At 40.4% G+C, this 72089-nt stretch overlaps 1 protein-coding gene across 1 annotated transcript; it reads right to left on the bottom strand.

The window, feature by feature from the left end:
* Positions 1 to 27449: 27449 nt before the first annotated feature.
* LOC149302988 (E3 ubiquitin-protein ligase Praja-2-like) lies at positions 27450 to 56361 on the bottom strand. Its single transcript, XM_089481734.1, has 10 exons — positions 56242 to 56361; positions 54605 to 54647; positions 50474 to 50674; positions 47737 to 48715; positions 37912 to 38088; positions 33425 to 33610; positions 30319 to 30430; positions 29030 to 29144; positions 28546 to 28667; positions 27450 to 27572 (listed from the first exon to the last, which is right to left on the bottom strand). Exons 1-10 carry the CDS (start codon positions 56359 to 56361, stop codon positions 27450 to 27452), a joined length of 2178 nt encoding a protein of 725 aa, XP_089337860.1.
* Positions 56362 to 72089: the final 15728 nt, after the last annotated feature.

Below are 72089 nucleotides of genomic sequence, written 5' to 3'. Positions count from 1 at the left end.
AAAAATGTATTATATAGTAACATGCCATAAATAATAATAAAGAACCAATTATGTTGTATGAGATGCAATAACTGGTAAAGTAGTTTTCATGCAAATACATGGATCAGTAGCGCAAAAATAAACACAAAAACGAATTCGTATCCATGTGTGGTCTTTTGCAAATTACATTTCACAAACACACTGTTATTGAGATATTAATTACTTGCTTTCACAGAAATGGACTTGGTCCAAATCTTTAGATATTGCTAATGACTGCCTTTCCAGTGTGAATTTCTTTATTCTATTATAGAATGCAGAGCACAGGTACATTCAGAATTTAGAAGTCACCTTCAACAGGGAAGCTAAATAAATGACTTCATTGAGTGAAACATTAAAAGAAGATCATTATTAACACTCAAATCATAATTAAAATATCACTTTCCAGATGCTTACTATTCGCTTTGAGGTGCCAATCTCCCATCCAATAGATGGTTGGCCATTCACGTTACCTCTGGATATTCCCAATATATTTCTATAATGGGAGAGTTCAACTTATTGTATGAGATAGCCAGAGGCTTCAACAACTCAGGTCATTTGACTGGAAATGACAAAGCAGGAATTATAAAATATGATTTTTAGCTCATACTGACAGAATTCATATAACTCTCCAAAATGACTTCATTTACTATCCATACCGTTATCATGTTTAAGTGTATTTTATGATGAATAAAAGTCCTTTTGGTTCATTTATTATATTGTTGTATTGGTTAACCATACATTGAGAGATGTTTCATTTCCTGGAAAATACTTATTCTGAGTGTTATAAAGATGCCAGAAACAGCTTCCAAAATGACTTAACTGTCATAATTTCATTTTAGGAAAGTGTCCAGCATTTTAGGTATTAAAAGTGTTATTTTGAAAGTGGAAATTGTTTTGGCAGTCTTTGCTGCTGCGCTTATTGAAGTTTCTCTGATGATATACAATTATTTGCTTAAAAAATATGTAAAAACAGCTGGAAATATATGTACAGTTAATAGAATTCTGGGATTCCATAACTAGCAAGTAGTTTTAACTGCCGGACTCATACTTCAATATTGTTTGTACTTTTATGATATGGATTTCTACAATTTTGTATCCTGGCACCTGAGGACTCAAGGATGCCTGATGTCACTTGCAGGCCTGCCCAAATTATGTGAGTGAGAACAGTGCCAGATAATGACCCTTTGGTGCCCCTAGTCACATAGCTGTGGCACCCCCCAAAAAAATAAACTCAAAACTCACACATTCTCACTGCCACTTAGTTGTGCTAACCTTTCGATCACATTGCTCCATTTCTCCTTAAAGTGGGAGCTTTTGTGCTAGTACACATTACGTGAACCAACTGAGGTCCCATCTCCTGTCTACAGTCGACTGGGTGGCTACTATTTCTAGGCATTCAGTGGTGGTGCTGCAGGTTGATTATTGAGTACATTTCTGAGCATGAGCATTTGCCAAAAGTCAGAGCAAAAGTTCTGCAACTAATGGCAACTATGACAGAAATGTGGATCCCCTTCATTCTTGCATATTTTTTTAGTGTTTAGTGTTTAGGTGTGTACAATGATTATGTATGACCTTGTATTGCTTGCTCTAACACTTAGCAGAGCCCCAGTTTGCCAAGAGCTCTAGTAAGTAGCTTAGGTTACATTGTGCATGTTCCTCCTAAGATTACTGGTCAAAACACAAATGTCCAATCAGATACAGTGCTTCAATGAAAAATCATGGGTAGGAGAGAAAACCGATTGAGCAAAGATGTTAACCAGATTAACTGTTGTTTAACCAAATATTAAAATAAAAAAGCTAAAACTTTGCGTCCTGTTTTTTTAGTTTCATAAAGCTGGGCTTCTTTACTAAAAGGATATTATTTATATACTCAATGAGTTGCATGAAACACAAGTCAATGCTTACTTTTCCCAAAGCATAATTACATTTTGAGGTTTTTAAATCTTAAGAAGTATTATGCATATGCGGGCGGAATTTTAATTTTGATAAGAAATAGATTTTTCCACTATGTTAAAAAACATATTAAAAATCTTTTTCAAAGGTCATCTTCCAGATTAACGGATCCCAGTAGAATGGTGTTAACCAATTTACAAGGCAAAACACTCCATTTATTGTCATTTTTTTTACACAGCAGGTATCCTGTTTCACAGTCGCTAAGCAATCATATGCTCCTTGCCATTATTAATCAGAACCGGCATCTGTTTCAAGCTAACAATTTCATAGTTACCCACGGTGGCCATTATAAAAAAAATTGTATTTTACTTTAATTTAAAATAACTGGGGCTTAATCTACTTTAAAGAATAATACCTTTCTAAAGACATAAAAATGTATTCTTTCTAATTCTTATATGATACACACTAGAAATTGCTGCTTACTATACTTTGGTTCAAATAAATGTTTGATTTGCATTTTAGTCTAAAAGAATCTATGTTAGAAATGTAAAAATATTAATAAACAGATATTACCTTAATATTTCATCTCTCCAAAGAACATTTTAATATTTATATTTTGTGTTTTACTTCCCACAAAACATTAAACTGACAAGGCACAAAATCTGATGTTTTCCTTCAAGTGTCCATGTTTTGATCTATGCTCACCATAAGTCATGTGGCATGTGCATTGTGTACTGATACAACTGAAATATTCCAGTGAGAGTTTTTGTCTGAGAATCCATCTTATTTTTAAAAGATTTACTGTATAGCTTCGTCAATTCATATCAGCACTGTGAAAACACAAAAAGAATAAATGCATACTAACAAACAACTTGTTGTAGTTGATATTGGCAATATGTTGGTGCTAAAAAAAACTGCAAAGCAAAGTTTATAGTTACAGTTGCTTTGGTTGTTAAAGGTAAAGCACTATAATTTCAACTTCCAAGGGCAAGGCGGTATTTAAATAAGGGTTGGCACTTTAAGGACAGTGGCCTCTAAATGACATGAATGCATCTGCCTGCTGGATACATGTGGACAGGGGCGGGCTGGGGGCAGAGGGGCAATTGTCCCCCAGGCTGCCCTGAATCTGAGTTAAATGGCCGTGTGGCCACCCACTGAAGTGACCAATTTGGCCGTGCCAGGGCCGTCTGTAATGTGCGGCAAAAGCCTGCAGCACCTGCGGCGGGCGGGCCGGCCAGTCCAGGAAGCAAAAAAGTATAAAAAAAAATAAAAAAAATAGTTGGGGTGATAGGTGAAGGGGGGTTGCCTTGGGACAACAATTAAATACAAAAAGGGCGTGGCTGAGGGTATATGTAAACAACAGGGTGGTTGGGGCATCACATAAATTAATATACAAGGGGGATGGGTGGCTGGGGGCAATACACAATGGTACATTAACCAGTACAAAAGGGGGCATCAATACACAAGGGAGGGGGGCTGGCTAGGGATAAATCAATACACAAGGGTGTTAGGGCATAAATGCACAAAGGGGGCTGGCTGGGAGCACAAATGCACATGGGGCAATACACAAGGGTGTGGGGGGGGAATACATTAAAACCATCTCGGTGCGGCAGAGCCTGTCCTGGTGTGTGTGTTTGGTGTGTCAGTGTGGCAGAGCCTGCCCTGGTGTGTGTGTTTGGCTGTCGGTGTGGCAGAGCCTGTACTGGTATGTGTGTTGGGGTGTCGGTGTGGCAGAGCCTGTCCTGGCGTGTGTTTGGTGTGTCAGTGTCGCAGAGCCTGTCCTGGTGGGTGTGTTTGGGTGTTGGTGTGGCAGAGACTGTCCTGGTGTGTGTGTCTGGGTGTCGGTGTGGCAGAGCCTGTCCTGGTGTGTGTGTCTGGGTGTCGGTGTGGCAGAGCCTGTCCTGGTGTGTGTGTGCTTGGGTGTCAGTGTGGCAGAGCTTGTCCTGGTGTGTCATCTGTTTCCTGGCACTTTAATTTCTGTAGGAATAAATCGAAGAAATTAAATATAAAACGCATTAAATTGTTGATTCAGGCATTCCGTGTATGATGACTCCCAATCCCATCACATTATATCAATATGCGTTAGAAAATCCAGAGAAGATGGGCACGGATGGTGGACTGATTTGGTGGCGCAACGGGCCACTTGACTAGGCTTGCCCCCCAATGCTTAGGCTGCCAGCCCTCCCCTGCATGTGGAAGCACACTATGCTTTTACAGTAGCACCACAAGCAGCTGTGTGCATCTAGCCCATGTCCACACAGGATCTGCCACGTGAACGGATGTTAAGGTACATGGACCATGCAACCTTACGTGATAACAAACAGTGGGTCCAGAATGCAAACCACAACATATCTAGACATTTAATATTTCAACAGTATTGTTACTTAACCCCTTAATGACAAGACTGCTTCTCACTTGTAGTACACTTTGTGACAAAGGCTGTTTTAAAATGTTTCCCATGTTCCTGTTTAGCTGTAATTTTATTCTCTCTCATTTAGTGCACCCACACACATTATATATTGTTTTTTTCATCTAATTTACTATGAAAAATTATAAAATATGGTGATTTTTTTTTTTAAAAAAGGACTTCTTTTATTTAAAAAATATTTTACTGATCTGCAAAAACTAATGAAAAAACCTGCTAAATAGATTCTATTATCCATACTGAATTACGAAATACCCAATATTTTTATGTTTATGTGGCATGGTTGTTGATGCCAGGTGGGCTGGTCTGAGTATTTCAGAAACTGCTGATCTACTAGGATTTTTACGCACAACCACCTCTAGGGTTTACAGAGAATGTTCCAAAAAAGAGAAAATATCCAGTGAGCAGCAGTTGTGTTCAGGATGTCAGAGGTCAGAGGAGAATGGGCAGACTGGTTCGAGATGACAGAAAGGCAGCAGTAACTCAAATAACCACTCGTTACAACCAAGGTATGCAGAATACCATCTCTGAATGCACAACATGTCGAACCTTGAAGCAGATGGTCTACAGCAGCAGAAGACCACACCGGGTGCCACTCCTGTCAGCTAAGAACAGGAAACTGAGGCTACAATTCGCACAGGCTCACCAAATTTTGAAAGTGGAAGACCAGAAGAATGTTGCCTGGTCTGATGAATCTCGATTCCAGCTGTGACATTCAGATGGCAGGGGCAGAAAGCATTGACTACCTTGTATCGACAGTTCAAGCTGGCGGTGGTGGTGTAATGGTGTGGGGGACATTTTCTTGGCACACTTTGGGTCCCTTAGTACCAACTGAGCATTGTTTAAACTAGACTTGCGCATTCGTCTTCGGGCGAACATGAAAACGAGCACGAAGAGGCCGTTTTTTTTGTTCGTTCCGAAGACACGCCGAAGAGAATACAGTGCCGGCAAAACGTAGGAGAAGACGAAGACTCACAACCATGAAGAATCGAAGATCGTCTTCGTTTTTGCCGCGCAGCCGCCAAAATTTCAAACAGGAGTGAGCTGATCCTCGTCGGTCCAATCAGCTCACTCTTGTAACGTCACGCTAAGGGTCTCGTCCAATGCCTGTGCTGCTGTTTTTTTAATTCTGAAGGCGCCTTTATAAGACCAGAGCTTGCCTGAGAGATCCATTCATTTTTCGCTGTGACTGCTTTGGCAACACTGCTGTGCTGCATCCGAGCGTTACAGAGAGAGATTGTTCTGTTCTGTGTGAGACTGGTAAGCCTTAGCCTGCCATTTCTCACAGTTTACCCTTCCTCACTTAAGGTCTACTTAATTAATATATTTAATAATAATAATTTGATTAATTTAATCATTTTTTAATTTAATTTGTCATCACCTGTAGTGTATAGTGCTGTTGAGTTGACAGTGCACCCAGTGCCTCAGTGGCACTCGGGTGCCCTTGCCCTGGGCTGGCACTAGTGCCTACTGCCTGTTCTGCTTAAATAAATTAAATAATAGAATTTATAAATAATAATTTAATAGAATATACAATAATTTAATAGTACATTATAATATTATATATATATATTTGTCAGTCATATATATATTACATACTATAGTATACTAGTGTATTGTGTACTGTAGACATTCAAGACATCTACTAGTGTCTAATCTAAAATCAGTAATATTAATAATTAATAATTGAATACATTATAAAATTATATATATATTTGTCAGTTATAGTTAGTAATAGTATACTAGTGTAGAGTGTACTGTAGACATTCAAGACATCTACTAGTGTCTAATCTAAAATCATTAATTAATATCAATAATTCTATAATTCTTATCTTAATAGTTAATTAAATTAGCTATAAATAAAAGTAATAATATTAATTATTTACTACTAGCGTATAGTTCAGCTAATCTTATTAGTACTGGTGCTGCAGCTCTATAGTTTGTGCTTTGTTTTAGCAACAGCAAGAGACCAAGTCAATTTTTCTTAATTAATAATCTTTCATTTTATTTCATTTGTTTTGCTCACCTTAGTCCATCAGTGAAGTGAACTTGTTGGGCTAGTGAGTGCAGCCGCATAAGTGCTGTGTTCTTTTTTGATCATCAAGCAGTGACGTTAACTGTTTTGCAAAGATTTTCTCATTTATTTTACAGTTTATTTCAATTTTATTAAAAGCACCCTTAGTGTTTTGCTCACCTCAGTCCATCAGTGAAGTGAACTTGTTGGGCTAGTGAGTGCAGCCGCATAAGTGCTGTGTGTTTCAGCAAGCAGTGAAGCTAACTGTTTTGCTGTGACATTTTATTTTATTTCTAATTTCTTTTCAAGAAAAATTGAAACAACTGTACTAAGCAAAGCTTCGAGCTAATAGCTGTAGTACTAAAATAATTCTAATCTTTAATTTTCTTAATCTATGATATATTATATAATATAATATAAATTCTAATTCATAATCTATAATATATATAAGTAAATCTTTCTAATTCATAAACTATGGTCTATCTATAATCCCTAATATAAGTAATTCTAATCTATTAATAATATATTATATATAACTTAACCTCACTTTATCTTAGTGGGCTTGAGAGCGTCTGCCTAGAGTTAGACTAGAATACTAATATAGCTTTAGGTTTAGCATAGTAGTAGGATAGGCTCTTAGGCCCGTGTAAATTTGAAATGGATCCTCCTTTTGGGACTAAGGAGGGACAAGCTCCATCTACCACCACCACCACCAGCACCACCAGCACCACCACCAGTTCTAAGATGCAGCCTTTGCGTCAGTCTAGTCGGCCAAGTAGGCCAAGCTCTCACTTATCATTTGGGGAAACATTGCTTGAAGGATCATCAAGTAAAGGAAAGGCACCAAAAGCAGGCAGTTGTAGTGCGGCTAGGCCCACAAGCTCTATGGTTTTTTACGGAAAGCCTAAAGCACCAGAAGCACGTTCAAAGTTAAAGGGTAGCACAACTAGTACTTCTACTAGCCCAGTGAGTAAAAAGAAGTGCCTTTTGCCCCAAGCAGCATCTTCCCCATCCACGAGCAGCATGCAAGGTACCAAGCAGAGCCAAATTAGCAGCAAGACTCAGAGGGGTCCCAAACCAAAGCGATCTCATTCCTTTGTAGGGAAAACCACCACCACCACCACCACCCCCACCTCTACCGCCTCTACCACCACTAGTGCTGCGCCTACTGTTCCCACCGGCACCGCCACACCATGTCCTCCTAGTACCTCTAGCAAGCCACCAAGTCCTTACAAAATTTTTGTAAAGACAGTTAGAGAGAGGGCTACAGATAGTGGAACTCCACCTAGCGAGGTAGCAGAGGAGCCTGAGACTGAGAGGCCAAGTGCAGAGTCTGTTCTTCCTGCTCGCACTACTACTAGTCACGAGTCTCACGACAATATCAGTCTTAGCTCCAGCCTAGCAGGAATTCCATTCGATCTGGCTAATGAAGAACTAGACTATGAGCCAGAGGAAGTAGAGGAGATGAGTGGTCAGGAATCAGATTCCTCAGGGAGCAGTGTCCAAATGACTAGTGCACAATTTTCCCCTGAGGCTCCACCTTCTCCGCTACGATCATCACCATCACCACCACCAGCAGCAGCAAAACCTAGCAAATCTAAAGTTAAAGCAATTAGCAGTCCCACTATGGCCAGTACTGTTACCACCAGTCCCACCACCACTAGTTCTGCCTCTGTTCATCCACCCCGAGCAGTAGGAGCAGCACCCAAGGCACACTCCAAGGCTATGCGTGCCCCAATTTGGGAGCACTTTGAAAATGTTGAAGAAGGGCGCTATGGAAAGTGCAAACATTGTGGGAAGCTAATAAGCAGAGGGAAAGTGTCTGGCCATTTTACCGGTGCTAGCATGAAGCATCACCTCAGCACTCAACACAACGCTGTGCTATTGGGGAAAGATGCAGAAGTAAAACTTAGTGCAGGCAGCATAGCTGGTGGCCGTGGAAAAACCCCAACAGCTGCCTCTTCTGAGCCAATAGCAGCAGCAGCAGCAGCTAGTGCTGGCAGCCAGAGACCAAGGCAGGTTGGAGCACTGCATGTCCAGCCCACCCTGGAACAATTTGTGGCATTCCAATCCAAAAGGTCAATGCCCAAACAGCAGGCCAATAAAGTAACACGACTGATTGGTCAGTTCATTGCTGTTGGAGGGGCATCCTTCTCTATGATCGAAGGGGAATCTTTCAAACAATTGATGGCGGCTGTGGCTCCACAATATACAGTTCCGTCACGTTCCACTTTCAGCAGGAACATTGTCCCCTCATTGTATTGGTCCTGTGTTGCAGCAGTGAAAGAGGAGCTTTCCAAGGCTGCTGGTCAGTGTGTTCATTTTACTACAGATTTGTGGAGTGCACCTAGTGGTCAGCATGCCTTTCTTTCTTTGACAGCACACTGGTGGCAGCCCGGTGTGTCTAAGGAAGCTGCTGCAGCAGGCTACCGATCTTTCCTTCTTCATGCAGAAGTGATGGATGAAAAGCACACTTCCCAAAATATTCTGCATGCAATGAGGAAAATGTTTAGCCTTTGGGTGGGAGCAGAGGCGGGCACCAATGTTGAAGTTGGTTTTGTGGTAACTGACGGAGGTGCCAATATGGTGAAAGCGCTGCGAGATGGTCATATTGTTGGTGTGCGCTGTGCAGCCCACATCATCCATCTTGTAGTGAAGGCAGCAATGTCAGAAGGAACTAATGTGGTAGCAGTAGTTCTGTCCCGCTGCAGAAAGATCGCTGGGCACTTTCACCATAGTGTTAAGGCTAGCCAACTTTTGAGGGAAGAGCAAGAGAGGTCAGGTCTTCCCGTACACTGCCTACGCCAGGATGTCAGTACACGGTGGAACTCCACGTTAGACATGCTGGAAAGGATTTTGGAGCAGCAGAGGGCAATCCATAATTTTGCCTCAGAGCACAATATTAGGATTACATCTCCATTGAATAGGGAGGATTGGACAGTGATCGCCCAGCTAGTGGCAGTCCTTAAACCATTCAGGGATGCCACAGAAAATTTAAGCTCAAACACTGCCATTCTGGCCCAGGTAATCCCAGTGTTCTCCCATCTAGGCAGCAAGATGGATGTGTTCCTTGAAAACCGTGAGGCTGTTCAAGGTGGCACTCTACATCCTGACGTAGCAGCCATAGTCAGGAAGCTGAAGGATCTGCTAAAAGTACACCTTCGCAAACGCATGGAAGAGAGTCCCGAAATTATGCTAGCGTGCCTTTGAGATCCAAGAATTAAGGAAAAGCTAGCTTTGAAATTTAATGTTCTCAGTAGCTACCAGGAGCAATTGGTCAACAAGGTGCGTGACTGACAGCGTAAAATGGGAAAGTTGTCCGAGGAGGGAGAGGTGCAGAAGGAGGAAGAGATGATGTGGTCTGCTACTCCTAGCAGCAGCATCAGCAGCAGTGCCACAAGCAGTACAACACAGTTGAGTGGAGCAGCTGCGTTTTGGGAAGAGGCACTTGGGAGTATAGTTGGACCATCTGACAGAGCTAGCAGCAGAAAGGAGAGTAGTGCTGCTGAAATGGTCAAACTTTACCTCTGTGAAGTTCCTTCTGCGCCTAATATTGATCCTCTTAGCTACTGGGATGAAAAGAAGAGTGTATGGCCTGCACTCTCATGGGTTGCGCAGCAGCTTCTATCATGTCCGCCAACCACTGTTCAAAGTGAGCGCGTGCTTTCTATGACTGGAAACATACTGAGTCCACAGCGCTCACGCATGGCACCTCATCTGATGGAGCAGATTGCCTTTCTTAAATTCAATCTGCCCAAGTTGGGTTACCCAGCTCTTAGCTTGGAAAGTTAATTTTTTTTCTCTCTAATGTTTAAGGTAGTTTCTCCCTCTGGTTGCACGTGTTTGTGGTGTGGCAATTTACACTAGGGCCTAGTGTCTGAGTTCTGGAAGTCCGCTCCCAAACGCCATGGACTGACAGACTTTCATGCTTTGCCCTGGGGTGAAACAGGTGAGCGGGTCCTCAATTGCCCACTCATTCACCTTTTTCCGTTTCCAACGCTGCTGCTGGTGGTGGTGCCAGCATCTTTTGCCAGTTCGCTTGCTGGCTGAAATCATGCCTCAAATGTCCCTAATGAAAAGAGTAGTTTCTCCCCCTGGTTGCACTTGCTGCGGTGTGGCAATGCCTGCTACCTCCGCCGGTGTAGCCAATTTACGCTAGGGCCTAGTGTCTGAGTTCTGTAAGTCCGCTCCCTAACGCCAAGGACTGACAGTGTTCGGATGCTTTGCCCTGGGGTGAAACAGGTGAGCGGGTCATCAATTGCCCACTCATTCGCGTTTCCCAATTCTGCTGCTGGTGGTGGTGCCAGCGTCTCTTCTTGCCAGTTCGCTTCCTGGCTAGTGTCATGCCTCAAATGTCCCTAATGGTAAGGGCAGTTTCTCCCCCCTGGCTGTGTCTGTTTGCGGTGTGGCAACGCCTGCTACCTCCGCCGGTGTAGCCAGCTTACGCTAGGGCCTTGTGTCTGAGTTCTGGAAGTCCGCTCCCAAACGCCAAGGACTGACAGTGTTTGGATGCTTTGCTCTGGGGTGGAACAGGTGAGTGGGTCGCCAATTGCCCACTCATTCGCCTTTTCCATTTTTCAATGCTGCTGCTGGTGGTGGTGGTGCCAGCGTCTCTTTTCTGCCAGTTCGCTTCCTGGCTAGAGTCATGCCCAAAATGTCCCTAATGGTAAGGGTAGTTTCTCCCCCCTGGCTGCGTCTGTTTGCGGTGTGGCAACGCCTGCTACCTCCGCCGGTGTAGCCAGTTTACGCTAGGGCCTTGTGTCTGAGTTCTGGAAGTCTGCTCCCAAACGCCAAGGACTGACAGTGTTTGGATGCTTTGCTCTGGGGTGAAACAGGTGAGCGGTCGCCAATTGCCCACTCATTCGCCTTTTCCAATGCTGCTGCTGCTGCTGCTGCTGGTGGTGGTGTCAGCGTCTCTTCTCTGCCAGTTAGCTTCCTGGCTAGAGTCATGCCTCAAATGTCCCTAATGGTAAGGGCAGTTTCTCCCCCCTGGCTGCCTCTGTCTGCGGTGCGGCAACGCCTGCTACCTCCGCCGGTGTAGCCAGCTTACGCTAGGGCCTTGTGTCTGAGCTCTGGAAGTCTGCTGCCAAACGTCTAAGACTGACAGTGTTTGGGTGCTTTGCCCTGGGGTGAAACAGGTGAGCGGGTCGCCAATTGCCCAATCATTCGCCTTTCCCATTTTTCAATGCTGCTGGTGGTGCCAGCATCTCTTCTCGGCCAGTTCGCTTCCTGGCTAGAGTCATGCCCAAAATGTCCCTAATGGTAAGGGCAGTTTCTCCCCCCTGGCTGCGTCTGTTTGCGGTGTGTGGCAACACCTGCTACCTCCGCCGGAGTAGCCAGCTTACGCTAGGGCCTTGTGTCTGAGCTCTGGAAGTCTGCTGCCAAACGTCTAAGACTGACAGTGTTTGGATGCTTTGCTCTGGGGTGAAACAGGTGACTGGGTCGCCATTTGCCCACTCATTCGCCTTTCCATTTCCTTTTCCATTTCCATTTCATTATTTTCCTTCTAAAACACAACCAACCAAACATAACACACACAATAACACAGTGACATAACACATAACACATATAACATAGTGACATAACACATAACACACATAACACACACACGTACAATGCACAAATCCCAAGGACCTTTCCTCTTGTTATTTGTCCTGGCCTTCACTTCTACACTCACTAGCATTAACGCTATAACTCACACTTCATCCTATAACATTTTTCCATCCACATACCTGCCAACAGACCCAACTTTTTCAGGGACAGTCCTGCTTTTTTCCAGTCCTGTCCCATCTAATTTAGCTAAACTAGGTATGCAAATACACGTAGGTAGTTATAGCTCGGTAGGTAGCACTAGTATAAACATTAAATAAATATAATAAAGTACTAAATAATAAATCTAACTTTAAAATACATTTAAATAAAACCCTAATTACTTTTTAAAAAACCCATTAAAATGAAAATTAAATTATTATTTAGACATAATACATCTTTAACCAAACCAGTGCACTGCTACTAATCTTAAACATAACCGTACATTAACCCTAAGCTATTTTTTAGTTTTCCATCCGCATACCTGCCAACACACCCAAGATTTTGGTGGACAGTCCTTCTTTTTTCCAGTCCTGTCCAGTAAAAGTTGGGTGGTTGCAAAGTATGCCATTGTAAATAGGTAGCAAATGTTAGGCATGTATTACAAGTGGTCCAAAATCAATTTAAAAATGTAAAATAATCCCTATTCTTTTATTAAACATCTATGGATGTGTGACTGTGTATGATAAAAAGGAGGCCAAGTTCCTTGGAGCATTTGTCTCTAGGTCATTTTGTGTACAGTACACCTTGGTACGTGTGTGCAACTCTATTGGTCGTTTCGGCAGGTGGCTCGCCTGCCATCAACGAATGAAGTGCGTTCTGCAATTCACTCGTTGATGCCAGACCAGCCCCCTGCCAAAACGACCAATAGAGTTGCCCACACGTAGCTTCACGGCAGCTGCTGCTGCTCCAATCTGTTGTTAACCCCGTATTAACCCCTGCTAGGCAACCGGGAGGGAAACGAAGATCAAACGAGCACGAAGAATGTCCACGAATATTCGCCCGAAGAGAAGACAGGAACGGGCGAATATTCGCGGAATAGGAAGATTTTTTTTCCCCCGAAGACGAGCACGAAGACGAATAGGAAGAGCCCCCTGGTGCCCAAGTCTAGTTTAAACGTGACAGCCTACCTGAGTATTGTTGCTGACCATGTCCATCCTTTTATGACCACAGTGTACCCATCATCTGATGGCTACTTCCAGCAGGATAATGCACCATGTCACAAAGCTCACATCATCTCAAACTGGTTTCTTGAACATGACAATGAGTTCACTGTACTGCAATGGCCTCCACAGTCACCAGATCTCAATCCAATAGAGCACCATTGGGATGTGGTAGAATGGGAGATTGGCATCATGGATGTGCAGTCGACAAATCTATAGCAACTGCGCGATGCCATCATGTCCACATGGAACAAAATCTCTGAGGAATGTTCCCAACACCTTGTAGAAAGCATGTTACGAAGAATAAAGGCAGTTCTGAAGGCAAAAGAACACGGTACTAGCAAGGTGTACCTAATAAAGTGGCCAGCGAGTGTATATTTGGACAGTGGGGACTTATTTTTACATGTTACCATTTAAAAAAAAAATATATATATATTTTCGTTTTAATTTTTTATTTCACTAATCACATTGCCTTGCATGGTTGAATGCATGGATAGACCCTCTGTGAACTCATTGATGTGTCAGTTGGTGCCACCAACTTGTGGCGCTTGTAGTTGCTTTTCGGTGCAATCACAAGGAGATCGGTGTAGGGAGGTTGTATAATGACCCAAATCCCCAGTAAGAATGATTAACACCTATTTAGAGTGTAGTCAGCCATCGAAGTATTATAGCCACCTCAGAAGCCTAACATCAGCATTACTGAAGCTGTGTGGGATCACTTGGATAGTATAAATAACACAAAGCAGCCAAACTAAAAAAAAACCAAGAGTATTGGTAAATCCTGGAATAAGCTTAGATGAATTTGCAACAGGGCTGTTTGAAAGAAAAAAAATTACACATCAGCTTTCCAAAGTGAATTAGTTCAGTCTTATACTGAGGCCAGGCACGAAACACGGATTTTAAAGTCGTCATCTTTTTTTTTTTCTTTCCCTTATATTAATATTTGTGTTCAATCATATGTGATATAACAATATACCGTATTTTTTAAACAAAGAAATAGTAATTATTCATATGACTTAAATGGCTTTCTTTTGAATATTTGAGTCAGCTATTAACAAACAGAAATGTTAATGGCATTAGTGGGAGAAATAATTATACAGATTCTGAAATCATGAAGTTAAGGTGGCTGCTCCCCCAGTACATGCTTTAAGGAGAGTTCTTGATGCCTGGGACTGGAGGCCTTTAACTTCCTGTGACATCACTTCCTTTTACAGAAGAGGAAGGAGGCACACAGACATTGCTCTAGGTAGCTTAAGAGCACCCTTCAGCATACAGTGCCTGGGGCAGCTGCCCCTCTTGCCCCATGGAAGTTACGGCGCTGGCTTTAAGTAGGGTTTCTTATAATAATTAAAAAAAAATCTAAATGTATTCTATAAATAACATTGCATAGGGTTATTTAATGTTCTGAACTTTTCCAAACCCTACATTTTAACAGTGTCAGCAAATTAATATATTTTAAATGTTAAAGGATCAATACGTTATGCCTTATTCAAAAAGACTTTTCGTAAATGATTTTGTTTATAGAGATCTCAATCTATACATATACAATATACAGAAATTAGATAATTATTAGCACTTCTAATATTTACAATTTACTTTAAGTGGGGTATTGTAACGAAGGGTGTGTTTTCGTTGTTCAGCCCAAAGACCAAACATACAAACATGGCAGCGGCAAAACGTATACGAAGACACACAACACAAAGAATCTTTGTGTTTGTCTTCGTCTACTAATCTCCCTGGTCCCTTCCCCATCTAGCCTACCTTATCTACGCAGCATCGCAGCGGTTAACGGGAGCCAAAATCTGTAGGTTTGTGTCAGGAGTTAAAGACCTTTAACTCTTGGAGCGGGGAGACAGGCCAAGTTCCCCATCAGGAATTAAAGAGCCGTGCAAGTGACTCTATTGCAGGGGCCTCCTCTGGCATCAACCAATTGCTATATATAGCAATCTTTTATATGTTACTGGGTTTTTTTTGTTGTCCAATTTTGGTGTGTTAACCACACTTTTATTAAAAGTAAGTAACACACCAAAATTGGACAGAAAAATTAAATAACAATATTAATGTATATATATATATATATGATTGCTAACAGCAATCACACTCCTATCATGCCCAGGCAACCAGTACATGCTAGAACCTGGGCATGAGTCAGCCATCTGGGTATGCCTGGGCATGATAGGAGTGTGACTGTTGTTAACCTAGATAGTAAAAAGAGTCACACACTACTTGTAGGTGTATGCTACAAGCCACCCAACATTAGTAATGAGGTGGAAGATCAGCTGCTATTTCAAATTGAAAAGGCTGCAAATAGGAATAAAGTTTTATATATCATCATATAAATGTATTCAGGGCCAATAGAATGAGCTCTTCAGTGACCTGTTTATTAACAGAAATGTACAAAGAACAAGAGGTCACCCTCAGACTGGAAGAGTGGAGATTTCATAGACGACAAAGAAAGGGATTCTTTACAGTAAGGATAATAAAGGTATGAAATTCACTGCCAAAGGAGATGGTGTTATCTAATACATTAGATGCCTTCAAAAGGTCTGGATATTTTTTTTTTAGAAAGGCATGACATACAGGGCTATAAATAGAATAACATTAATATTTTAGAGCTTTTTGATCTAAGGAGAAATCCGATTGCCTCTTGGAGTCATGAAGGAATCTTTTTCCCCTGATGGCAGAATTCTTAGTAGCTTACTTAGGGTTTTTTAACCTTCCTTTTGGAAGAATAGGAAGGTTAGGTAGAAGGGTTGAACTTCAACCTTATGAACTATGTAACTATGCAAAAAAAAAAAAAAAAAAGTGTGCATTTTTGTTTGTTTGTTTTTTTAAGGTGTGGGGGGGTAATTTTCGGCCAAGCGAATGCTGAATTTTTGGTTTTGGTCCAGAATTTTCATTATGGTGCATCCCTACTATAAATTAAGCCAGACACTGAAGTGGTAGGCCTACACCACATCCATTTTTGGCTTAGTATATAGTGATAGGGGTTATACTGCATTATTGTCAATATCTGTCTCAATGTATAGTGATAGGGATTACGCTGTACCACCGGCAATGTCTGCCTCAGTAAATAATGATAACAGTTATGCTGTACCACCGTCAGCGTCTGCCTCAGTATATGGTGATAGGTGTTATGCTGTACCCCTGTCAATGTTTGCCTTAGTATATAACAACAGTTATCCTATACCACCGTCAATGTTTGCCTGAGTATATAATAACAGTTATGCTGTACCCCCGTCAATGTTTGCCTAACGATAGAAGCTATGCAGTTTTAATGTTTGTGTGTGTGTGTGGGGGGGTGCCACATACAGGATCCGCCCCAGGTAAGCCCCTGCCTAGAGACATTGAAATGGCATCATTAAGGAAAATGGCCCCTGATGAAGTTGCCCTGGGCAGCTGCCACTTTTACCCAGTGTTATACATTACATTACATTACATTTAAGTTATAGATAGCCTTGACAAACTACAGTAGCATGCAAATGTTGTGGCACAACTATTTTAATCATTATATCAGTGATATGATTTCAGATGTTATTGCAGCAGTATAAAGGAAAATAGTATGTACAAGCATCAGTTTAAAAGAGCACTACCCACAATCAAATAATGCATTCATTTTGTTTAATCACCAAATAAGCAGTGGCATGTTCTGGCCCAGGCATAGGGCGGTCAGTTAAGGGGGAGCAGTCTGCTGCATAACAGAGAGCTTGACTTCCCCTTTTGGGACAGTGGGATATAATGTCATATCCCAATGCCTAGTAGAAAGGACACGGCACAGATGGGGCAGCAGGCGCAGCTGCCCTGGGTTAGGCCTAAGGCAACCCCAAAGGTATATACGCCATATATATACCTATATATGCTCACATAAAACACACACACATATATATATATATACACAGATCAGTTATAAGTTATCAGTTATAGGTTCTGGAGTGATTATTTAAAGAAGTCCCTGGAGTGCCGGTAACTATTTTTGGATGTTATATGATTTGCTGTTGCAGCTACTTGGCACCGGGCTAAAAAAGTGGTGATTGGTGTGCAATTGTTGATTTTGGACTTCAGATCAGTTATAATATTTTGGCCACTGACCGGTAAAGTGAATAACACTGATAATCTTATCATGGCACTTGTCACTGGGTGGGATATATTAGGCAGAAAGTCAACATTTTGTCCTCAAAGTTGATGTGTTAGAAAAATGGGCAAGCATAAGGATCTGAGTAACTTTGACAAGAGCCAAATTGGGATGGCTAGACGAATGTCAAATGTGGTCCAAGGAAGAAAAAGCAGTCAACCAGCGACAGGTCATCGGAGCCAAGGCTTACTGATGCATGTGGGGGAGGGCTGGCCTTGTGGTCAACTTCAACAGAAGACCTGCTGTAGCTCAAATTACTGAAAAAGTTAATGCTGGTTCTAATAGAAAGGTGTCAGAACACACAGTGCATCACAGTTTGTTGTGAATGGGTCTGTGTAGCTGCAGACCAGTCTAGGTGCCCATGCTGACCCCTGTCCGCTCCTGAAAGCGCCTACAATCGGCACGTAAGCATAAGAATTGGACCATGGAGCAATGGAAGAAGGTGGCCTGGTCTGATGAATCACATTTTTTTTTTACATGCCCATTAATATGACAATATCATAATGTAAATATAATATGAAGAAAGCATTGGTAAAAGGGTTATCAGCCTAACTCACTAGGAGTGCCATAAATAGGTTGGCCTCTGTGCTATACCACCAATAAACACATCTTTACCTGCAGAATGCTTTCTATCGCCGGTTGAATAGCACTCTAGCATATGTTGTACGTCACACCTTCATATACATCTAATTTAAAATATAAATATAAAATAGGGTGGTATATGGCAACGTAAAATTACCTCGAAGTGGAAATTGATAGTAAAATCTCTTTTTGCCAATGCAATTGAATTGTGTAGGATTAAAAGTTGGCATGAGTTAGTTGCATAACTACTTAATTACTAGTTACTTAAATTGGGAGAGCTGTCTGAGAAATGGCAGAAGGCATTCAATATTGAGAAATGCATGCATTAAAGAGTATCAGCGCAAGATCTGAAAATGTAATTATGCCTCTAAACTAGAAGCATTAGTTAGGCTTGATTTAGAATGTCTAGTTCAGTTTTGAGCTCCAACTCATGAGAAAAGAAATTCAATTAGAAAAAGTACAAAACCAAACAAAATTAATAAGGAGAACCAGGTGGAACGGCAGATTTTATCTATAAGGAGCATTTAGATAAATTGGATTTACAGTGTTTACTGTAGGAAAGAAGCAATGTATGAATATATTTTACATATTTTGTAATTGGAAACATTACAAATAAAGGATACACTGTTGATTAAGGGAATGAAAGGGCTGAACCCGATTTATTTACTTTGGCAAAGATGTGCCTCAGAGATGATGCCATAATTAATTAAAGGTTAGTACAGGGGCTTTTCTGGGGAACTGTTAATCCCACAGAGCTAATTACAAGAGGTCATTATCTAAGACTGGAAGAACTGGAAGATCTGAAACATACGAAGAAAGGTATTCTTTACAGTCAGGACACTAAACTTCTGGAATGCATTACCAAGTGGTGAGTGCTGTAAATAGATTTTCATGTAATGGATTACACGTGTGGCACAAACGGCAAGAAGTCTCAGTTCCAGTGGGCAGCTGTTCACAGTAAGGGTTGGATAGGACTACCACAAGTACTGTGGAGGCTTTCAGGAACACCCTGGATTGTTTTTGGTCAGATTCAAGGCTATTCACAGCCCCACGGCAGTTAGAGCAAAGCCTAGATCAACAGCTTTTACATATCTGTGTACCAGATATGTAAAAGCTGTTGATCTAGGCTTTGCTCTAACTGCCGTGGGGCTGTGAAGATTTTCTTCTTCAAAACTGGCATGTGCTCAAAATGGTAGTTTTTTGCCTTCATTTTGATCAATGTATTTAGGGATATCTTGGAATTCAAGATTTTCATAGCCCCTTGTGCCTGAAAATATAGATTTTATAAAAGATAGGAGGCGAGTATTATGCAATAGTCTTTCTTTACTACTGGACAGCAGCAAGGGTTAACCAAACAATATATGTTGAGAAAAAACAAAGAATCAATCAAACATGCTAGGTATGCAGGTAATATCACAGGTAATATAACAGGTAACTTCCTTAGACTCCTCCTCTTTTGAGCTGTAGAAGTCATAAAACATAAGTCCAATATAAGGAACAGAAGAAACGTTCAGGAATAATAACTTGGTAAACTGTGTCTAGATGAGACCGAAGATGAGGAATCCGTGGAGATTCAAACTGAAAAATATGAGTGAAGAACCAAAGGGAGAGTTAAATGGGTGGGATAATACTCGCCTCCTGTCTTTTATAAAAGCTATATTTTCAGGCAAAAGGGGCTATGAAAATCTTGAATTTTATGGCAGACAGGAGGCTCGTATTATGCAAGTTTAAAGCTAAATAAGCATAATAGTTATAATATTACTGAGGAGACATGAGGTTCTGGTCTAAAATAGAAAGTTTTGAACGTGGATTCCGATGACCAGTCGGCCGCCTTAAGAATTTCTGCCAGAGAGCCACCAGATTGCAGTACTTTAGTAGACATTGCTCCCCTGGTGGAATGGGCCCCAAGTTTTGAGATGTCAATGTTAGCCATGGACATGGTGAGTTTAACCCATCTCGCCAAAGTGGGTGAAGAGACAGGAAGATGGGGTTTACGAAATGAAATGAGTAATTTATGATAGGACGGGTTTCTAAAATCCGATGTCCGGAGTTCATAAGCTTTAAGGCAACGAACTACGCATAGGGAGGGATTATGAGGGAAAGCAGGATAGAAAATAGACTTCAAATTGGTTTTTGTACGTCTATGAACAGTGAAGAGGACACCCCGTGGAAAGTATTGTCTTTGCGTCAAGTCTAGGGCCCTAACATCTGAGACCCGTTTAAAGGACATGAGACATAAGAGCATAGTAAGCTTAAAACTTAAGAGCTTGAGAGAGAGAGAATCATAATCATCCCATGAATCAAGTAGTTGTAAAACAAAATTAACATCCCAGGTAGACACGAATTTGGGTAGGGGAGGACGTTTAAAACAAATGTCCCTAAGGAGCCTGCAAACTAGGGGATGTTTGCCTATAGGTAAGGCATCAATGGGAGAATGCTGAGCTGAAATGGCTGAGTGATAGAGATTTAATGTACGGTAAGCTTTACCAGAATCAAATTCAGAGGACAAGTAATTAAGGATGCAGGCTACAGGTGCATGAATGGGATCCAGGTCCCTTTGTGCGCACCAATTAAGCCAGTTTCCAGGCAGATCTGTAATTAGATCTGGTACCTGGAGCCCACGCTTCTGAGAGGATGTCTCTAGTAGATTGAGAAAACGGGACGTCTGGTTCAGGAGCCCCGAGATCAGCCAAGCTACTAGAGAGAGATTCCCCGACAGGATCAGAGGATGAGGTTCCCCTGACGGATTGGTTAATAAATCCTGAGACAAGGGAAGAATTCTCGGGAAGTCTGTCAGCATTCCCAGGATTTGGGGAAACCCACGACTGGGTAGGCCACCAGGGGGTTATGATGGCTACAGTGGCCTTTTGTGAGAGTGTCTGGAGTAGAACCCTGGGAATCATCATGAATGGAGGGAACGCATATAGGGTCCCTGATGGCCATATCTGGGTGAGTGCGTCTGAACCCAAAGCGTCCGGATCTGGACGCCAACTGTAGAAATGGGTGACTTGCCGATTGAGACGTGACGCGCACAGGTCTAGCATTAGAGGTCCCCACAGATGGTTCAATTGATGGAAGACAGCTGGATCTAGCATCCAATCGCTGGAGTCAGCCAGGTAACGGGAGTTCCAGTCTGCAATTGTGTTTGAGAGGCCAGGAAGGTACTCTACCTTTAGGACAATATGTCTGTCTAGACAAAAGTGCCAAAATCCCTTGACAAGGTTGGTCAGTTCTTTTGATTTGGTGCCCCCCAACTTGTTGACATACTGGACCACAGATATGTTGTCCATCTGCAGGAGTACGCAGCAATGGGTTCTGTCTTTCACAAAACTCTTTAGAGCGAAAGAACCTGCCAAAAGCTCCAAACAATTTATGTGCAAGAGAGATTCTTGAGGGGACCATTTTCCTCCCGTGGAACGGGGGCCGCATCTCGCGCCCCAGCCAGCTAGACTCGCATCGGATTCTATGGTAATATCTGGGAAGGATGCGAAGATAGTCTTCCCATTCCAGGATTGGACATGGTGAAGCCACCATAGAAGAGATTTCGTCTGAATAACCTAAGCCTTCTCTCAAGTGTTGGGCGTTGAGGCTTTGAAGTGCTCGGTAATGCAGAGGAGCAGGAAAAATTGTTTGGATAGAGGCCGAGAGAAGGCCTACTACCCTGGCAAGGGAGCGTAAGGATATTAGATTCTTGTTTAGGATCGAATAGATTTCCCTCCGAATAGTTTTCAATTTCCGTGAGGGTAGGCTGAGAGTGGCATCCAGGGAGTTCACTAGGAAACCCAGGAACTCTATACCCTGAGAAGGGGTCAGAATAGATTTCTTGGATTTTATAGTGAATCCAAGATTGGACAACAAAGATAAGGTCCAATAGGTATGAGTGTGGATAGATTCTAGGGATTAAGACATGATCAAGATGTCGTCTAGATAGATGATAAGACGAACACCCCGGCTCCTGAGGAGGGCCACCACAGGTTTGAGAATTTTTGTAAAGCACCATGGTGCTGATGAGAGGCCAAAGGAAAGACAGGTGAACTTCCATAATTTCTGATTCCAAAGGAATTGGAGGTATTGTTGGTGAGAGCGGTGTATAGGCACGCATCTTTGAGATCTATTTTTACGAGCCAATCGTTTATTAGTAAAAGATCTCTTAATAGATGGATGCCCTCCATCTTGAAATGTTGATAACGTATGAAATTGTTTAAATCTCTCAGATTTATTACAGGTCTGTGACCCCCTTCTCGTTTGTTTACGAGGAATAGATTGCTTACAAAACTGTGAGGGGATAGAAAAGCTGGGATAATAGCTCCTTTTTTCTTCAAATCTAATATCTCTGGATTTATGAGATCGTGATGAGTTTGGTCGAAGATCAAAGGTTTGGGGATTTGGGTTTGGATTGGAAAGAAATTCTATCTTGTAACCCCTGATGGCGTCTAGAACCCATTTGTCTGAGGTAATTTGAGCCCAAACATGGAAAAAATGTGAGAGTCTGCTCCCCAACTTTGTGTGGGCAGAAGGGAGAATAAACGGACTAACCAGCCGATGGTCTGGATCGTGGGTAGCCACATTGGCCTCTAGCCCTCCAAGGTCTTCCTCGGGAAGGGAAGAAAGGATTGGCTTGATATGAACCAGAGTATTGAATTCTGTCATATTGTGAAGGGCCTTGTTGGTGTTGTCTAGGTTGAAATTTGCGGCTGGGAAAGCGGCCCCTGCCTTTCCCAGCCCTGTCGAAAACCTTCGGAGTAAACACCTTTTTAAGTGAATTCTCTGCCTTGTTGAGCGTAGAGAATAGCCCCACATATTTCCCTATGTCCTTAATGAAGTGTTCTCCGAATAGTAAGCCTTCAGCGGAAGAGCCAGGTTCCTGGGTAGCCAGTTGAGAGTCCATTTTCATAAGGACTGATCTCCGCCCCTCACTATTCAGGGCGGAATTAACATTGCCGAAAAGGCATATAGATCTTTGAATCCAACCCCTAAGATTTTCAGTGTCAACCGGTGTACCAGATTGGCACGCTTCTTCGGCCATATCGAAGATTTTGGCAACTGGACCCAACAGGTCGAGAAGCTTGTCTTGACAAGCCTTAAAAGACCTGTCCAGGCCTTTTTTGGGGTTCTTACTAATAATAATTGAATAATTATGGGGTCCAATTCAGGGGTAGCGGCAGTTTTATTAGGGATAGAAGGTCTTGGGCATTCGGCCCATAATTTGTTCCTGGCTGACTTGTCGAGTGGCTTGCGCAGCCATAATTCCATGTACTGAGAAACATGAGTGGCTGGGATCCACTCAGAGGATCTCGGGTGTTTAATATTACCCGGGTCAAAAAGGGGGTTGCCTTTTTTTGTCGAGGACCAAATCCTCCGTAGTGGTAGTAGCTGTCTGATCTTGTGACACCTGAGAGGAGACACTAAGAGGGGGTTCAACCTCCGAATCTGAATCCTTGGAGGTGTCCAAGGATGAATTGTCACTATGGGACGTGTCAAATAAGTCTGGTTTACCCCTGTAAGGAGTTATCCGAGCACGTTTTAATATGTCGTCCTCTCGGGCGGAGGGTATGTGGTGTCTTTTGGATACACCATGTTTTGAACTGCGGTGTGAGCGCAGAGTTTCATGAGAGTCTTGATCCATTTCCCTCTGCATAGAGGTTGGATCGTCAATCCAGAAGTGTCTTTTGCGGGACACTTTACCAGACTTTTTGAGTCCCTTTGATCGGTGTCTAGTGGACTCTTCAGTGGACCAGAATAGGTCTGAAGGAGTAGAGGGACCTTGAGTTTTACGCCCATGTGTATTGTGAGCAATGGCAGCCGCCACAGATTGGGCAAATGACTCTTGCATCAAAGTCATGGCCATGATAATTGCCTTAGAAATTGACTTATAAGAGGGTTCAGGAAGACTCTACTAATAACGGTCCTCATTTAAGGAATCCGCCTCACCTGCCGGCCCCATAAGGCTAGTGTCTGTGATAGCCTTCTTAGAATGGTCCTTAGAAGACATAGTAGGAAATAAGTAACAAGCACTTTAAATATGAATAAAATGCTGAGGGTTCAGAGGGTTGAAAGGCTGCCAGGCAAACAAATATATATATATATATATATATATATATAGATATAGTTACAGTAACGGAATTCAGGATGCACGGCAAACAGTGTTTCAATTCTAAGGTAAATCCTCAGACTGAACCACACAAACAGCTGAGCACCAGCTGGCGGAGCCTCGTGGGCAGCGAAGGGAAGCCGCGTCCCACGAGGCGGGGCAGGGGGAAGGCTTCCACAAAGGGAGACCTCTCAAAATGTCTGCCGTGCAAAATGCACAAGCGACTCCAGTGTCCGTTTGAACCAAAGAAAAAAAACAGAGTGCACTAGAAACAAATATCTGAAAGGAAAGCGGTCCAAACGTTGAAAATGCGGCCGCAGAGATAAAATGTATGTAAAATGAGTTAATGAAACCCCTGGAAAGGGGTAGGAAGGTGAAAGAAATGAACACACAAAGGTGTATGTAACTTTGCAGTATATGTAAAAGGTATATATTAACGATAAGCAACAATAAATCTGCTACTGTGAGAGAGAAAAATATATAGGTGTATACTTAACTGTTGCAGCAGCGAGAAAGAGGAGGAGTCTAAGGAAGTTACCTGTTATATTACCTGTGATATGCTCCGATTGGTTATTACCTGCATACCTAGCATGTTTGATTGATTCGTTGTTTTTTCTCAACATATATTGTTTGGTTAACCCTTGCTGCTGTCCAGTAGTAAAGAAAGACTATTGTATAATTGCATAAAAATTGTGTTTTTCCCCTCAACCTCACAATGTAAAAACTAAACCTTTATTTTAGTCATGTACTATACTACACTGTACCATACCGGGTTTCTTTTTCTTATACCTTCAGTTGTGGGGCTTCCACTGAAGAGATGGACTGATATAGCTTATAAGCAAAAACCTATTTATATTGGGTGCCACTCTAGGCCAGAACCAGGGTAGCTTTCTTTGTCTCCACAGCTGCTGTCCTTACCACAAGCGTCAGCATATGGAAGGATATATTGGCACTCTGGCTTAAGCAGTCAATTGAGTGGCAATCTCCCCCTGTTTTGCAGCACAGGGGCTCCCACACCTGCTAATTATAGGTAATACATGTATACAACAAATTAAACCCAGCGAGTGCCAAGCTAAAGTGTGGTATGACTTTCCATTCAAAAGGTGGAAAACATGAAAACTATTCTCTTTTTTTAAATGATAATATAGCAGACATGCTGCCTACCTCATGCATGTTTAGATTCCCTTACTGTATTAGCCTCTACCACTTCTGATAGGAGGTTGTTCCATTTATCTCCCACCGTCTCCATAAAGTAAAATTTCCTTACATTACATCTAAACCTCTTACCCTATAGACTAAATTAAGTATTTAAATGGTCCAAAAACAAGAGGCCCTTACAAATAAAATGAAACAAAAAAAACTTACAAAACATGACCACATGATGAAAATCCACCTACAATAAATGGTGGAGGAATACTTAAGAGCTAACTGCTATACATTAGAGTATTTTCAAATACTTTTAGCAATCCTAAAACCAGAGCCGCTTATACATAAAAGGAGAAAAACATATACATGGTGTAAAACTACATAAACACTGAAAAATTATATAAAATCTAAGTGGATTTTCATTACGTTATGTTTTGTAAGCGTTTAAATGGTGACTGCTTCACATATGCGGAGTTAAAGATATCCTAAGAAACTTTCTTCTGGTTTTCAGGCTCACTTGACAATTTGCCAAAAATAAATCTTCAGATGTATATAGTATTATATAAAACCCATCCCTGGGAAAGATTTACATATATACTGGTACAGTCACAAATTTCAGTATGTTTGTGTTTATAGAACCAAGGTATTTTAGCTTTAATGGTGTTTAAATAAACACGGCCAATAAAAAATAATGTCAGTCTATTCGTTACTATAATGGATTTACAGCTAAATGTATCTCATTCTCTAGTTATTCAAAAAGTACTATTGCCATTATCATCAAGACCAGTTTTTCCATCCAGTGTAAATACTAAAAATAACAGATGTCTGCCTCGCAGAAACCCGGAAAATGGAATAAGAAACCAAATTGTAACCTTTTAAGTGCCGGGATAATTTTTTATTTTTTTTTCCCCATCGAAGGCTAGGCCAGTTATAGCACCCACGTAGCAGACAGTACACATCAACTCATGAGGTAGGCATACAAAAAGGATTGTGTTTATGTCGGATTATTACTAAAGAAAAATTAAAGGTAGAAATAGGCATTTATCCAAGTGAGGCCCATTTTCATGCACCTCTGGTGCACCAGCCCCTCTGGGCTACAACACCCACTGACCTCATCATCCTGGCTCAGTCTGACGGGAGGTATAGTGCACTAAAGTTATTTTATTTTATTTTTTAAAATGTGTACATATTTTATTTATTGTTACGGAAGGTATATACAGTTGGGTGGGGGTTCCTATGACTTCACAGTTAATGATCCCTGACATGTATACAACAGATGACCTGGAACCATATTAGGATTCCTGCTCCATGTACCAATTTATAGGATAAAACAAAATATAAAAAAAAAAAATGCAGATAACATTTATTAGCAGTATTCTGTTCTCAGTAGAGGAAGCCATGTGTTTAACTCCAAATGCAAAGCTATCCTCTTTTACAGGAGTCTTCTATGTACCAGGAATGGCTACTAATTGGTTTCTTACACTTATTTAAATCCAATAAATATTTATAAAAAATCCAAAGTAAGAATATGTATGGGTACTTATCCCCATAGCAACCAAATAAATATTCCTTATTAGAAGATTCCATAAATTGCTAGCAGTTTGATTAATCATTTTCTTTTTTACAACTTTGACATTTGACACTGGATGGGTTTTACAAACATTAATTAGTTTGAAATAGGCATGCATCCCACCTCATATCATATTTTATACTAGTGGCGTCCTTATTTAAGGATGGTCTGCTTAAGGACCTGATCACATTTGGCTTATTTTGTGTTAAGAAAGCATGTCTGCAACAGTAATACCTTTTCATATACAATTTTGTGTTTCTTAAATCATAACAATAACAATCACCTTAAGCATAGGTTCTATGCATTTTTATTTTAAATGGAACCAATTCTTTATACTATAATGATCACAGAATATCTTCACATTTGATGCAAACATGAGAGATTGCTTACAAAATCACTTAGTGGCACAATTTTAGGTTTTTACTACTGGAGGGAAAACACACACACATTCCCTTTCAATGTTATCCCACCAAGAAAACAAAAGAAAACAAAAAAATTAGCATAGATCTGTAAAGCTCTAACTGCACTGCAGTTACAGCAACAAAAACATCTGCCACAAAATAAAACAAATCAGGCAAGCCATACAGTTAATGGAGCTTAATATACGTTATATTTTTCAGCATATTAGTGTCAGATAATGTCAACTGTTGGTCTGAAACATTCAGCTAATGCTGCCAACCTTAACATTGTTTCCAATTTTTCAAGTCTTGCTAAGCTAATATATATTTTACCGTACATGTGTGTATGTGTATTCATCTCTCATCTGCATTAAGTACCTTTCGAAAGAAAAAAACAAACTAGATTTGAATTAAGGTATTATATTGCTTTATCTGGTTCCTGCTGCATTGTGGATTGAAGGAGGACTTTCATGATCCGAGAGGAAGGAGGTAGCAGCAGCTTCTGGGAGCAGTGATGCCAAGACGTGACGGCACACAGGGCACGTTCCAGACTAGAGGATGAGAAAGAAAAAAAAAAAATTTGAATTTTGGTAAAACACAGGGAACATACAAAGGCCTTCACATAATAGTAAAGCAAGCAGAGTAAATTATAAGGATATAAGTATTCTTATATTGGCAAGCATAGATTGAATGCTGTTCAGAGTATACTACTCTGAATGAAAAATGCAAAGTTTCCAAAGCACCTTTAGAATTGTCTGTAAAGACAAGTATATAAGAAAGAAGAAAATGCTGTATTTCTATTTCTTGTGCTTTAGAAATTCTGCATCCAGAGCAGGGAAAAACAAACTTTTACCATCTGTATGAAAAGGGTTTTTTTTGTAAATATGTCTGTACAATTGATATAGAAATGTATAAGAAAACTGACTGCAAGAGAATGTTCCAGCAGTTTGACCTGCCATAAGTCCCAAGAATTGAAAGATGTTTTTCCTTAGCAGATGGGTCAATTTATGTGTATTTTATATAAAAAAATAAAGCATTAGCTTCTGAACTCTCACAAAAACCTACTGTACTTTAAAATGCTGAGATTTGGATACAGTCTTTATACGAGAGGGACATTTTGCGCGTCGTAATTAACAAGAAGAAAAAAATACTTGCCATTATAGGATCATTTGGGTGTAACAAATAGTGTACTACCTAGGGGGGGGGGTGAATTTACTCACTACATTCCCTAAGACCCCTCTAGGTCCAATGATAAATATGTTTTAAGCATAAGCCTCCCTCCCCCTTCCCGGCACCCTAGCATGTCTGACAGTCTAGACTGTGCCAACGACACAGACAGGGTTGAACCCACACTCAAGGGGAAGTGCCCTGGAAGGTAGTGCAAACGTTCTCAGATTCTCAATGGCAGATGGAAGGCCTTTAGAAGCAGCTGCCAGCAATAAGTACCTTTTTCTTATGTTTATATTATTCCACAGGAGCACAAACAAGTGTGAGTGTGTATGTGTATACGTGTACAGAACTTACTTTCTGTAACCAAAGTGTAACACATGGCTTATGAAAGAGGTGATGGCAAGGTAGTTCAGTCAAAATTTCATCTTTAATGTACTCGCTGCAGCAGATGGCACAACACTGTTCTTGACCTACAACTTCAAAAGAAACAGAGTTTAATACATAAGGAGACTGAAGCACACTTAACAGTCGATTACCAAAAACGCACTGAACTTTTATTATCACAAAGATACCTTGAATTGTAACCGAAAGGACTAAAAGCAGACTAACAAAAAACAATTCTTCCTGCAGAAATTTACTGTAATTAGAAATGAGAAACATTTAGAACTTTAAATATTGTAGAAACTGGAGAATGTTATAGGTATGGAGATTGATTTAAAAAGCCTGGTGCCAGTATACGCGAATTGTTCCGTCCCTTTAAAACAAAGCATACATGTCTGTTCAAGCGTGCATTGAAGCACTGCTTAATGCAATTCTAATATATTTCTATATATATTACCACAGTGATCATCCGTTATAACAATCTGTGGAAGGCAGTCAATGCTTTCTCTAGTGGCTGGAGGGTGAGCCTGCTCCACATCTACTGCAAGAGACTCCAGATGTGCCAGGGCAGTCTGGAAACATACAAAAAGTTTGATGACTACCGGAGCAACCATATTCTTGCTTGGTATAATCCTTAATTGACATTCACAATGAATTAAATAATCTGGATTTAATAGAAAGTATGCAGTCAAGGATTACAGAGTTGTATTCCAAAATCCAATTAAAAAAGCAAACTTATTTTTACCTATTTGCCATAAATGCAGCAAACATTAATGCCAATATCTCATCATTTGCACAACCAGAATGCCAATGTTTTAAACCTGAATATATTTTTAATCTGTTACACATTTAGAAATTTAGTGGTACACATAATACCTTGTTTTATTATTTTATATAAATATTAAAAAATATTAACAAACATTTACCATTGTATTACAGAAGCCTTTTGCTACACTGCTTTGAACTATACAGTTTTGACGGCAATAGTAACAAAAGTAGCAAAATAATTATGATGTCGCCTGCAATACATTCACTGCAGGTTACGCTACTGAAAATGTATTACTCAAAAACAAACTCGTTTTCTTCATTCTGTATGTTCCAGTTTTGTCAGAAAAAAAAAAATGACATGGCAGTGGTCATGTTGGGCTTTCACTTTTAAGTACCAGATGCCAATAGTGGCATGCCAGTTGTGTTGAACCTTGAAGCATCTATACACCAGTATACACCATGTATAAGGATAAACCTGTATAGTGCATAATGGGACACTCTAGATCAGGGGCGTCCAATGTGCGGCCCTCCAGCTGCTGCAGGACTACATCTCCCATACTCCTCAACCAGCCCCTTAGCTGAAAGAGCATTATGGGAGATGTAGTCCTGCAGCAGCTGGAGGGCCGCACGTTGGACGCCCCTGCTCTAGATTATTTCCGTGTGCTGTGCAGTGTGTTTCTGCTGCTAGGGATGAGAGCATTTAGAGCGTGGGAACATGCATCTCCAATGCCTATGGACACATGTGTTGTGCCATGCATACACATGCAGACCAGCCGGCAGAGCAGGTTGGCAGAAAGTGGACAGTAAATACTGGTAAACCAACATACACTGACCTCTATGAATAAAAAAAACGGCCACTACAAAAGGCTAAACAAAATTTAGAAAACACACTTACTACAACATAATGAAAGCTGTATGAATATAGTTTATCATGCTTATGTTATCACACAAATACTATATATCGAGAACATAATATACCTCCATCGCCTGAGCAAGGCGCTCTTCAAGGGCCATATACGTAAGAAACTGAGGATCCACATAGGACATTACTTGTGCTACTCCTAATCCATCACCAAAGTCATCCAACAATCTAAGGCAAAAAGAAAATTGCAATGAAAGACCCCGCAGACCAATTTATTTTTATTGAATGCAATCCTTAAAAAGAGCAGTAATACTGAATGTTCTAAATAGCATTTGCTTAAGTAAATTTTTGCTTTATTGTGAATACATTTACTTTTCATTTAATCAAAGAGTGCTTTTTCCACTCCTTCGCATGTAACATGCAGTAATCATATAGACAAAGAAAAAAAAACCCCTTTAGATGTGTTTTGTTTTAAATATTTGCTAATATTTAGCTTTCACATTTGTTGTGCCATGTAGGGTTCTATTCACTAAAGGCAGAGTTGTCAAGAAAGTAGCGTTTCAGCTCCTTGACTTCTCTATACATTATAAGCGGCCAAACCCAGTGACCGCCTGCTACAGAGGGACCTCAGCAAGTCCTGTATAGTGGAAAGTTCAGTCAGTGAGCTTTCCTCAAAGTTTTCTCATCCATTGAATTAAGCATTACAATCTGTTCTTGCTGGAGAAGCTTGCTCTCCTAGCAACTCGCCCTTTACTGAATAAACACCATAATGTTATAAAGGCAATATCATGGACAATGGCAAATCACAGTACCACACATTATTATTTATTGATTTATAAAGGACCATCATAATCTGCAGAGCTGGGTATGTGTTTAACTTTAGTGTGTCAAAAACCGCTACGCAGCTGTTTAAATATTTGAGTGAGTCAGCACTGACATTTAACAACCTAAGGAAAGACCTATAAAATCTGATGTTTTGTTTTAAAAATGCCCTTTAGGTCTGGCAGTAAATGCACACCTTAAGAGGTTTGCATTCACTCATACTGGCCTATCTGCTAGACTGGAATATTTCAGGAAATAGAGGAAAAAGGGATTCTAGTGCAAAGTGTGAAAATTAGTAGCCACACTAACAAATAACCAAATTTAAAAGGAGAGGTCTATTACATCATGCCAAATTCTTGTGACCCATTATAAATTAAAACACTAACATTTCAGTTAATTCATGTCGTTGCACAAGGTATTGTCATATTAGCTAAATACCGCATCACAGATATGTTATCGTTATAAATAAAACTGTAAACTAATATGACATATTACCAAATCTGAAACGTGTGGAGATTGGCATGTTTACTCAAATCTCTAATGTTTCATGTTTCATGTTTTAATAGATACTAGCAATCAAATGCACTGGAACAAGCATGTGGGGTGGCAAACTGTTAATGAAAATTGTATCATTATATTATCGTTCCAATAAAGTCATCAAAAATTATCCTCTTTCAAATCAATAGCAGTAATCCAAGTTATTTAGTAATAGCATATTTTATTATGGTTACCACTGCCAACACCACATTCTAGATGTCCCTGGAACACTACTTTTCATTATCCGGATGAGTAAAATGTTTGGGGTTTAACTATTTGATCAAATAAGGTCAAAACTATACAGCTCACTAGTTACCATCATAACAGACAAACTTATAATAACACAGAATATTAATTTACAAGTTCCTTTTGGCTCATCAAAAATAATGAGGGCTAGAGTTCAAAATGAGCTACAAAACAAACTGTTACACCTTAAATCAGTTGCTAGCCATAAGCCATGTAGTGAATCCTACATACCACAAACACTGTTCTGCTAAAGCAGGCAGTGTACTTAAATACACTATATGGACAAAAGGATTGGGAATCTGACCATTATACCAGCAGGGACTTCTATGTCCTAGCATTCAAAATACATAGACATTAATATGTAGCTGGTCCCCCCTTTGCAGCTATAACAGCTTCCACTTTTCTGAGAAGGATTTTGAGATTACGAACCAGGCCTTCTCATCTAGCATCAGTGCCTGACCTCACAAATAATCAACTGGACGAATGTGCGAGAATTCCTACTGAAAAACTCCAAAATCTTGTGGAAAGCCTTCCCAGAAGAGTGGAAGCTGTTATAGCTGCAAAAGTGGGACCAACTACATATTAATGTCTATGTATTTAGAATTCAATGTCATCAAAGTCCCTATTGATGTAACGGTCAGGCATCCCGATACTATGTCCATATAGTGTATGTTGGCTGTCCGCATTCAGTAGAGCATATCAGTTGAGCTTCCACTAGCCTTGCAAGTTGAGCTAACAAACAATACTGTGTATGTGCAGCCAGCCAGTGTACTAAAGCAAGCTAGATGAGGCTCTTGTATATACTACCCCAAATCAAAGTCTTTTTATTGTAACTACTGGAAGGAATATTAAAAAAAATTCTAATTTTAGTCCTCTAGATGTATTCCAGCATAGATGATGTTCTGTAAAACATGGTGTGGTTGTTAATGTTTTTGCCAGTTCAACTTTTCCTGCATCACATGTGTTTTTTTCTCTCTCTGCCCACCACCCTGCATGGATGGGGCAATCTGTGCTGTGCTGTGCTGTGCTGGGTTATGTTCGGCCTCTTGGTTGCAGGTTAGTCTTGAAACGTTTTGCATTGTTTGTTGGGCGGTCACCCATTTATTGTATATTACTGTGTTTTTTGTCTCTTGTTAAATATCTGTTAAAGTCTATGAACCTTTTTGTTGTGTGTTTATATTTGGTTTGGTATGCAGAACTGTATTCTGGTCTACACCAATTGCATATCCACCCAAAACTTGGGTTCACACAAATCTTCTCCAAGTTAAAGTCTCAGACTTGCTCAACAGTGGGTATTGTGGGGAAAAATATTAATTACGTTGAAACAGAAAACAGATATAAAAACTGTGGCCAGCATGGGGGCTCATGCAGCAAGAGTTCCAGTAATTGTAGAGTAACTTCTTAAGAAATGTACTCTAGTGATTTTCCAAACACAATATGAAATATATGTAATATATGTAAAATAGAAGAAATGGGTAATGCAAGAGCAAATGTGCTACTGAAAAAAAGTCTTCAATCATCTAAACCCTTTTTAATTTTTTTAAACTCTTGATCAGAACAATATAATTTACACAACTGTGTATCTGGAACATATTAATCACAAAAATGTAAACCTACCTCCACTCAACTTCCAAATCTTCACTCATACTTGAGTCATCCTCCAAATTGTCATTGCTGTCTAGCATGAAAAACCCTGGATACACAAAATGGCTTCCCATGTCATTTTCCTCATCAGTGCTGCTTTCAATATCTTCATTGTATTGTAACCAAGGGATTTCTCCATCTTCCAATGAATTCTGCTCCCTACAAAAATAAAAGAAACTGGTCACCTACGTTTTCACTTTAAGCAAAGTACATAGAAGTAGTAAAGGTGATGACAACTGCCCTCTTAAAGTTATTTAAGTTTAATAAATATCCACTGAAACTGGTGTCTGTATAGAACACCGCGACAAAGACAAAAGGACAAGTAAGGAAGGGAGTATTTTACCCAATAATTGATCAATCCTGCAAGCTTTACTTTCAATATACTTTAAGTATGCTTTGCTGAATAATTTTTAAAATCCATAAAAAAACAAAAACTTAAGTGCTGTCTCAATAAAACAACTTTGGTAAAAAGCATGGATCCCTTTATTGACAAGATTTAACTGGAGAACTATAAGCAATTCCTGAAACAGAGACCCAAGTTGTCTCATAAACCTACAATCTAATGCAATTCAGTTTGGAAATGAATATCATTTTTATCTAAATTAGCTTTTTTTCATTCCACAGCTAACACCTTACTGCTTGATGCATGTATTAAAAATTTCCTTAAATCATGAAACAATCCAGAGAAGCATGAAAAGTTACACTAAAATCCAGATGCCATCATGGCCAAACAATTACATCCAGGACATAAGTATTTGTAGATTCTCATCTGGCTAATTCTGGGTGAAAAATATCTAATTCCTTCTAAATCATATCATGACTTGAACTGTAAATGAGGATTTATAGTCTGTGCAAGAAAACTATTCTGAGACACGGAAATAGTCTATTAGATTAAAATGTTCACAGAGCTTTTCCTACTGCATTTTGGAAGCACCACTCAAGCATAACAAATCATTCTAACGCTAAACAGTATCCTTTACCCTGCAGGAATCAGCTTGAAGGTAAAACGCGTGCGTTTATCAACACATGAAATGAGGTGTTGACTTTTTGATCGCTATTATTCAGTTTTCTCTTTTACCAGGGGAGGGCTGGCAGCATTCAGACAGGGAGGAAAATCAAAGTGTTCTAGTAATAAAGCAGTTTAAAAGACATCTGTTAGCGAATATGCTCTGTGTGCACAATCATTCCTGTCCAACACACATTTACAGACAAAAAAAAAAAATGTATAGAAAATCCATAAACAAGGGCAGTCCTCAAGGAAATGTCACCTGAAGCCCTTCCTAAGTTAGATATCCTGATGGGTACTCTAAAATTGCTATAGAACACAAAAAGGTTCAGGTAATGGTCCAAAAATCTTTAAATCAGACTCAGGGGTTTTCCATCCTTGCCTGACATTAATAAATAGAGCTGGACTGGTGATTACGAGGTGGTCCTGGGACTTTAAACCTGATGATGTGGGTGCGGCCGACAGGCTTTTTTTGCTAACATAGCTGGGGCTGGGCATATGCAGTTGATGGGGTGATGATAGCCTGTGCCCCACCAGCTATTTTGAGCCTCTTAATAATAACATCTATACACCTAATCAATAACTACAACTCAGTGTTCAAAGCATCTGCTTTACAGGTGTGAATGGAAAAGGAAGCCACAGTAACTCTTGTGGAGTCACAACTGACTAACTGTTTTTAGAAAGACCAGATGGACTAGAAGTTCCCACTTTACAGAGAGGGTGATAGATAAATGGAACAATTTTTTCCAGCAATATACACTCACTGGCCACTTTATTAGGTACATCTTGCTAGTACCGGGTTGGACCCCTTTTTGCCTTTATTCTTTATTGTATAGTTTCTATAAGGTGCTGGAAACATTTCTCAGAGATTTTGGTCCATATGGACATGACGGCATCACGCAGTTGCTGCAGATTTGTCAGCTGCAGATCCATGTTGCAAATCTCCCGTTCCTCCTGACTGTGGAGGCCATTGGAGCACAGTGAACTCACTGTCATGTTCAAGTAACCAGTTTGAGATGTGAGCTTTGTGATATGGTGAATTATCCTGCTGGAAGTAGCCATCAAAAGATGGGTACACTGTGGTCAAGAAGGGATGGACATGGTCAGCACCATTACACCACCACTACCAGCCTGAACCGTTGATACAAGGCAGGATGGATCCATGCTTTCATGTTGTTTTACGGCAAAGTCTCACCCTGCCATCTGAATGTCGCAGTTTTCTGCTGCTGTAGCCCATCTGCTTCAAGGGTCGACGTGTTGTGTATTCAGAAATGGTATTCTGCATACCTGGGTTGTAACGAGTGGTTATTTGAGTTACTGTTGCCTTTCTGTTATCTCAAACCAGTCTGCCCATTCTCCTCTGACATCAACAAGTCCACAAAACTGCCGCTTACTGGATATTTTCTCTTTTTCGGACCATTCTCTGTAAACCCTAGAGATGGTTGTACGTGAAAATCCCAGTAGATCAGCAATTTCTGAAATACTCAGACCAGCATGTCTGGCACCAACAATCATGTCACATGCTGTCTTGACCAGGTCTACATGCCTAAATGCATTGAGTTGCTGCCATGTGATGGTTTTCAACACGCAAAAGGAAAGCCTTTTATCATTATGCTTTATAAGATCAGCAAAAGTTGTTAAGGTGGAAACATATAAAGACAGCACACCAAGATTATTTTTTTCACAGTGGAAAAATAATGAATCTATAATCAGCACACACACATACACACACTTTCAATGTAATATCACAGTGATTCATATAGGGTATTAAAGCGACCAATAGCTGGTCCTTAAAACATGAAAAAATCTTCGCTAAACATTACAATTAATGAATTTTTAATCAGGCATTTGTGACTGGACTTTGTTACTTGGACTGGAAACAGTAATTACTGTTTTTCACATTCAAGCAGAAGTCTCACTGAAGTCTGAAATTATAGAAATTCTTTTTGATGAAGAGACTTCTAGAGTCCCAAAAGCTTAGGTAACTTTCTATGTTTGCGCAATAAAAAGGTATGTCAAAGACTCCACTATGTCTTAAAGTTAATACAGCTATATCAATTTTCTTACCAAAACATGTAAAAACTATTTTTAGTTCAACAAAATGCATTTTTAACTATACTGGTTAACAGAAACTTTGCCTTTAACAAAAAGCAGAATCGTTCAGCTACAACTTTTATTTATGGCAAAGCCATTTCAGATAAACAAGTTAAAAAGATATTCAAATTGTTTTCTAGATGAAAAAAAGAGTAAAGGAACCTAAAACGTTTCAGAAAAAAACTTTTTAAACTACCAACAGCCATAAAACAACGTAAATCTTTTTGTTGGAGAACAGAACAAAAGGTTACATCACACAGAACATTCACTAGCATTGTTTCATTATGATAGCATTTTTCTTTTGATGTATTATGCGCATTACAAACAATTCTAAACAGAAAAGAAAATGTGTTTTTTCATATGCTCATTAGATAGTTTAAATAGAAGCTGTAATTGGAAAGCAATTGAAACATGCAAGATTGGCTTTGTTAAACCAATAATGGTGTTTGTTAATAGTCTTCATTAAGTAGCAAGAAATGCTAATTTGACAATGTTTCTATACAGAAAAATGATTTTAAAAAATATTGTTTTCATTCTTTTACAGTTGCCAATAAGCAGGGAACGGTAGTTAAATCTTCACAAAAGCAATGGATTTACTATTTTCTACTGTGGTCATACTTGGTTTTAGTATTTTCTATTAATTGAACCCTATGTTTTCATTAATAAGTTGTTTAACTTACACAAAAAAGCGATAGTTCACAGGTTGTATGCTGTCACATACTTCAAGGATATCCCTCCAGTATTTTGATAAATATTACATACAATACAGAAATTTTGTATGTATTAACTAGTCAACACTCCCTACTGAAGTCTTGGGATTTTTGTCTCAACAAAAATATTCTAATTATCTTTGAGAGCGAAGATGATTTAAAATTTCTACTCACTTTGCTCTGTGGTACATTATCTATCACAGTGTACATATTTAGACCAGTTATTCTCTACGCATTAACATTTAAAATTTAATATATTGTGTATTTATGTGTATCATCCACTGACACACTATTCATCAACGATACACAATCATCACGGGATCCCCAACTGAGCAGGGCCCCATTCCAAATATAAAGAGCCCACGCACAAAACATTTTCAACATGCTTTATAGCATGTTCGACATTGTTTAATTACATATTGGCTTCCCAAAAACCTAAAATTAGGACGCCCTCCCCAAACAGGCTAAAGCAATCAACTCAACAGACATCAACAACAGTATAAAAATAAAGGTTCACATCTTAAAAGTGTGTTAGACAAACAAATTAATTTGAAAGGGACACTATATCGTATAATTTCTCAAAAACTTCACAACAAATACACAGGCTGGAATAGACTTGTGTGATACAGAATATGTATGGAAATACATACTCAACTTGGAAACAGAAATCCGAGTTTTCTTCTTCTAGGCTGCTGCTGTTACTGTGGACTTCATGGTCTTCTTTTCCAGGTAGAGTCTCCCAGCTCTCATCACTTGAGGAACGATCTTTATCAGTAGAGAAATAGGATGGCAGACATGTAGACCACTCTCCATCACTGCAAACAGAGCTGCAAAAGTAGTTTTGCCATGGTCATATTTAGGTGACAACTTTGTAGACAGTTAATTTTACCTAGGGAGATCTATAGAAATCTTTTTTTGGGACAAGCTAAGCTATTTATAGCACCACATCAAAATAAAATGGTATAAATAATAAATAAAAAAAAAATATCACATTGTAGCCCTCGCTATTTCCCCATACATCAAACCATTAATAAAAATAATTAAAACCAAATATATTTTTTAAAGCCACAACCTCCTTAGTAAAATCAATCCAGTATATGTGGCTGTACCTACATGTAGATTGCTTACAACCCGATGTAGGTGACAGTACACAACATGCTGCAGGCTAGGCACAAATTGCACGCCACAGTTACACTAAAGAAACAATCTAAGGATAAAATACACATTTACACAAGTCTGACAACTTTTGAAAATGCTTTTGGGTTTAGCAGGGAGTCAGATTCTTTCTGCATTCCAGTAAGCTGTTCAGCTGGCGGCATACATTTTTTTTTTCTGAACTCTGTTGCCATTGGAGCAGGCAGTTCTTCGCTTCTACCCACCCTGCACCCCAGGATATAAGCTCCTCTTTTATTCAGGTACAATACATCCCTATTAGTGAGATTATTGTGCCCAATGCTCTAAGCCCCCCAAAACCCCTCTTCCCACATCATCTTTATTTTGGAGGCCTGTGCACAGATATATGCATACTTCCCAAAGTGAGCTAGCGCAGCAGTTTTTATCATATCACCTTTTATTTATATAGCGCCAACAATTTACGCAGCGCTTAATACAATACATATATTCAAAGGGTATGACAAGACGGGAATTGACAGACTAAGACAAACCGATACATTAGGTGGAGAGAGCCCGGCTCGCAAGCTTACAATCTTGAGGGAATGGGGTGACAAACATAAGGCACAGAGAAAGGGTGAGAGGCAGTTTGGTGGTTGTATCAGACAAGGAAGTTTTAGCAGCTAAGATGGTATGCTCATACCTGGGAACTTCTCAGCTCCGGCAACATGGTCCCGCCGACACCAGTGGGAAACACCCCCATTTAATGGAAAAAATGGGCGGGGAAACGTGGCGTGTCAAGACCCCACTCACGCTGCCCGGAGGATTCGGGTCTTGACCCAGAGGAGCAGTGCTCACCCGGCAATCTCCGGGTCAAACCCGGAGAGTTCCCAGGTATGGGTATGCTTCTCTGAAAAAGTGAGTTTTGAGATCTTTCTTGAATGTTGAGAGGGAGGGTGCATGCTGAAGGTTCGATGGAAGTAGATTCCAGAGATATGGGGCAGCCCGAGTGAAATCTTGTAGACGGAAAAAAGAAGGAGGTGATGAGTGAGGAGGAGAGCCTTAGCCCATTAGAAGAACATAGGGATCAAGTAGGAGAGTATTTGCTTATGAGGGCAGAAATGTATGGAGGAGCATTGTTATGGAGGGCGTTATAAGGTGAATAGGTATTTGCAATGCTTTAAACACATCAGAGGGGAAAAGGTCATCAAGGCAACAGGGACAACACACATTATAAAGGGATGCCCATTAGGAATATCACATATTTGTAGGGTAGGTTAATTTTCGAGGTACAATTAAGACACTTTGGGTGTTCTATACAAAGCCATCTGTCATAGCGGTCAGTGCCGAACAAAAGCAGTGTTGGGTTAGCACTGCTAAATTACAAAAGCAATCTAGTTTGAAGTTAAAGGGATACTCCAGCCATCACATGCATGTTAAATGTATAGGATAGCCAAGAGGTCCCTTCAATGTAGTCTTCGCTGCATGGGGTGATTCTGGAGATATTCTCCATATGCATTTGTGTCTTTCCCCATCCCTAAGAGAGATGTTCAGCCAAAGACATCTCCTGTAACAGGATATACTGCCAGTCTGCTCAGTGCAGGCTCAGCGAGGGTTATGGGAAGACCCCCTGTGTGCATGTGAAGAAAGTGCCCCTACCGATTTCAATAAGTGCACATCCCTGCCACCGATTGCCTGTTTCAAGCAGCCAATCAGTGGTGAGAAAACTCATTTGACGGAGAAGGCTTTGCGCTGCAGCTTCTTTATTTATGCAGTATTCTTCATTGAGGCGGCTGCCTGGGATACTAGACTGCCCTTTAATTAATTATTCTATTGTAAACAGTATATAAAAAAACATCATTAATACGCAACAGATTTGACTTTTACAGCAGAAACGTGAAATATCTATGAAACAACTAGCTATAAAAAGTTACAATTGCGTCTCTTTTGATCAAGTAAAAAACCTACATCTTTACGCACACTATACATACACATAGGCCTAAGGGGACTTTGAAATAGCACAACTACCCACACATCGTTTTTACCTGAAAAACGGCTCTGTCACCCTGCATGTTGGCAAATACATAGCAATGCCTTGTACTAAATTTTGACATTGAGTAATGCTGGCTAGAAAGTTATATTTAATTACGCGAAACAGTTTTAGTCTGATTGATATTCCTGTCTCCACACGCTTTCTTGAAAGTGTCAAAATTAACAGTCATTTATATACTTTGGATGATGTTAACTAAACCTGAATACATTTTTCTCCTCAGTAAAATAAGACAAGTCTTACTCTGCATACCAAATATATTCATAACAAGATACCACTTACAATTTAATTTAAAAACAAACAAAAAACTGCAGAACCCATAAATGTAATGTTATAGTTTAAAGAGACCAGAAATGCAGTGTGGTAAACCGATTACTAATACTGAAAGAGGGGGGAACCCATGACATATTGCATAAATTAAAGATCCTCTATCAATGGATAGTGAAGTTGACCAGAATGTTGAACTTTCCCTAATCCCAATTAACACTTTAATTTTATTTTCACCAAAGAGGAATTGTATGACTGAAAAACAAACAAACAATCTATAATGGTCAATGCTTCTGTTAACAGAATGGACGTAGAGTCCAGGAAAGAAGTTATTTTATTTTATTTTTTTTACTTGGGCAGGCATAAATCCATGTAATGTTTGCTGGAACACCAAGGGAAAATGAGCATTTGCAATAAATTGCCTTTGCTATGTGTTGAAAGGATAAATGGCCAAGACGATAGATCTAAACTTAAACCATTCCCAGATATTCTCGTTATGAACAGAAGTGATCCCACTGGGGCTCTGAAGAAGGGTAAATATAACAGTGACTAATAATCCTTTCAAGACCCTTTTTATAGAAGCGAAGCTCTCAATTTTAGGGTCTGAGGGCCCAGGCAGTACCCTGTGTCATAAGCATACCTTGGAACTCTCTGGGTTTGACACAGAGATCGCCGGGTGAGCGCTACTCCTCCGGGTTCTCTGGGTCAAGACCTGAATCCTTCGGGTCGCGGGAGTGGGGTCTTGACATGCCCTGCTCCTCACCCATTTTTCCTTGAAATGGGGGTGTTTCCCACCACCGTCAGCAGGACCGCCCACCGACGTCAATGTGCAGTCCTGGCCACGCCCCGCAAGGGAAGGCGGGTGGTCATAAGAGCTGGAGAGATAGGCAGAAGGAAGGAACCAGGGACAAACTTAGAGCATGTGGGTAACAGAGACTCTAGGGCCAGGTTGGATAAATGAGGATCGCATGTGTCCTACCTCTTCAGATATGTTGGGTCACATTATACATTAAAAGAAAATACATGAAAACATGCCAAACATGTCCTAAGTGTGATATATGGCATTTAAACCCCTCTGGGTCTCTGGCTGCAGTAGCCATCAGATCCATATATTGGCCAAACATAGGATTAAGCCCAGGTGCCAAAATACTGAAGGTACACCCCTACAGCCACTTATCAGACTCCACTGCTATGCATCTTCTTGTGATACACCACTTAAAACCTTGCAGACAGTTAAAAGCTTGTAGTAATCAAGTGCAGCAAATTGCCTTCTGACCACACACACACACTGCTTGAAAAGGTGGCATCTGTTGTGATGGACCACCAAAGCAGGGAAGATTCTTACAGTCTGAGATGGTTGTCCAGAAACAAGGCTGACCTGTCAGGCCCATGGTGACGAGGAGTCAAAGTCTTGTCTGGTGTGTGTGCACATCTAGATAAATATATAAAAACCCTCTGTTTTGAGTTTAGAAAAAGGCCCAGGAATAATGACTTCTGATGTGGAGCCAGAGAAGACTCAGGGAAATTCCATCTGAACATGTTGACAAAGAATATAAGCGGAAGGAGCAAAGCATCAAGGCATGGTATGAAGATAATACCCTTTATGAATGCCCTTGTCGCCCATGAGATCTCAAAAACAGGGAAGAGATGCTACTTGAGGTGTTACCGATGCAATACCGATCAACCTTCGATGGTCTGGTTGAATGGAAATACTCAAGTAGGCATCCACCACAAAGGCCCTGGTGAAAAAAGTTTCCATTTGAAACCTTTGAATGAACTGGTTTTCATTAAAAGTTTGTGCTGAGCCTCATAAGAAACATACTTTTCTCAGACTTTATCCAGTCCATGAAGCACTTGGAATCTTTTTGAAGATACATTAGGTTGCATGTACACGAGCTTGCTGGGCCTCCCATTCCTAGACCATGGGTATTAATATGAAGTTCACAACCCCCTGCTCTGCGGCTATAACAGCCTCAACTCTTCTGGGAAGGCTTTTCACAAAATTTTGGAGTGTGTCTGTCGTAATTTAGCCAACACAGCATTTGTAAGCTCAGGCACTATTGCTGGATGAGAATGCCTGGAGTTCAACTGGGTTAAGGTCAGGGTTCTGCACAGGCCATTCAAGCTCCTCTACCAAACTTTTCAAGGCATGTCTTTATGGACCTTGTTTTGTGCAAAGTGGTGTCACAAAGTTGGAAGCATATGGCTTATTTGTATACTGTAGTTCTTCACTGAAATTAAGGGGCCTAGCCAACACCCTGAAAAACAGCCTGTCATGCAAAGCATGTGTTGGGATAATGCAGGGGTTTGACACTGGAAAGAGTAACCTAGCCAGATGATTTTTACAGCCTACAGCTTGTACTCTTAACCCACACAGACTGACCCACACATTTAAATACCAGAGCTCTGCTATAAATTAAATAAATGCAATAATGGCGATGGCTTTGTATACTTGGTTTGTGACTTCTTGAAGACATTACTTTCTTCTCCCCTTCTCTCATCCCAAGCACTTTTCAACTTCACTTCCTCCCTTTCCCCCAGCTCCCCTAACCCCCAGAAATCTCTCCGCTCACACAAGTCCTATTCCCACCTCCTCTCACTTTCTATTCTACTTCTTCAAGCAGCTGGGGATCTCTCTCCAAACTCTGGGCCTCCTTTGATACTCTCTTCCTCATCCTCTCCCAGTCAACATTCCAGAAACCTCAATAATCTTGTCCACATACCCTGCCGCTCTTCCTACCCCCCCATTTACCTTTGCACTCTGGAATGCACGTTCTGTCTGTAACAAACTAACAGCCCTACATGACCACTTTGTCTCTAGTTCCTTACACCTTCTAGCTCTAACTGAAACCTGGCTAACGTCTTCTAACACTGCTTCTCCTGCTGCTCTCACCTATGGTGGCCTCTCCCCTTCTTGTACCTTTCAACCTATTCCCCCTGCCCCATCACTCTCTTTCTCCTCATTTGAAGTCCATGCTATCCGACTATTTCATCCCATCTCCATATACATTGCTGTTCTATATCGCACCCTGGCCCAGCTAACATCTTTCTTGATCACTTCTCCTCATGGCTTCCTCTCTTCTGATGTTCCTTCTGTTGTCCTTGGGGATTTCAACATCCCAGTTGACACCCCATTGAGTCCCATGGCTTCAAAATTTCTATCACCTCCTCTTTTGATCTCCAACAACATATTAACTCCCCTACTCATGATGATGGTAACACCCTGGACTTTATTTTTTCTAGCATGTGCTCTCTCACTAATTTTCTAATTCCCCTTTCCCCCCCTCTGACCACCACTTCCTTTCCTGCTCTCTAATCTTGCCTCATACACAATCCCTTGCACCCCAACCCCGGCTTACCCAGACTTCTCAATCAATTTACTCCCTCTCCTCTCTCCAATCTCAAACATGTCATTCCCTAACAACGCTACCTCTGTCTATAACTCCACTCTCACTTCTGCTCTTGAGCACGTAGCACCAGTTACTACTCGCTCCTCACAACGTTCACATTTCCAACCCTGGCACATGACTGTAACCCGACACCTACGACGATGTTCCCGCACTGCTGAACGTAGTTGGCGAAAGTCTAATTCCACGTCCAACTTTCTGCACTATAAATTAATGCTACGTTCCTACTACTCTGCTCTTAACCTTTCTAAAGAAACCTATTTCACCTCCCTGTTTCACAACCCTAAATGACTATTTAGTACTTTCAATTCCCTGCTTCGACTGATCCCTACTACCCCTTCCACTAACCTTAATGCATCTGACCTTGCCACATTCTTCAATAATAAAATCAGAGATGACATATCTGCACAGTCCCTCTGACTATGCACCCCCCTACCCACTGACCTCTTCTCCCCTCACTACATTAACTCATTTCTCTGCTGTCACTGAAGAGGAGGTACATGCTCTTCTTCTTTCCTTTTGTCCAACCACATGCCCCCTTGACCCCATCCCTTCCCATCTCACCTAGTCTCTTTCATCTACAATTGTCCCTACTCTAACTCATATCTTCAACCTCTCCCTCACTACTGGATCTGTCCCATCGTCTCCAACTACCGTCCCATCTCTCTACTTCCTTTCACCTCAAAGCTTCTTGAAAGAATTGTTTATATACAATTAACTAAGTTTCTAGACTCCAACTTCCTGCTTGACCCTCTTCAATCTGGTTTTCGCCCTCGACACTCTACTGAGACCGCCCTTACTAAAGTTACTAATGACTTACTCACTACTAAATCCAAGGGCCACTACTCCATGCTAATCATACTGCACCTTTCTACTGCTTTTGACACTGTGGACCACCCTCTTCTCCTTCAAATGCTTTATGATCTTGGCCTCCGTGATACTGCTCTCTCATGGCTCACTTCCTACCTCTCTAATCGTACCTTCAGTAACACTTCCCCTCCCTCTCTCAGTTGGGGTACCCCAAGGCTCAGTTTTACAAATGTAATATAGCTTCGTATAAAGGAATTCATTAAATCATAAAAATTCCAAAACACCTTTTCCAAAGTGAAATGTTTTCACCAAAGTTCATGTTCATATGTCTGGTTATAAATGTAGGAAAGACAGGGAGAAAAAAAAAGGCCAAATTCCCAACTGTGTCACATCACAGTGGTATGTTCTGACACCTCCCAGGCTGCACGCATGGATGATCTCCTTCAGGGGCAATATACATGATTAAATACATAAAATATTTCTTGTAATACTACTCCTGCTGCGTAAAGATAGGAATGCTTGGTCTTAATTGTGGCTTTTCAGGGGGCATAATCGAAATAGTCTTAGAATATTAGGCAGGGAAAGCACAAGCCAGACAGCTTAGGAAGAAGATAAAAAAAAAAAAAAAAAAGCTATAGAACAAAGAAAATGGCAGGGTACCGCTCACAATGGTTTAAATAGCCTGTAAATCCCCACACAAAAATCCCTTCAAGAGAGGCTTTTCTATCGGTCCCCAAAGTAAAGGGAAGTGCCCCAAAGAAAAGCAAGAAATGGGCCCCACTGAGAGACCAGAAAAGCAATAAAAGGTCAGTGTGTTCCCTGACACACAAAAAATAGTGCAATATGTATTCTAATTAAAAAATAAATTGCATTCACAAACATGTGCTGTAAAGAAAGCCCATCAGAGATAGTAGTAACATTTTCGGGATTACATCATATGCACAGAAGGAGGCGGACCACGTAAGAAGAGGAAGCATTTCGCAATATACACCGGCAGTACACGGAACACAAACATGGATTTTATTTTTTGCTATTGGTTTTTTGCTTTTGACAGAATGAGTTTTTTTTTATTTTTTTTTAAACAGAATTTTAAAACTCTCCTGAGGAAGCCAAACATGTTCTTTGGCGAAACGCGTTGAGACTATCCAGGTTATCCAGACTGTTACACTGAAGATCTCATCTATTCCCTTATGCATTTGAGCATAACATCACTTATGCCAACACTTGTTTATTTCTTGTATTTAATTTGAACTATTATAACGATTGGAGTCTTTGCGATCATTTTACTACTAATACATATCCATACATATTGCACTATTGTTTTGCATTATTTATTTCTTTTCCCGTGTATATGCACTCCAAGCCGTGCAAATTGATTTCCTAAACACCGAGAGGAGTGTTCTCTGGGCTGCTGCAGTTACTGGGAACGTAACAAATTATATCATCATTTTTATCTTTTGCTTTCCCACGTGGGATTGGTATATTCTTTCACGTTTGCAACTTAAACAGAATTCCATTACAGTGATATGTTAGACGTAATATGCACATACATGTTAGAGGTAGGGGCTAAGCACATAGAGGTATTTTTCTATGTAAATACCACTAAAGCTGTCTTTATTATGCTTGAAACACATATTAACCTTCACAACTATGTAACCCAACAAAGGAGTACATCATAGAAGATATAAAACCTTGATACAAAAGCATATCTTACTGTATTTTTCCAAATCGTGTCTAACAAGCACTTATCCAATTAAATACTATAAAGTTATTAAATGATGGGCAACTATGTTGCATCCGACCATATTAAAGTTGGAGAATATTAGTGCATACTGTATATACCAGCGTAGGTTTGTGGAGAAATAAGGAGTGTGAGGTAGACCCGAAAGACATCAAAGCCTTCCTTTTGAAGTTCTTGATTACATGGGTGAGACTCACATACAGCTTAGATGACTTAACCCCTGACTCAACTTGTGCCCCACCACTGGTCAACACATCTACTTCTAAAATACTGGATACCAAGGATTTCAAATGCAGCTTAGAGTTACAGCACAGTGCAAACATGTTTTGCAATGAAATGGTGAAAAGAGGAGAAAAACTATCCTAATACTCTTGCTGGTTTTTTTTTTTTGGTTTTTTTTTTTTAAATACTACACTAAAAATACCTGTGTCAAATCACTATGATTTTGCAAGGGAGCCAAACAGCTTCAGCACATCAATCTTATTTTCTTCCTTAGCACTAAGTAAAATTGTTAAAAAGCAATAACAATATCAACTTACTCTACATAACATATATGTTCTCCCTTCATTATAATGCTGGAAGTTTGTCATAATACCACACCAGGGAGAAGCAGACGAAGGAAGAAGACAGAAGAATATGCAAGAGAATAAGCGGAGCTGCAGAGAAGGAGACAGGGATGTGAAAGCAGTGGTGGAGACACATTAAGGGTGTTAGAGCACGAGTGTGAATGCGAGTTTGTGAATGCAAACAGAAATGATGGTGGGAGGTGTGCTGTACAACTGTTAATGTCTGGCTCAGTATATAGTGACAGGAGTCCTGCTGTACCACCACCTGTGTTTGGATCACAATTTAATGATAGGAGTTATACTGTACCACCCTCAGTGTCTGGCTTGCTATATAATGATAGGTGTCATGCTGTACCACCATCTATGTCTAGATCACTATACAATGATAGGAGTCATGCTGTACCACCATTTGTGTCTGGAACACAGTATAATATGAGTCATTCTATAGCACTAAAAAAAACCCAAAAAAAACAACCCAATGCCTAATTAATTTAAAACGATATTCAATCAAGATAACTTCCTACCTGTCTTCATCTTTATTATAGTTGGACAGCCTCTTGCCGTAAACTTCAAACTCATCCCAAAATGTGTCATCTGAGATAGGCTTATCTTGTAGATTGTTCGGTTCTCTATCTTTGCTACAGAGTCTTGATTCATTAAGCACTTCTTCAAAGTTTACTGGGTCAAATAACATGTCACTCTGACTCTTCTCATCCTTGCAGATCCTCTCTGCATTCAAGTCTCGAGTGCGTAGTCTAGCACCTGTATTGTCCTTTCCTTCAATATCAGCGAGCGAATTGATTTTATTGCATGAACTGGTAGAAGTTTGCTTCCTAATTTTTGGTCTAACAACAGGTTCACTGCCTTGGTCAGTTTTTGTGTAGTTTAGATTTAGTTCACAACTGACCACTGTGTTACTTTTCTCTGCCACTTCTATTCTATGTGTCTTCTGTTGTGATTCACGGACACCTAAATTGTCCACTGCTTTGGTTTCCCGCACTGACACAGGTCTCATACAAATGTTTGCTTGTGCCTGTTCTGGGTCTAAATCAACACTACTACACCTGTCTAGAGAGACAGTGCACACTTGTGATAAACGGTAATTTTCACTGAAACAATCCTTTGAAAGCATGTTGTCTAGGGTTTTCTGTTGTGTCTCAGTCTTCTTTGTTAATGAAATATTTTCAGAAAGGCAAACATTTTCCTCCCCATCGCTACTGTCTGGTTCATAGGAGTCAATATCCACAAAGGAAACACCATTTTGATAGGGGTGTTGATGCATGATGTGGGTTTCAATAGTTTTCATACAGTCATCCGTGTTACCTGATGTCTGACATTCCTTTGCAGATTCTGACACTGAGAAATAGGACACACAATTCCTCTCAGCTTCAGTAAACACAGAGATCCTATTATTAACATTATGTCTTGTGTTTTCTTCTTGAAGATCAACACATAAAGCTTTACCAAGGCTGTAGATAGGTGAATCATTAATTTCCTTGGAAACTAGAAATGAAAATATACTTAAAATTAAATGTTTGTTTCTTGCAGTACAAAGGTCTTAACAATAAGCATTATAAACAGGGCTGCCTTTCATGCAAAAGTTACAAGTTAAAGAAAGCAGTGGACTTAAATGAGAAATCCTATGGGGGAAAAAGTTATCCAGCATAAAAAATACAGAGCTCTATACAGTAAAGTAGCTGAGCATGGACAATAACATACAAGTGGCTAATATGCACTGACTTGAAAACGTTATACCATGCAAATAGTACAGTTGAAAAAGAAAAAAAAAAAGAAGAAAACAGTACTATATTTTACACATAATTTTAATATGATACTAGTAATAAAAATGGTGGGGGCCCCAATCATTATGATGAATGAGATTAACAAATATTTTAGTGCATGAATACTGGAAGGATTAATAGCCTTCTTTTTATTGGTCTCCTAATACCACTTTCCCCTTGAAAGTTTTCAACGGTTTACAGTAAGCAGCAACATTAAACTAGGTTTCATTTAACAGCATCATCTCCAGCATCACTGAGCTACTGTATTGAAAACACTCTCAATGAAATAAAACACCACTATTTAATTCTGCCTCTCAAAACACCATTACCTGCAAGTATTACAATGCAAGCAAAAGGTTTTTTTTTTTAACCTTTAGCTGCACTCTTTGGTTCCAGCATGATGTACCAAAAGCACAGTTTTTTTTTTCTTTTTTATAAGGACCAATCAGTTGGAAGCTAAGTAAATATATCTAAACTCATACACCATGATTCATCGAGCCATGCACAGACATAAAACATAAAAATACATAAACATATAACATCCTACTCTGCTGTTAAATAATTCCAAAATGACTCAAGTCATTCCAAACTGTTTTTGCACACAGGACATGGCACACATATTCTCAGCGCATGGGTAACATATACAAAAGTACAGTATGCTAGACAATACGCAACACATTGTACTGAGAAAACATACACAGGCATCTATCTTGCAAATAAGTAACATATTAAAAAATTAATTATGAGAGACCTGGAAAAAACATTCATTATACTCTCAATGAGTTAAAACTCAAGTTTTTATCTCAACCCATAACTTTATCTTCATGTCTCCTAACAGCGTAGGCTGTCAGGAAACATATGCTCAGGTCGCTCTTTTAATCAGAACATCTGGATCTATCAGGCAACCAGAGACTGCTTTATCAAAAGACACGTTTCTTTCTATGAGGAGATGCTGAACGCCTGAGCTGTGCAGGGACCTCGGGATAGAAGTTGAAATCCACTAATATAATATTGTATAGTCATAACTACATCTTATTGCAGTAAATAGACATAAGTTCTCAAAAATATTGTGCTTACAACAATGCACCAAAGAAATGTATTCACTCTAACTGGACCATTTCTTCTTCTTGCTTGCACCAAAGCAGAATCTTATTTCCATACACTAAGAACTTAAGTTTTCAGTGAGACAATTAACATCAGCAAGACCTATCCATTACACCAAGAAATATTGAAAATCATCTCAGTAAACAACTCCTAGTTTTATATCTTTTACTTCCTATCCCAATAAAAATATTGTAATGCTTAAAATCATATAAAAAAATAAAAGCGTTAACAACTATTATCATGAAATGTATATTTCTTGCAGTACTGTAGCCAGTATGTAAACTCATATACTAAATATTATGCATTTGCCACGTTCCACAGGGCCACCTAAGATTTTTTTTTGATCCCCAGTTACAGATAATAACATAGCACACACTTAAATTGTTTTCTTTCTGAACATCTCCTAGCTCCAATCCTTCGCAATCACTGATTTGCTGACTTGACGATCTGTTTGGACTCTCCAAAGAAGGTCGAAAGCTGACATAGGCATGTCTTCTACCATACCTCCTCCCTGTGATAGTTTGATAACCTCCTGCTGGTTTAGGGCAGGCCGCTTTGCAGGCCTCCTGACCCATTCCTGCAACACAAGCAAATGAATAATTAAGAAAGGCAGTTATATGCACATCAAGCAAAATGCAGGATGACAAGCATTATAAAACAAGGTTATTTGAGGACACAGACATTTGAAATGTGCTCATAACTTGATTTTATATTTTAAATATACAGTGAAAAACAACCATAAGATAACTAGGCTAGAAATATTAAATAGAATTTTAACTTACAAAAAGAACAAAGTTAACCTCTTCAGGACCAAATTTACTAGTAAGGCCACAAACAGGTGTCATAATGATTCTTAGGATATTATAGCACATTTTGTGTTTTTTTAATCATATGGGAACCTTCTCCTGGCCTGGACTCTCCCATATCAGCAGGAACCAACATTGTTGGCTCTAAGTGCATTTTGGTGTATTGGTGCTCTGGGCGAGCAGCCATTTGCCTACACTGTTTGAATGCCTTAACATATGTTCAAGCATTCCCTTTCCAGTGCTGGCACCACTGGAAGCAATTAGAAGGGTAGTAGACAAGCTGCAGATATCGCCGAGGACCCCTGTCCTGCTGGCCAATCACACATAATGCGATCAGAAACATAGGACTTCAAAGCCCTGTTTCCAAATAACCATGTGACAAAGTGTATCAAAAGACTGTATGGTTATAGCAAACATGTGTCATATGTGTCAAGGTAACAGATTTATCTGCAAAAGTGTAGGAGGAAGAGCAATCACTGTGAATATAAAAGAATCATTAGTCGGAAAGTTCCATATTAACCCCTTCAATCCCCTATAGACGTACCGGGACGTCCAAAAAACGCCCACTAAGAAACCCCTATGGACGTCCCGGTACGTCCAGCCCTTCGTGCAGCGTCAGGGACACATCCCTGCCGCTGCACGGGAGACCAGGCTGTCTGACAGCCTGGACTCCCCCTGGCAGCAGAAGCCGGACGCCCGATATCCTGTAACAGCTTCCGGCATGAAAGCCGGTAAGCTGTTACAGTTGAAAGTGCCTGATCGCGCAGTTGCAAACACGCGATCGGGCATTCTCTTCCGGGTTGCGTCACTGCATACACCTAATAGTATGCTCCCTGGTGCTGGGAAAGTCTGGAAAATCTATATAAATTAGGTATTTCTGAAATCAGGACACCTGAATTAATAAACTTGGAGGGGATTTTCCATCACTTTAACTAATTTTGTGAGGATTCAGAGGGAAAATGTAAAAAAAATTAGTTTATTTTTCTAATCTTCGCTAGTTTTTACTAAATTTCTCATTCTAAATTTTCAGCTAATCATCCAACTATGGTATCAAACGAAAGCTCTATCTCTCCTTGAAAAAACAATATATAGTTTACATGGGTACACTATTCACAGGAAAAGAGAATCATCGCTAAACCGACATACCACAAAAATGGCAAAATTGCTCTGGTCTTTGAGGTACCAAAAACCCCTGGGATTGAAGGGGTTAAGTCCCAGGACTACTGTTTATAAGTGTAGCCCAGTATGTTTACTACGCATAAAAGCATAAGGTAGCCCTCATGCTAAAGTAGCAGCGTATAAGATGTGGCTGCATTTTACAGATGCAAACAAGCAGATAATACTGCAACATTGTATAAATTATTTTGGGTGTTTAACAATGTAAGAGTTGGCAGGGCACACCGTCGGGTTTCTCCAGCGAGATGTGTTGAGCTGGCCCTGCATAATGCATAATTCAATGGGGGTCAAGGGCCATCAAAACACCTCCTGCAGCAGAAGCTCACCTGTGTTGGACCTTCAGCGTGTACACAACTATGTGAAAGCACAACCCTTCTGCCAGTGCTCCATTTAGCGAATAATTTAAACCCCCGGCACCAAAACGCAGACTGCTCACACAGGCAAACCACATAAAGTGGGGCATTTCATAACACATGAGTTGGCTTTTGGGGCAAAAAATACCAAATACAGTAATTGGCACATTCAAAGCAGCAGCTATTCCACAACACAAGACTGCTGAACCCATTTACACATATGATATGTACAGCATATAGCCACAGGTGTAACTCCTACTATGCAGCATCAGCCCCTGTGTGGTGTAATACTGGGCATTGATTCTGACACGTGTGCTGTTTGTATAGTTTCATTGGCAGGTGCTGGCTCTGTGTTGTGCCCTATTCTATAACGTAGGGCCCCTGTGTGTGCATGTGTGTTTATGTTGTCACTAGGTGTGTATGTTTGTGAACCCAGTGATGCTGCACCACTAACCCCGCCCCCTCTCTGCCCAGGCCTCGACTGCCATTATTACCTATTACTGAGCCATTCCCTGTATTCGCATCACGTTACGAGGTACCCCTGACTTCCCGGCCCCTTAGCCCTCACATCGCCTCTGCTCTCTGGTACCTGCCAAACGGTATCCCCGCGCACACAACAGCTCCCAGCAACACCGATTACAGGAGAAACGTCACGGCTCACACCACAGAGCAACGCACGACACCGCTATAGCCAATCATCTTAGGCAGTTGGATCGCGCAGAGCCAATCAGCTTGGGAAGTCGGGTGGGACAAGGAACTGAGTTAGCCAATCGAAAGAAGATGCTTCACGCTCTTACAGGTAAGGTGCATCTACATAACTGCATCCCGCTGCGTTCAGTGACGTGAAGGTGTTACGTGACTATGTAGCCGGGGGTGGGATGTGCTAGAGAGGGATTCTTGTTACAATGATGAATTCTGATGCAGCGTTAGATTCAGGACCTCCATACCTTTAGAATAAGGCAGGAAAATCAGAGAAACACATATAAAAGAACATCTTTCTTGAAACTCTGAAAATTGCTTAAAATAATCCCAATATCATTGCAGAACATCAAGGGTTGTTAAAAGATACACTGCGCATATATTCTACTTTCAGTACATAGAAATCTGCAAACTATGTTCAAAGTATACCCACTAAGTACAGGAGAGCTGGCACCTTCCGGCTCAGGGGTCTAATAAAGCAGTGTGGCCCCCCAGGCCCCCATATTAGCTTAGAAACATAGAAAGTGACGGCAGATAAGAACCAGTAGGCCCATCCGGTCTGCCCAACCTCCAAGTGCTTTCTTTTAGTACTTGCCCTTATCCTATATCTAGCTTGGCCTTATGCTTATCCCATGCTTGCTTAAATGACCTTACTGTATTAACATCTACCACTTCTGCTGGAAGGCTATTCCATGCATCCACTACCCTTTCCGTAAAGTAATATTTTCTGATGTTACCATTAAACCTTTGCCCCTCTAGTTTATGGTTGTGTCCTCTTGTTGTGGTATTTCTCCTTTTAAATAAACTATCTTCCTTTACCTTGTTGATTCCCTTTAAGTATTTAAATGTTTCTATCATATCCCCCCTGTCACGTCTTTTTTCCAGGCTATATAGGTCAAGATCCTTTAACCTGTCTTGGTAAGGTTTATCTTGTAATCCATAAACCATTTTAGTAGCCCTTCTCTGCACTTTCTCCAACATTTCTATATCCTTCTGGAGATACGGTCTCCAGTACGGTACACAATACTCCAAGTGAGGTCTCACCAGTGATCTGTACAGTGACCTTAAACAAATAATAACAAACAATGATGAGCCTAGGTTTACTGCCGCCTCGGTGTGGGTTTATTTAGTGTCCCCTCCCCCAACAAGCACACACATATCTACGCAAACTCACTCTAACATACATTAACACACAAACTCACTTCAACATCAAATACATACACCATACGCTGACACTAACACTATATGTTAACATACCCACTAACACCTCATGTTAACACTCTCTAACACACACTCACTCTAATTCCATATGCTAACTCATGCCTATCACTCTCTGTGCAAACTGCCTCACTACTAATGCAGGGTCACACGTGACCCAGCTGAGCACCTCCTGAACACCTCCATTGCAAGGGTACCTAGGTGTGGTGTGCCTGCTTAAGTAGGCCCTAAACAGAAGAATTCACACATTAGTACCAGTGTAAGGGTCACTGGAGTTGAGTTCTTCTCCTTGAAACACCTAGCAAAAGTATAGACAAGCACAAACAATGACAATCTTTTATTTCTTTATTGAACACACCCATTAACCATTCAACAAGCCCTTCTGGTAGCTGCAAATCAGACCTGCACAACTTTCAGGATGAATTTTAGACGGTATTCGTGTGCGACGGTCGCGATGTACTCTAAACTTTATAACCAGTGTCAGCGTGTGCTACACCCGTGGCACGTGCAGAGGAGAACGAGTGCCGCTGGCGTGCCACAGCAGCTTGCATGGGTTCATGCAACCGCCGTGGACGGGACTCGCCAGCATGCACATCACTCTGAAGGCGTGCCCTGCGCACATCATCACGCGGAGGAGACGTGCGCGGAGGAGGCACCACGCGAGCCCCGCCAGCGGTAGACCGGCGTGGGACCGTGGCAGCAAAGGTAGGTGTAACATGTCCAGCTTTATGCAAATCAACAATTCTTGATTGTAGGTCTTCTGAGAGTCCTTTTTTGTGAGGCATGGTTCACATCAGCAGATGCTTCTTAAGAATAGCAAGCTGTTTTTTTTAATGTCAAAGATCTAAAACATACCTCTGATCCTGTTTCATTGAGCCATATATCTGCCAAAGCATTTTGGCCCACTTTGTTACTAGGTTTTTCCTTACTTATTCACCTGTGATATAAACTTCTAGAAATACCCCTTATAAATATATTGACATCTACAGAATATCCAGTTTACATTTCTGCCCTCTTTTACTGAAGTCTGTAATCATAAATGGCAAGGTCTATAACCTACATCCGGAATGTTTCAGGATTTGTTTTCAATTTATATTTTTTTAAGTTATACCCATAGTAAGAAAAAACTATGATGGTAATGTATTTCTGAATTTCTGAAAAAACTAATTTTCCACGTCAGTAATTTTCTATCATGTGTTTTTTTAAAATGTGATTTCATATATATAACCCACGGTAAACAGTTGAATAGACACTGATACCCTTTAGGAAATACTTTACTTTTTTACAGCATTAATGTTTTGCCACTTGATAATGTATTGCAATTTGATGGGTTGGTTGCAAGATCCTGTTGAAATGTACAGTCTTCAATCCCGTTCTGTCAGCAAAACAAGAAGCGTTTCACTTTTGCTTCATTGACCCGACAGCCTGCTCCCTAGTGCCCTAGTGCTGTGTTTAGACCAGGGGTGTAACAGAAAATTACAGGGCCCCCTGCAAGCTGTGTTAAGGGGCTCCTCTCCATGTATGTGTCCTATTTTGGATCTAAGTCGCTGTGTCTTAGAACATATTGCTAATGTGCCTTTACTCTATGACCAAATTAATGTAACTTAATGAACAAAAATGAGGATTGGAAATTAAAATTGTGCAAGAGATCGAACTCCCACCTCTATCTCCTAAAATGCACCTACTAGTTTAACACGAATATTTCATAATCCCAGGATAGCATAGGTGTTTCCACATCCTAAAGATAGAACTCCTAATGACATTAAAGAAAAAACCATCCTATGTTAATTTACCACACTGTAACGTGACAGAACCATCTTTCTTATTCTGCTATTAATGCATCTATCTATATAACCGAGCACTCTGCTTGCTTTATTGCACTACCTACTTACCTCAGAAATAATTACGCTCAAGTCCCTCTTCTGACAGAACAGTGCCCCAATTCTATTTTCTGTCTTGTGATTTTTAAGTCCCAGCTGCATTATTTTATACTTAATGTAAAACTGCCGCATGTTTGACAATTTTTCTCACTTAATTTGCCTTGAGCTTTGTATTATTTGCCAACAAATTACCATTAAGATCCTTTGGAATGTCACTAATAAAAATATTGAAGATTCAAATATATATATATATATATATATATACGGTATATATATATATATATATATATATATATATATATATATATATGTACCTATACTGATCCCTGAGGCATCCCACTAGTAACAAAACCTTCCTCTGAATATACACCATCAATTGAACCAGTTTGTGCCATTAGTGGTGTCACCTATCCACTTTGTTCCCTTAGCAAATACGTACTCATCCCACACGTGTTCGGTTTTGTTTGAAACATAATCCATAACTGACACAGGACATACTGTAGGTGACAGAGAACGTAATAGCACATCCTATGGTTTTTGCCCAAGGTGGGGACGTTTCTCCTCCAATACAGTTATTAAAAATAGTTGAAATATAAATACAATAATGTCACATGTAGCATCATAATTTGTACCATCCAATTCCAAGAGAGATCCCTCGGGGATCGCCAGTAAAAAAAAAAAAAAAAAAGGTTCAAAAGTAAAAAAAAAATAACAACAATAATAAATGGAAGAAAATTAAAAATAAATACATTTGTAATGTAAAGCAGAGAAGATACATCATGAAATAAATAATATAAAGACTGGCATTATGGCATTAAAGCACCTGAGAGAAAAATCAAGATTTTTGAGTCACTGATTTCATTACTAGCTGTAATATTTATGCATACGGAGACATATAATCTTTATTCAAGTATGCTTTTTAGAAAAGGCTGGAAAATTCATTATGACCTCGGTTCACACCAATGTTGCCTTATAAAATCATTATACTGCACTAAAAACAACATAGGAGGATGCAGTATGGTCCTCCGGACAAGCACATACACTCATATATTAATCTTTTATAAAAAGAGACTAATATTGATCCACAATCCATAAAAAAAGAATTAATGTGTTGTTAAACATTATACCCATGGAGCAAACTAAGCTTGACTGATACTTGAAGCCTCATTAGCTCTATAAAGCAACAATGCATATTAACCCCTTCAGTGCCGGGATTTTGATACTAACGTGTCGCTAAAGGACCGGAGCCGTTTTTGTGTTTTTGCCATGTCTTTCTTCAACTGTAATTTCTCTCTTATCAATTGGTGCACCAATCATAATATATTGTTTTTTTCAGCACAAGTAGGGCTTTCATTTGAAATCATATTAAAAAGCTGGGTAGTACATTGTTTTGTTTGAAATAAACTGGAAAAAGTGGGGAAAAAATGAAAAAAACGAATTTTTTTTACAGTTTTTTATACATACAAATTGTACACACATTGAACCAATGGGAAAAAATTATCCCAAATATATTCATTAAGTTGTCCTGATTTGGAAACCACCCAACATGGCCGGGATTTTTATCTATTTTGACCAGTATAGGGCAAATATTGCAAGGCATGCATCACGTTTTTGAAATGTAATTTTTTTCAAATTTGGCATGGTAGTCTAATAACTGCAATAGTTGTCACAGATACTGATTATCCCCCCAAAATTATATGTTTATGAAAAGTAGATAAGTCAAGGTGTACAACTAGGGTCATTTTGACACTTTTCAAACAGGGATTTTATTTCCAATTGCTGCCAAATTTTGAGGTATTTTTATATTTTTTTGTTTTTTTTGCATATGTTGCAATGTTGCTTTAGATTTTATATTATATTTTGTATAGAATATGTGCAACTGCAGAAAAAACCACCAAATTGTGTTCACCAACTTCCCCCGGTTCCAACAAGGCCTCACATGCATGGTTCATGCATTTTTTGAGGAAGCTATGAGGGCAAAACTGGAACATGCGCATTTTCGTTTTCACATTTGGAATTTTCAGAAATTGGTTTCCTGGGCCCATATCCCATTTGGGACATTTTGGAAGCCCCCCGCTGTAAATTACCCCATAAAAGTATATATTTATGAACAGTAGACAAGTCAAGGTGTTCAACTAGGGTAGTTTTGACAGTTTTCAGCTAGCCATTTCTTCACTGATGTCTGCCAAACTTCACAGGGAAATAATTTTACTGCTTTTTTAACGCATACATTTCAATGTTGCACTGAATTTCTTGCACACCATAAGTGCAACAGAGGAAGAAAACACCACATTTTGTTCACCAATATCCCCTGATTCCAACAAGACCTCACATGCATGGTTCATGCATTTTTTAAGGAAGCTATGAGGGCAAAACTGGAACATGTGCATTTACATTTTTTTTAATATTTTTTTTCATCAGATTACTTGTAAGTGACAGGTTTAGGCCGCTGACATCAATCAGGGAGACCGATCAATAATCAGTGACTTAAAATGTCACCGACAAGTGATCAGGTAATAATTATGATTATTTCATTTATTAATAATTTGTGTTTTTTCATAGATGACCCCTCTCTCTTTGTAGAGCAGGGTCATCCGTGGGCTGCCATAACGATCCGATCACTCCTATTGGCCAGGAGCGATCTGATCAGCCCAGCCCAGCATTTGACCTGGAAGCACCCTGGACTTTCAGGTCAGTGCTGTTATTTTTTTTATTATTATTATTATTATTTTATAAAAATTTTTACATTTATTTTAAAAAATTTTTTTTTTCATTATTATTATTATTTTTTAATTTTTTTTTAACTCTTTCAATGCTGATGCTCCATTGAAGCACAGCATTGACTGATATTTAGTCCCCACAAGCTTGTGGGGACTAATATTAACCCCTGCAATTCCCTGTCCCTGAAGCTGCCTCTGGCAGCTGGGACACAATCTCCAATAGACTGGAGATTGTAGGGGAGGAGTCTCTCTGATCAGTCCTACAGGACTGATCAGAGGACTTCTGGGGGGTCGTTTTTGCTGTTGCTGGTCTGCCTGGGCTTCCAGGCAGACCACCAGCAGCAGAGCCCCCTACAAAATGGGAATTTTGATCGCGGCATTGAAGGGGTTAACGCTGCACTGACGCTCTCATGGAGCGGTCAGGCAGCAGGGGGGTGTTGGATTAGGTCCCCCCCTTCCCTGAGATTTTTCTGCAATCGCTGTTTCTGCCTACAAAATCACTCCGTGGGAGTGATCGTAGGCTTGGGGGCGGGCTTAGACAGGCTGTGCTGTCTGCCCAGGAGTCCTGGGTACGTCCCGGTCTACCAGCGACTGTTAACCAGGAAGTACCAGGTACGCCCCGGTACGGTAAGTGGTTAAACAAAAAGCAGAATAAAATCTTGGATTTTAAAACAGACAGGAGGCTTCATATTATGCATTAAATCCTTCTTTACTATTCCCAGCAGCAAATAGTTAACAGAGAAAAAACGGTTGAACAAGAAATCTATAACACAGGTGTGCAATCAAGGTGAACACAGGTAACCAATCAATAAACAGCAGGTAGTATAAGAGCAAGGTCCCCCCATATATCATCCTCTTTCTTTGCTGCTCCCTGGAACAGCTAAGTATCCAGCACATTTACTAGATTACTATTTTGGCATTTCCTAAATATATAATTTTCACCTACTGTGACATCTGCTAGTTTGTGCAATACATATTCACATTTCCTTCTCTTCCACACACTGACCGGACTGACCCCCGACTGTTATACCTCTTTGCTGTCTGTATTTTGGTTTCCATGCATTGCATGACTGCAAGTTTAACACACCTGGTTCCGCCCCCTCGTACTCACGAGCGTTGCGGACTCGCCCCCCAGCTGGTTGTCAGCTGTTCTCCCGCTCTTTTTGTTTTCCCTCACAGTACACAGTCAGAGTTTTGGGATTACCTCAGGATTTAGTCATTCTTTTTCACTACTCAGCCATTCTGTGACTTAGTACCCTCATGTCCAAAGATTGCTCTAATATGCCTTCTGAGGACATTAACCCCTCTCCTTCCCCTGAAGGGGATTTTGTAAATGTGGATTTTAGACTCAACAGTTAATAAAACTGTTTCTTCAGCCTCTATGCAGGATTCCATTGCCCAATCTGTGGCATTGGCCATTGCCCATTCCGCTGCAGGTACACCTAGTACCTCACATACTTCACACCACAGGACCCCCTCTGATCATTTCTGGTCAGCTGAGGAGTCTGTACGCCAGCTAGCCACTGGCATGAAGAGGTCTGGGAAGGCCACCCAGAAAAGACGTCATTGTTTTATTGACGCACCCCAAGAATCGCCTAAAAAGCGTAGGGGACAATCTAAAGATGACGAACAGACCTTACGCCCCGAGCGTAAAACTACCGAAGGTGTCAAACGACCCTCTACCCGTGAGGAAGACAAACGGGCACGCAAGGCTGCTTTAAGGAGCAAACCTGACTCCTATTTCACCTCTTCATCTACCGATTCCTCTGATTCTAACTCAGATTCAGACGATTCGGAATACAAGCCTCCCACTTCATCAGACTCGGAGGCTCAAGGGACTGACCCTCATAATGGGGAAGATAAAAATTCACCCGTTTTACTGGATTCAAAAGGGCAACCATTGTTTGACCTACAGTTAATTGCTCACCCTCGCTCAGCAGAGTGGATTCCGAACACTCATATTTCCAAATATTTCTCGACCTGGCTAAGAAAGCCTCTAGATAACACTTCCCCAGCCGTTCATCTCAGAGATACAACTCCAGAGGCTCTCGATCCTCATCGTACCAACAGTACAAGGAGACCTCCGAAACCTTACCCTTATTTCCTCAAAGAAGCCAACCTTGGCGGTCCTGAGGATACCGAGGGGCATCACGATCCAAAACGTCGACCGGTAGGTCCCATAATATGTCCCCTTTCTTTCCCAGTAAACTTGGGAGGCAGGCTGGGTCATTTTTTCCATATATGGGAACAGATCACATATCATCCATGGGTTTTAAACACCATCAAAGGTTACCTGATAGAATTCGTAACCGAACCCACCCAGGTGACACCCTCTGGTCCCATTCATTTCTCCACACACGACCAATTATTAGTCCACAACGAGATTACCGATTTGGCATCCAAACAGGCCATTATTCAAGTCCCTCTTGCCACTCCAGGCTTTGTGAGCAATATCTTCTTAGTAAAAAAGAAGGATGCAGGCTACAGACCTGTCATCGGAGGCTCAAGGGACTGACCCTCATAATGGGGAAGATAAAAATGCACCCGTTTTACTGGATTCAAAAGGGCAACCATTGTTTGACCCACAGTTAATTGCTCACCCTTGCTCAGCAGAGTGGATTCCGAACACTCATATTTCCAAATATTTCTTGACCTGGCTAAGAAAGCCTCTAGATAAGGCAACACGTAACAAATTAAGGGCTGAATGTCCCAGGCCTACCTTACCTAATAAAGTCGCGCAGACCACTGAATTGGATCCTACTATGGTCCGTTTCCTGTCCAAATCAGGAAATAATCCTAACAAAGGCCTGGACAGGTCTTTTAAATCATGCCAGGACAAGGTGTTGGACATAACAGGCCCGCTGGTTAGTTGAGGAAGCAGAGAGGACCGATACATCTGTTGACAACAGCGTTATCAAAGGATGGCTCCAAAGGGCTATTTGTTTCCTAGGCAACGCAAACTCGACAACGTAGACGCTCGATCCTCATGAAGATTGACCAACAACTCACATGTGGATGAAAATGAACCGGGCCCCTCTGCGGAAGGTCTCCTATTTCGGGGACTCTTTCATAAAAGATATTGGGAAATATGTGAATATTTTCACATCCCTCAATAAAGCCCAAAGTTCTTTTAAAAAAGTATTCAACCCAAAGGTTTTTGGGAAGGCTGGGAAAGGCAGGGGCCACTTCCCCAGCCGTTCATCTCAGAGATACAACTCCAGAGGCTCTCGATCCTCATCGTACCAACAGTACAAGGAGACCTCCGAAACCTTACCCTTATTTCCTCAAAGAAGCCAACCTTGGCGGTCCTGAGGATACCGAGGGGCATCACGATCCAAAACATCGACCGGTAGGTCCCATAATATGTCCCCTTTCTTCCCCAGTAAACTTGGGAGGCAGGCTGGGTCATTTTTTCCATATATGGGAACAGATCACATACGATCCATGGGTTTTAAACACCATCAAAGGTTACCTGATAGAATTCGTAACCGAACCCACCCACGACAGGGGTGTCGCATTGTTGGTCTCCTCTCAGCATCCATTCAAGCTGTTTTCCCGGCCCCGCTACATTACCGGGCCCTTCAACGCCTGAAGGCCCAACATCTGCGGGAGGGCCTGGGATATTCAGACGAGATCTCTCTGACAGTAACACAGATATAGGGGCGCATGTACATGTGGGGGAAAAAAATAAAGAATAATAGTGCAATAATGTCAAATGAAAATTATAATATAAATGTGTAGTGGGTGCACTCACAAAACCACAGATGGTATACAGGCTCTTCAGAATAAAATTTTCTTTATTTCTTCTGTTTCTAAAAAATCAATATAAAAGAGAAAAGGCCAATGGTGCAGTATTTTCCTGTGATATTGTAGGAAAGTTAGATTGCACTTACAAGATAGTAGGTTGTATCAGGCACTTCAACTCAAAAGTCCGGGGGTAAAAGCAAAACAAATCCGAAAACTGCTAAGAAAAGTAGTCCTCAACGCGTTTCGCCTCTCAGCTTCCTCAGGAGAAAAATAATAATAATTTCAGCTTTTATCCGCAGTAAAAGTTTTGTAGTATCCGTGAAGATTAAGCGTCTATTTATATATCACGTCCGTGTTCCGTTCCGTCCGTCGTCTTAGCTTCCGGGTGTGTCGTCCTCACGCTATCTCCGTCGCTGCCAGGCAACCGGGACGCTTTCAGAGTTCCTATCTCCGGCATCTCCAGGCAACCCAGATGCTGTGTCTGTCCGAATCGTGACTCCTCCCAGTGGGCGTACGTTAGTCCTTTACCCTCACTGATATAGATGTTTCGGATCATCGCGGTAATTCTCAAGCGGATCGTCAATAAAGATCTTTTGATGTTGCTCGTTTCAAGAGTATTTTTTGGGGGGAGAGAAGGGATATGTCAGGGATCTTATTGTAATGATGTATATTCAATTTCAGGTTGTGTAAACGGGAGCCCGGAACGGTGTAAGGAGAGAAAAGAGAGAGACTATACTCCTTACGTATAGTGTGGAGATAAGACAAAAGTATAGCGATAGATCTAATGTGAAATGTGTTTGTAGAGAGACATATACTGAGACATTTAAGTCTCATTTAGGTCTGTAAATAGAGAGACATATACTGAGACATTTAGGTATGTTATTAAGTATTATCACTAGAAAGGGAGATATATACTATTTATAATTATATATTTTAAGTAGTAATTAAGTAACCTATTGATTATTAAATTCATATTTAAAATTTAATTCATATTTAAAATCAAATTCATATTTGAAAATAAAACAAAACAAAAAATTAGCCAAAGAATAAGGGTGAAAATATTTATAAGACAAGAGCAAAAATTATATTTCCTAATATTTATTTCTAATCAAGTGTAACCTAAAATTAAATTTGTGTGATATTTTAAATATTTTTATGTTTTAAAATATTTTAAAAATTAGCAGCTATTTTAAACTTTACAGATATTTAAAATATTTTTTTTTTATTTATTTTTATTTATTTTAAAAATATTTATTAAATATTTATTAAAAATTATATCTTTTAGATCTTACTATAAACGGAAATGAATTAAAATGAATTGATAAAATTAATTAAAATACATAAATTAAAAACACATGAATTAAAAATATATGTTAATAATCAGTCTATAAAAGTGAGTATATCTAGATCCGTATTTAGACCTCCTTTTTTATATGTCTGAAATTTAAAAATCCATTCCGTCTCTTTTTTGGACAGTACTGAATTTATGTCACCTCCTCTCCAATGTGTTTTTACCAGATCGATGCCTATAGTTTTAAATTCTGGTAATGAGAACGTTTTGCATGTGTTACAATGTCTAGGTACACTGTGTTTTATATTCTCATTCCGTATTCCTCCTAGATGTTCTAATATTCTGACTTTAAGTTCTCTTGTCGTGCGGCCAGTATATTGTTGGCCACATTTACATTCCAGTAGATATATACCATTTTTAGTATTACAATGAATACATTTTTTTATTTGATATTCCTTCCCTGTGTTATTACATTTAAAAATAGTTGTTTTCTTTTGTTGGGCACTACAAGTTCTGCACACTTTACACTTTACACATCAGTGAAAACCGGGAGATTTGTCTGTTAGGAAGTTCTGATGATCTTTCTTTTTATCTATAGTAGGTAACATACTAGGGGCTAAGATGGTCTTCAGATTGGCTAATTTTTTATAAATGATTTTCGGTCTGTCTGGTAAATGGCCCTGTAATATGTCATCTTCCTTTAGGATAGGCCAGCATCTGTTTAGTGCTTTCTTAATTTGAGGTGCTCTATCATTATACTGAGTGAGGAAGGAAAAATCATATCCATCCTTATTTGTTTGTTTTCTATTGTGATTTATAAATTCTTCTCTTCTTTTTTCTGTATTGTTTGTAAACTGTCTGTTAGAAGATCTTTTGGATAATTCCTTTCTTCAAATTTATTTAGTAGGAGGTGACTTTGGGTCATGAAGTCTTCTTCGTTCGTACAGTTCCTGCGTATTCTAGTGATTTGTCCCTTTGGTATATTTCTAAGCCAACTCGGGTGGTGGCGACTAGAAAAATCAATAAAACCATTGCCATCTGTGGGCTTAAAAAAAGTCTTGGTGTTTATTTTATTATCCTTGATAAAAAGGGTAAGATCTTAAAAGTCCGTTTGTTGTTTATTTACACATAATGTGAAGTTAAGATTATATTTATTTTGGTTAATATACGTTATAAAATTCTGTAAATCTTCAGTATTTCCTTGCCATATTATGAGTATGTCATTGATGTACCTTTTCCAGAGAACCAGATTCGCGCCGAACGGATTGTTGTTCCAAATGTTGTTCGCTTCCCAATCCGCAACATAGAGATTGGCATAGCTCGGCGCGAATCTGGTTCCCATGGCAGTACCGCATGTCTGTAGATAAAAAGTCTCATGAAAAGAAAAATAGTTGTGTGTAAGAATAAAATGTATACAGTCAGTGATGAATTTGCTCTGTAATGTGTCCATATTAGTATCTAAAGTTAGTGTATTCCTAATGGTCTCTATACCCAATTCATGAGGGATAACTGTATATAGTGAAGTAACATCCACTGTTGCCATCTATATTTTTGTGAGTGCACCTACTACCATCTGTATTTTTGTGAGTGCACCCACTTACCATCTGTATTTTTGTGAGTGCACCCACTACCATCTGTATTTTTGTGAGTGCACCCACTTACCATCTATATTTTTGTGAGTGCACCCACTTACCATCTATATTTTTGTGAGTGCACCCACTACACATTTATATTATAATTTTCATTTGACATTATTGCACTATTATTCTTTATTTTTTTCCCCCACATGTACATGCGCCCCTATATCTGTGTTACTTTCTGTTGAACACTGAGAGGAGTGTTGTTCTGGGCCGCTGCAGTACTGTGAGGAAGTACCTTTACATATTTTTTACTTATCCTTTCACCTTAATCTTTGATTCACTATCTGGTGTTTATTTCTTTACCTTTTGGTGTTGCAGTTTGAGATCCCTCTGACGACAGAAACACGAGAAGAACTCTTGTGGTGGCTTCACCATGTCTGCAAATGGAACGGGAAAGCAATTTTCAGTTCTTTTCCAGATTTGGTCATAGAATCTGACGCCAGTCGACTGGGATGGGGAGCCCGTTGTGGCACCATGTCTACCGGAGGGAAATGGTCCCCACACGAACTTCTTCACATAAATTGTTTAGAATTGTTAGCCGGATTTTTCTCTGTCAAAAGCTTTGTGAAGGACAGGACCCATTGTTGTCTCCTTCTCAAACTAGACAACATCTCCGCGGTGCAGTACATAAACCGATTGGGAGGTACCAAGTCCAAAGCATTAGCGGATATTGCCAAAGAATTCTGGCATTTCTGTTTAGACAGACACATCGTCCTTCGGGCCGAGTACCTACCCGGTTTATCAAACACCATAGCCGACTGGAACTCTCGTTTCCTCTTGGACCACAGCGATTGGATGTTGGACCCAAAAATTTTCCATCGCATTTCTTCCCTGTGGGGCCCAGTCAGCATAGATTTCGTTGCATCGAGACTGAATCGCCAACTCGAAATCTTTTTCAGCTGGCGGCCAGATCCCGAGGCAAGGGGCCAAGATGCCTTCCTCCACTCGTGGTCGGAGGGAACCAATTATGCCTTCCCTCCATTCGCCATGATTCCCCGAGTTCTTCACACGACATCCCAGAGAGCGACCATAGCCATCATAGTACCTCTCTGGCCAATGCAACCATGTTTTCCCCGATTGCTCAACATGATGATAGACGTACCCTGATTGCTCCCGTCACACGACCACATCCTCCACGTCCCTTGCGGGAGACCCCATCCACTGGTTCTATCCAACCATCTACATTTGATGGCATGCTTGATTTCGGGTCAATCTCATCTAATCGAGACCTTTCGGACTCGACTAAGAACATCCTATCAGACGCCTGGGCTCCGGGTACCCGTATCAATTACGGATCAGCCTGGAAACTTTGGGTTCGTTGGTGCTTGGAGAGACACGTGGATCCCACACATGCCACTATAGCCCACATACTTAATTTCCTTTCCTTTCAATTTGATATGGGTAAGGCATATCGCACACTAAATGTATATCGATCAGCCATTTCTGCCAAACACACCCCGATTGACTCTCTACCTACTGGCCAACATCCCCTGATTTGTAAACTTATGCGAGGTATTCGGTTCAAACGCCCCCCTCAACCTAAATACACCTGCAGATGGGATGTTAATATTGTACTGCAACTTTTCAAATCCTGGGGACCTAATGACTCTTCCTCTAAGACTAGGACTACTGTCCTTTAAGCTCACCATGCTCCTTTGCCTGATTTCCTTCAAACGAGTTTCTGATGTGAAGGCATTAGACCTTACCTCCCGAAACGTCTCTCCATCTGGAGTTTCCTTTTCAATTCTCAGACGTACTAAAACTCATACCTCATCTGTATTTTACACGTCTTTTCCTGACCACCCTGACCTGTGTGTATTTCACTGCCTTAGAACATATGAAACCGCAACTTCTTCCCTTCGTAATCCTACTCTTCCTCAACTTCTTATCTCTTTTCGCAAACCTTTTCTCCCTGTCTCTACGACAACCCTAGCTAGATGGGTTAGAACTACCATGGAGATGGCGAACATCGATGTCTCTCTATTTGGGGATCATTCCACTAGGAGTGCAATGTCTTCTAAGGTTTTCCGAGCCGGGGGATCCTTAGCTGACATTATTAAGGCAGCTGATTGGTCTTCAGACTCCACTTTCAGAACTCTTATTTTAAGCCTGAGGTCCATGTTTCAACTGTAATTTTGTGACATAATTGGCTAGATCATAGCATTGAACATGCATAATATGACGCCTCCGGTCTGTTTTAAAATTTTAGATTTTCCTAGCTTTGCGTATGAAAATATAGATTTTATTAAAGACAAGAGGCGAATATTATCCCGCCCTATTAACCCAACCCTGTTTTTTATACCGTTTTAGCATAAAGACTACAGCACAGCTAGTGATCTCCTGTTCATCGCCATTCGGTTCCAACTACAAGATTTTTTCCAGTTTGCAGCGTAAAAAAGGATGATATATGGGGGGACCTTGCTCTTATACTACCTGCTGTTTATTGATTGGTTACCTGTGTTCACCTTGATTGCACACCTGTGTTATAGATTTCTTGTTCAACCGTTTTTTCTCTGTTAACTATTTGCTGCTGGGAGTAGTAAAGAAGGATTTAATGCATAATATTCGCCTCCTGTCTTTAATAAAATCTATATTTTCATACGCAAAGCTAGGAAAATCTAAAATTTTGTATGAGAATTTTAAACAGCTTACTGGTATATTACAGATGGACTGAGGGCTGAAATGGATTTTGACCTGTCAATTTTCCTAGGAAAAATCTGAAAAAATCAACATGTACATTTCTACTCAAGTTTAATTTCTGGAGAAATGTACCTTAGAACCTACAGCCCCATCAACTATTGTGCTTGTCTCCTTTCTCTGTCTGATCTCCAAAATACTGGAATTTTTAACATACAATCACCTAACCCACATGCTGTCCTTTAACTTCTTGCTTTACCCTTTCCAGTCTGTCTGCAACACTCTAGCGAGACAGCCCTCAATAAAATTGAACTCCTCACTACTAACACAAAAGGTCACCTCCTTATTCTCTTGTACATGACAGTAAATTGTTCACAGTTAACAGACCCCCTTTTCCTGCACCCTTCCTTCTTATTGCATTGATTTCATAGCTCTCTCCTGACTCAAATCCTACCTCACCTGACCTGACCTTACCTTTAGTCTCTCTTTCTTTGGCAGCTCCCAACTAACCAGCCTTCCCCTTTCATTGTTCCAATCCATTCTGAACAACTCTGCCAGACAATTGTTATCCTAATCTTAATATTAAAATAGATGTCACTCTTTATTTACTGTCCCACTGTGCTGGTCCATTTGCACCCCAAACACTCCAAAATGTAACCTTAACTCCGGACCATTACCTGCATAGTTCTTAATGACACTGTGCCTGTCACAACTGCTGGTACTGTGTTAGACAAGAGTTTCTGTGCAGGGGCATGTTCAGAGCTCGGCACTGGTCTGGCTTACACTGAAGAAGATTGTAAGATAAAAGTTATATCTGACATTTTTTGAGGCCCTCACAGATGTTGCTAGCTTATATTGCGTTACAGAAAACTCTGTTTGCACACACCACCACCAAAATAAATTGAATACCAACCTAAATGGTTAAAGAAAGGAACAAACAAGCAGATCAGGAAGCCAGGGAACAGAATAGTCACATTAACACATTATCCATAAATCTTACTGGCGAGTGAGTGAGTGTGTGAGAGAGCGTGAGTGAGTGACAACTTTGAATTTTATCTGTACAAAGGCAAAATTAATTGTCCGAATACCAATGGACCAAAAAAGAAAATCAAATTTGACCAAATAATTTTTGGTCCATTTGCACAATTCTAATGTATACCAAAAGAAGTGAGACACCATTGCGACCAAAGTGGATTTTTTTCAACCTCCAAATGAAGGGTTCAAGCGGCTGTTTAACTTACTGATAAACCACCCAGAACCACAGGTGCCTTGATCTGGTAGTTGATAATGGAAGAATAGTCAACCAAGCCAAAAGGCCAAGATAGGAGAAATCAGAAAGTTGAAATGCCAAAGCCAAGGTCAAGATGTCAGAAATCAAGAACAGAAGTAAACGAGCAGGGTCATAACAGTAACTGGATTAATTGATTTATTTCTGGGTTGGAACGTGAGATATAAAATTTATTTTTTCCAACTAGATTCTAATAGCATACCTTCATATCTGGAAAAGCTGGAAAAAACATAATTAATTATCTGAACTATTTTCTTTCCCTCTGTACAATAGCCAAAGCAGTATGAAATGAGATTATTATCTAAGCCATATTAACAGAATGCAGGTTGTCATGATTCACTGGTCTTGTCTCTTACTTGGAAAAAAATGTGGTGTTTCGTGTTGTCATGGAGAACTCAACAAAAAAAATAATTGAAGCACAAGAGTGCTATATAAATGATGCCTATCTTCATGATAACTTTTCCATATAGAACTATATGATGTTAAGTGGCTCCGTGGGAAAAGTGTGCAAGCGGCCATAAAGAAAGCTGTGGCCGAGTAAGTATCTTAGAGTGTATTTGTAAGTGTGTGTTTTAGCATGAAAAAGTGTAAGCGTGTGATAGGGAATGTGTGTTAGCATGAGTGTGTGTGTAAATATGTGTGCCAGTGCGTATATGAGTTACTGGGGGGCAGTAGCTTACCTAGCGGGGGGCGGGGCGGTCCATCTCGGGTGCTGCTCATCACGGCATGTCCCGGGTCCTGGACAGCCCCGTTACTTTTTTTTTTGACGTGGAGGAGAGAGAGGGGCACCTAGCAACCGCTTGGCGCCCCTCAGTCTCCTTCGCAACGCCTCTAACTCCATCGCAGTTCCGGCATGTCAGGCTGAGCACCGAAATATGACGTCATATTCCGGCGCTCAGCAGTGAAGCAGCGCGCACCGAGCAGAGCAGGACAATGGAGGCGGCATGCTCCTACTGCAGGACTTCTGGATGGTAAGTCCAAAACCTGTTTGCCTTTAGCTACAAAGGGGGGGAGGGTAGATAGTAAGAAGGGAGGGAGAGGGGGTAGATAGTGAGAAGGGAGGGAGAGGGGGTAGATAGTGAGAAGGGAGGAAGAGGGGGTAGATAGTGAGAAGGGAGGAAGAGGGGGTAGATAGTGAGAAGGGAGGGAGAAGGGGTAGATAGTGAGAAGGGAGTAGATAGTGAGAAGGGAGGGAGAAGGGGGTAGATAGTGAGAGGGGAGGGAGAGGGGGTAGATAGTGAGAGGGGAGGGAGAGGGGGGTAGATAGTGAGAGGGAAGGAAGAGGGGGTAGATAGAGAGGAAGGAAGAGGGGGGTAGATAGTGAGAAGGGAGGGAGAAGGGGGTAGATAGTGAGGAGGGAGGGAGAAGGGGGTAGATAGTGAGAGGGGAGGGAGAGGGGGTAGATAGTGAGAGGGGAGGGAGAGGGGGTAGATAGTGAGAGGGGAGGGAGAGGGGGTAGATAGTGAGAAGGGAGGGAGAGGGGGTAGATAGTGAGAAGGGAGGGAGAGGGGGGTAGATTGTGAGAAGGGAGGGAGAGGGGGTAGATAGTGAGAAGGGGGTAGAAAAGGGGGGGAAGCAGATAGTGAGAAAGAGGGTAGTAAGTATATTGAAATAAACAGTGAGAATGAGTGAGCAAATGAATGTGTGGATGAATTAATGAATGTGTAAATTTGTGTGAATGAGTGAGAGAATAAATGATTGTGCGAATGAAAGTGTGAATTAGTGAGTGACTGTAAAAGTGTTTGTATGTATCATAGATGCATAATTGATTTGTGGAAAGGCAAAGATTTGAGCCTTGAGGACCAAGATGACACAGGCAGTGTGTTTATGGGAAAAAGATGGCACAGGCCGGGCTGTTTGGGGACAAAGTTGACTCATGCCGGGCTGTTTGCGGAAAAAGATGGTAAGTCCTATTTGTGTAATTTGGGTGCTGGTCAGGTTCTATGTGGGCAGTGTGGACGCCAGGACTGGCTTTGGGTTGTGCAACCTGTGATCTATGCCTGTAATTTTTTTTTCTATACCTTAATTGCTGAGTTTTTATGTGATTTTCAGTTGATCTATACCTGCAATGCTATGTTTCCATACATTATTATTGTATACCTGCAAATACCAGATTTGTATGTCTGATTCTATGACTCCAGTGCTGAGTTCACATGTGAACAATAATAATAACAATATTAATATATATATATATATATAATTGCTAACAGCAGTCACACTCCTATCATGCCCAGGCAACCAGCACATGCTAGAACCTGGGCATGATAGGAGTGTGATTAGCCATTAGTCCAGTAAAGACACATTACCCAAGAAAAGCTGAAAAGACATGGAGCATTTCTTTAATGTAAGCAAGTCAAATATTACAGTTAACCGTTGAGATAAGCAAACAATCTAATATTCTTAAATAATATTCTTAAATATGATGATCAAAACTGATATGAAATGCATAACCCTTATACCTTTGCTGGAGATGCTCAGCAAAACCATGTTTTAACAGTTAAAAAGGATTTTACATATCAGAGCCAGAGTGGGATTAA

The sequence above is a fragment of the Sceloporus occidentalis genome, unplaced genomic scaffold (assembly GCF_023333645.1).
Source record: "Sceloporus occidentalis isolate IW3139 unplaced genomic scaffold, rSceOcc1.0.p SCAF_16, whole genome shotgun sequence".
Classification (NCBI taxonomy): domain Eukaryota; kingdom Metazoa; phylum Chordata; class Lepidosauria; order Squamata; family Phrynosomatidae; genus Sceloporus; species Sceloporus occidentalis.
The sequence above is the reverse complement of the archived record's forward strand: the minus strand, read 5'-3'. Positions and strand labels throughout refer to the sequence as shown.

Bases quoted from the DNA above. Each gene is read 5' to 3' on its own strand.
- LOC149302988 (XM_089481734.1), bottom strand. From the start codon at position 56,361: ATGCGGCAGTTTTACATTAAGTATAAAATAATGCAGCTGGGACTTAAA. The intron at 54,648-56,241 runs GTAAGTAGGTAG...TACTTTTGCTAG, and splicing joins TGAGCGTAATTATTTCTGAG to GTGTTTCAAGGAGAAGAACT. The intron at 33,611-37,911 runs GTATGTATTTCC...TTATTTTTGTAG, and splicing joins GATTTCTGTTTCCAAGTTGA to GGAGCAGAATTCATTGGAAG.